The sequence below is a fragment of the Tyto alba genome, unplaced genomic scaffold (assembly GCF_018691265.1).
Source record: "Tyto alba isolate M040663 unplaced genomic scaffold, T.alba_DEE_v4.0 Super-Scaffold_5, whole genome shotgun sequence".
Lineage (NCBI taxonomy): Eukaryota > Metazoa > Chordata > Aves > Strigiformes > Tytonidae > Tyto > Tyto alba.
This window is the reverse complement of record NW_024881326.1, coordinates 4,057,834-4,108,582: the sequence shown is the minus strand read 5'-3', so window position 1 is coordinate 4,108,582 and position 50,749 is coordinate 4,057,834. Positions and strand designations below refer to the sequence as shown.

At 40.5% G+C, this 50,749-nt stretch overlaps 1 protein-coding gene across 3 annotated transcripts; it reads right to left on the bottom strand.

Moving 5' to 3' along the window:
- Positions 1-5,518: 5,518 nt before the first annotated feature.
- On the bottom strand, positions 5,519-50,359 carry CHRDL1 (chordin like 1). 3 transcript variants are annotated; one of them, XM_042807448.1, is made up of 12 exons: positions 50,190-50,359; positions 46,260-46,407; positions 44,198-44,310; positions 40,145-40,238; positions 21,953-22,098; positions 20,964-21,057; positions 18,107-18,174; positions 16,615-16,789; positions 13,139-13,333; positions 11,243-11,407; positions 9,952-10,041; positions 5,519-8,687 (listed from the first exon to the last, which is right to left on the bottom strand). In XM_042807448.1, exons 2-12 carry the CDS (start codon positions 46,354-46,356, stop codon positions 8,557-8,559), a joined length of 1,368 nt encoding a protein of 455 aa, XP_042663382.1. In that variant the 5' UTR covers positions 46,357-46,407; positions 50,190-50,359; the 3' UTR covers positions 5,519-8,556. The 3 variants fall into 3 exon arrangements, with proteins under 3 accessions (XP_042663382.1, XP_042663381.1, XP_042663383.1); XM_042807447.1 differs by lacking the exon at positions 50,190-50,359 and adding an exon at positions 49,507-50,056; XM_042807449.1 differs by lacking the exon at positions 50,190-50,359 and adding an exon at positions 49,507-50,056 and having other exon boundaries at positions 21,953-22,095.
- Between the last annotated feature and the right edge of the window lie 390 nt (positions 50,360-50,749).

Here is a 50,749-nt window from a genome sequence, read left to right as displayed (position 1 = left end):
GTGATATGAAGGGAACAGGTTTAAAATAGCTCTCAGGGGCAGTAAATGCTTAATGATCAGATCTTTCATTGCTCTTGGAACATTTGAGGAAACTCAGCCAGCTAAAATTTTTGTTGATTACTTTAACAGAGGCCCTTTGTTCATATTATCATGCAGAATAATTAAGCCAATGCAAGCAAGTCTGCTTAGCTATATGCATAATTAAAATGTTAGGCTGCGATTAAACAGACTATGTCGACACAGAGAGCACCTATTCACTTCATGAAAGAATTCCATCGCTGCCTTAAGCTTGTTTTCAACCTATCTTATTTGTTATTATTTTGGAAAAAAATTAGTTTTATACAAGGTAGGTAATGGCAGAGGATGTGTGTCCAGTGAGGAGTTAATGAGGTTTTGTAATGGAGGAAAAAGATATAAGCATATCCAAAGTAGTTAGCTCATAGGGCAAAACTTAAGATGTAAAAAAGAGCCCATCAGTCTATTTTACCTTACTAAAAGCTCATTTTGAAGGGGTTATGCCAGATTTTCTCATTTCATATGCAGTAGTCAAACCTTCAAATTGAAAAGTTTATAATTATGTGGCATGTGAAGCTTTGTCAGAAAGGAGAGCCCTTTGATCTATAAAATATTTTAGTTAAATGTACTTTCAACTTGTTGGACTACCTGTTCTAAGTCAAAAGCTTGTTGTCAAACACTACATCATACTGACAAAAGAAAATGTGAAGATGAGAAAAATCTTTCCCCTTACACTTATAATGGACAGTGTCATATTTTCCCTAGTTTTTTTCTCGTACCTTCTGTCCAGATTGAAGTGCTCATTCCTGTATTGGGTCAGATGTTCCTCTAATGTGCAAATGGACTAATTTACACAGACTTTGATCTGATAATTTCCTTTTAAATTCTACTTGATGTATCTTCTTCTACTGAGTTTTTCAAATACCTTCAGAGTTTATTGTGACTATTAGGTAGTTTTACAGGGAAATGTATTTTAAGGGAACAGTGGCAAGCAGTGAATTTCTGGTATGTTTGGGCTGTGTAATCCAAGATCTGGAGAAGCTCATTTGCCTGTTACTGAATTCTTGGCTTCAAGACTCTTCGTGCAGATTGATTTTGCTGGAGTTTCCTTCTAGAGATACTGTTCTAGCAAATGTACTTTTCAATATTTTAATCATAGACAAAAGGATAAAATGTCTCTTATGAAATATATCACTTGGTGGAGAGGCCAGGAAAAAGATCTCTAGTTTTCATCATCTAGTATTCAAATGCAGTTATGTATTTGTCAAGAGTTTCTCTGCTCCTTAGTTTCTGTAGGGTTTGCTTAACTTCTTGCTTGAAAAGTAAATTAGTGACTACATAGGCACTCTATGTATTAATATGAGCCATGATCATTGTAAGCATGGTAGTTATGTAGTTATGATAGCTTTGTCTTAATAAAAGTGATCTCATAATGAACATAATTTAGATGGGGTAAATAATTCCCAACACATGCTGACTATAAAGAAGTTGGGCGCTTGTTACTAGCTGATGTCATGGGAAGAGCCCAGTCTCTTCAGCAGGGACTCATCAGTGCAAAGGTCTCTAAAAAATGTCTGACTTTGAACTCAGAAATAAAATCAGGGTGGGAAAAGCTGTTGTAAGTTCGTAAGTCTCTGTGGGCTTTGACCATTATTATCAATTGAATTTTTCAGTTATTTATCATTGCAAAATAAAAGAGACTCTAGGCTGAATGTTCTCTGAATTCATAAAAATATCTGCAATTTTTAAATCTCATTTGTGAAAGCAATCCATAATTTATATACTCAGTCTTTCAAACAAAATAGCAGTGGGGGGTTTATTTCCAGAAATTTAGCACATTTGCTGAAGCTCAAAATAACTATTTTTTTTTTTTAATTTAGACTTGGTTATAGTAATATACATAGTGTGAAGTGAGAGAAGGGCTACTGGTAGGATTTGGTTGCATGATTTTACAATTTGCTTGCATTAATATAAATGGCAAAGTTAAATTTAGTGGATAATCAGTTTTGATTGTAAACATCTTCCAATGTTTTTTTAACGCTGTCATTAGACCATTTTTGAAAGGATGCCACTGTCTGGCTAGATCTAAATACAAAGATTTTGTGAGACTTATGTGAATATATAATATGGCATTCAAAGCAAGGAAATATTTTCTAATATCACAGAATTCATAACATGATCTCAGATACCAAAACAGCTTTCTGGAACTTATCATCGCTTGGAACTGCACATGTGTCTCTAAGAATAATTTTTTGTTAACTAAATAACTGTATTTACAATCAAATTTTCCTTTTTCTAGGAAGAACTTTGTGAAGATTGATTAGTTGGTGACTGTTGTCTATTAGTTTATGAGATAGTTATGCAACCGTAACTATAAATACTTCTACATAATGTCCTTTCATTTCACTAATGAAAAAATTGGCCCAAGAGCTCACTTTTCTTGTTTAATGCTTCTACAGCATTTCCCATTCCACCCTGAGTACTCTATGAAAAGTTTATATAGGAACTATTTTAGTCTCCATTGAACTAACTGCAGCTACCTCAAACTGCATATTTAACAGCCTGGCCATGCTGCACAACACTTTAGTGCAGGAAATGAAAATAAATACTGTATTAATTTCAGGCTAGATGTTTTAACAGGAAAGTCTGAATCTTCCTACTTAGGAAAATGGAACAAAAATACCCCAGTACATAAACCTGAAGCATCACTTGACTCTTTTTTATGCCTCTAAACTGGAGACTCAGATTTGTTTTCCCATCCTAGATGTTGGTAGAGGGGAGAACTGATCTGGGGAAGAACAGGCTGGAGTAACGATGCTGGCTAAGGAACGTTAAGTGGCTGGGAATCTGCCTATGAGAAGTATAAAATGTACCTTTGGTACACACTAAATACTAGAGCACAGTAAAATGTGTTTAATGCCAATGCAGTATGTATCAGTATGAGTTCTTCAGGGATCCCTTCTTAAAGGGATTGGGAGTTTTGCTATTTACATCAGTAGAAATAGAATGCAGTTTTAATTTATCGTGGCCATAACACACCTGATTTTGTGGTGGTGTGATCCTGAAACAAATAAAGGAGAGAGAAACAGGAGAACTAAATCTATAGGAGGTAGAACTGATCTTGCTAGAGAGATCAACTCACTATGGGTGTTGTTTGAGAAGCAGTGAGCTACACTTAAACTTAGTGTGATGTACTGTCTCTGTCTCTTGAGCTGAGGTCATTTGAGGACAGATTGGGAGGTTTTACTTTGAGTGGTAGTGAAATCAGGCTTGCTGCCTTTTCTGAACATGCTGAACTGTCATCTGGTGTGTCTACATTAAAAACTGTTTTGCCGGGTTAAAATCAATTATTTGTTTTTGCTTTGGATGCTTTGCATTCTTGCTCACAGTTGGGTTGGTGTTATGTGAGAAGGGCAGGGTTGTGGGTTCATACTCATATACTCATGTAGTTACAGACATACTTTACCCAAGAAGTAAAACAGTCCAAAACCTCAGATCAGAAGATGAAGACATTTTTCAAACCCCAAACAAAAGTAATAAATGGAAATAAGGATTAGCGTTGTCAATTCTCAACCCTCCCACAATAAATCTCCAAAATCCTGGCTTTTATCATAGATGGATAACACAATAGGCACACCAATATTACGCAAATACTTCATGTGCTATCAATTATTTTGGAAGTATTAATCATCTGAATTGTGAAATGGTGTGACCTTTTTTCTTAATGGAGAGTGTATAAAGATGAGAGTGTTAGGCTGACACATCCTTTCTCTCGTACTTGTGTAGGTATTTTGAAAAGTAATTTCAGAAGAACATAGCAGTGAATAGGGCTCTCCTCTCAGTACCCAGCCCGTGGAGTTAGAGATGATCTGCATTACATGAGAGGGCAATAGGAATGAAGTGAGAAATAAGATTTAGTGTGCTGCTAAAAAGCATTTGGATGTTATGAAATGAAGAGAATACATTCAATGGGGATGCAGCTGTGGAACCCTGACTGTTAGCAACTTTTAGTCCGTGACTATGAGAAAGGCTAACGCTCCTCAGAGTTAGGCTTGGGGAAGGGGCTGGTACAGGAGATCAGAGCAGAGCAGGTATGCATGCCTGCGGTGTGTCCTCACTGAAAGGATTCTTTTAACAGTTGCCTTGCTAAAATAAAAAGGTGGCTAAGAATATGCAGGTTGTGATGAAATAACAGAAATTAATTTCATTAACTATTTCCAGATATATCTTGAATTTCAGATTTGAAGCAGAGTGATTTACTGTGGAATCACTTTGAACAATCATCTTTCCCAAGGCTGATACTCTCCATTTTAGTTACACTGCTAGTCATGTGTGAGTTAGTTTTATACTTTTTTCTTATGTTTCCTAAGACTATCTCTTTGTAGTCATTAGCAGAGACTGATTCCATCAACACTTTCCCAATTACTTTGAGCTTCAGAATAAGTATTGCCCAGAAAGCAGTATGTCCTGTACTGTTTTCATAGTGCTTGATTTCTTCTTTAGTTCATTTCCATGTATGGATGTCAATGCTTTGATTTTCAAAATTAATCATGCCAGGTAGGTGAAAGCTGAATTAAATTGCATATTTCCCAAAGGTCAAACATATCGCTGAGCAGAAAATCTATATATGCTGTCTCCCTGGCATACTATTGTTGCCCTACCAACTCCTGAAAGCAGTCGTGGCTCTTGAGGTTAAACAATTTAAATAAGCTGATAGTTTGAGCATCCTGCTGATCCTTTTGTCTATGTTACCCAGGTTGTGATAATTTCTATATATTTTCAATTTAGCTCGAGTGCTAGTGTAAGTTGGTTTGCAAAATTCTGCAAAAGACATTCCTGAGAGAAGACCCAAAAGAATGAACTACTGCAGTGCTGGGGACATAGCTGTTCTGCTGCAAATGTTACGTGTCTGATTTTCAGACATGGTGAGCAGTCAGGGCTCAGTGCCGACCCTGTGGATGCCAAGTTGCTGCACACATTTACTGCCTTGGTCTGAAAGTGTCTGAAATGGGAGCAACATTACCATCCCTATGGATTAAACACTGCAGCATACTGCAACAGTTAATTAATTGAAGTGAAATTGTCTTTGGAGGGCCACACAATCCTGTTGAGCTCACTGGGACTCCCATGAGTGCTCTCCACAGAGCTTCTCGGTTGTAAGTGGCGGTAAGTCAGAACTGCTCGTAACCTACAAATACCTCTTAGGTTTTTGCTAAACTAGCACCTTAGGTGTACTGCTGACATCCATGTGATTCAAACTCACACTTGGAAGTGTTAAGGATGCGGGTGAGTGCTGCAGCCTTACTTTGCACCCTGTCCATCAGTCTAAGTCTTGAATCTGACTCTTCATAGCTCAGAACTGGATTCCACAGCAGAGAGCCATGCACTACACCCAGCCAGGCGTGCGGGTTCAGGCTTTCTCTGAGGTGGCAGCAGCAGGATTGCAATCAGGGAACCAAAACCAAACACCTTGACTGAACAGCATCATACACAAAATGTCTTGTTTTATTATCAACTTCAGAGTTTATTAATTTATCAAACCAGGTCAAAGTGATACAACAAGTACATAAATAAGTACTGTAACAGACATACATCCCATGAAGAGAATGAAAAACATGACACTGTATTTTGTTGTCTTAAGTGACCAGAAACGGGAGAAACGCAACACTGCATTTTACTAAATGATGCTTATGGGGTTTTTTTGCTTTTCTTAAAAAGTGTTTATTATAAAATAAATACACAATCTGGATTCCACCTGTCCTGTCACAAATACAAAAAGCAGGTTGCCTTCTTCTTCTTAAAAAAAAAAAAAAATTACAAACACTGTACACTTTCCACTTAGTCTTTTTCCACCAGCTACTGCTACAAACTGACGATGCCTGTGAGGTGAGAAATCAACTGCTGGTCTTCCCACCAGCTCACTACAGTTCTCAGAACCTCTTCCTTACAATGTCCTCACCAAAGGAATTGTAAGGTTAATTCATGACTTATTAGATGATTTATAATAAAATTTCACACTTCTGCAGTACATTTCAATCCAGTAGATGCCACGTGTGGTGGGTGCTGCTGATGCCAAACTGCTGCTTCTGCAGTTACAGTGCAGTAACCTCTGGTGCAGCGAGGTCTTAGGACCTGTTAGGAAACACTACACCCCTTTCAAACACCAGGGCAGGATTTTTGGCGGCAGAGGCCACAGTCCTGTGGAAAGGTGGTGGAACGTTTCACCTAGGTCTTCTTTTAATAAACAGAGACACAGGACTTCTCACAGCCAGGTGCTAGTTAACACCTTGCACTATAACACAGTGCCAGTGCTGCCAGGTGCCGGTGTGCTGCCGGGCCCCTCCTCTGAGGGGAGCTGAGGGGCTGCCCCGGGCCGGCCATGGCCGGTTCCGGCCGGTTCCAGCCGGTTCTGGCCGCCCCACCGCAGGGCGCGGCTGAGCCCCTCAGCGAGGCTGGCGGCGCCTCAGGGAGGGCGGATTTAGGAAAGGGCCGAACGCTGCCGGGCAGCAAGGGGTGAGGGACAAAGTGTGAGAAACAGCCCCGCGGCACCGAGGGCCGGGCAGGAGGAGGGAGGAGGCGCTCCCGGCCCTGAGCAGAGATTCCCCTGTGGCCACAAAGGGACCACAGAGGATTTCCCTGCAGCTCGGGGAGGCTTGGGAAGAGACCCCCATAGTTCTAATACCAGGTGAGAGTATTTCATTCTTGCAAATCCACGCGGTTGCTGGAGAAGCTCCCTTTTTAGCATGTTTTCTTGTTATGCAGTGGACTGTGTTGAGTGCTTGGTACAGAGGTAAGTATTCCTAAATATTATCTGCTCTCTGTCCAGGCCTAGGGACAATGGGTTGGTTATATACAGGCAAGATCGCCAGGGACCTGAGGTTACCCTATATGTATTCTCCAAATTCCCTTCACTCGCTCCTCTTTGCCGAGAAGCCCTGCGTGATTCTCCTCCTGACACTACAGGCAGCACAGGCAGGACCTGGGCGGCACGAAGAAGCCTGGCCCCAAGGCCTGCACTGCAGAGGGGGGCTGCCAGGGTTTGCTGCTCGAGACAAAGATCCCCTCAGGATGGGGAAGTTCTGCCTTGAACAGGCTTTTGGCATTTAGCACTGAGGTCTCCCACACCTTCATCCCTGTAGGAATGGGTACACCTTGGAGCGCTGTCACTAGCAGAATGACAAACCTCAAAATCCTTGCTCTCACTGTTGATTTCACTCCCCGTGAAGACCCAGCCCCTGGCTCAGGCCATTTCCGTAAAGCTTTGTTTCCTAGTGTGTTTGGACAGCACTATTCCTGTCTGCTTGTGGTGTTGAAAATGGGAGCAAAAGCAGGCAGTCACTTGCTTCTTGGGATTTAATCCGACATCGCAGCCACAAGGCAGTGCAGTATTTTGGTGACTCTTCAGAGAAAATATTTTTTAAATTATACTTTTCTGCAGATGAGAGCCACCTTTCTTAAACACACTGTAGACATGCTATACTAAATTTAACAGAATCTCTCAGATTGCTTTTTCACAAAGATAACAGTTCTCATGGAACTGCTGTGTTCTAAAGGCCTGCTGTAGCTGTTCAGTGTTTGTCATGGGAGAGAACTGTCCTTGAAGCATAAGAATTGAGAGGTCACCCTCAGAAAAATGCAGATGAGGTTGTAGCAAATCCAAACAAATAAATTAAGCACCATCACAACTCTTAAGGAGTTATTAAGCAGGAGGCTTAACCCTGTAGGTGTTTTGAAAGTACTGCAAGTACTTCACCACCTTCTACCATGTCACTTTAGAAGGCAGTTTATCAGCCAAGTCCATGTGTTAATAGGGCCCAGAAGAATAAAGTTATTAGAGCTGTGATAGGGAGCTAACACTTCACATTTTTTAGAGAAGTGGGTGGAGGAAACAGTGAAAACCACTTAAAAGCGAACATTTGCTCAAATTGCTACAAAAATACAGTGATTGCCACTAACACCTGCTGTTCAGTTTATGGACTCAGTTTGCTCAACTACAAGACATCATCCCAAAGGCAGGCTGCTTAGGAGTTTGTTAGTTTAAATCTGTTTTTTATGTCTCCAACACAAGTATTGTATCACTTGTATTTTTCCTCCACTACTAAAAAAAATCCATGAGTCATTTCAACACCAGAAATGGTATAAATTCAGCACAGGAAATAATGCTCTCCATAGTTCCTGCACATTTATTAGGTGTCCTTCTTTTCATTAGTTTGAATAACTTGCCAAATAATAATAATAAAAATGTTCTGTTTTCTCTTTTAACTTGTAAAGAAATGCAACTCTGGGAAAATACAATCTCTCTTTCTCCTTCCCCCACCAGTAATACAGAGCCTCCTAGTCTTTTGGAGGAGATATTTGAACGGTTGACACAGACCACTACACATAAAGCAGCAAATTTGCTGTGCATGATGTGAATAATTACTGCATTATAGTTTTGGTTTTTAGGGCAACTGTTGACTTAAGCAAAATAAGCCTGCAGTCCAGCTGCAGATCCAAGTTTTCATAAGTTTTCTTGTGTTTCTCCCTCCAGTGCTGTCTCCCTTAACAGTGACCCTTTTCAGACTTTTCAAGGTACAAAACCTTTACCAAATCCTCGAGCTCAGTCCTGCACACTCTGCTTTCACACATTTGGCTGATCTGAGCTTCTCCCTCGCTAAATATTTTCCACTGGCCTGAAAACAAAAATACAAAGGAGACAGATACTGACTTAGAAAAGGGCATAGGAAACTTCAAAGACATTTACAAGCACTCTTCAGACCAACCAATTCACAATGGTCAAGGAGAGAATGTCCAATCCTCCCATGGAAAATATGCAAAGTATCTTACAATCATGTAACATATTCCATGCAAAATAACTGTTAAAAATAATAAACAAGGACCAGAATATTATTCCTTTCTGTAATTAAGTAGTATTGTAAGTTGACCCTATTTATGCAACCATTTATGATGTTGGATACTCTGCTTTGTGACAGAGTGATGTGAAAATTTAACTCTGATGGTAAACCAAAGTATTTAAAAGTTGGGAAACAACAAGTTTAAGTGTTTCATGCACTGTGAACTCTGCCTACCTGTGTGTAATACAAACTGTGTTTGATGGATATTAATATTTCTATACATTTTTTATAATGTTAATAGAAATGCCTGCTGTCCTGGTAAATACAATACTATATTATAGATAACAATGACAAGCTTACAGAAGGCTGACAGCAAAATAATAGGATACTTTTTTATTAAAAGGTATCTGCTTCTCACTAAACCTGTATTATCAAGAATATAGTATTCCTGGGAAAAATACTTCGTTGCCTAATTAAAGACCTCAGAAAAAAGGACAACTTGTAATGCAAAAGAACTGGGAACTAAAAATGTCTACACCTTCATTCAGCTATCAAATTGAGTGTCATATCCCAAGCTGGATGAAATAAAAAAAAAAAAATCAAGAGTGATAAAAGAATTTCGTGTCCCTTCAAGAGACAGATTATAATAATGAAGATATTGTTAAGAACACAGGAAAGGCTTCTTTCAAATATGGCATATATTTATGTAGGAGAACTCCTTTAATCACCTCTGAATTTTTTCCCTTCTAAATCACTTTCTAAAAAATTGGGGAAACTTGACATACTACTTAAATAAATCCAAATTGTGCTGCTGTGCTGACATCAGTCATATTTCAGGCTTACGGCAGTATGGGCAGGAAACAGCCCATCTTGTATTTTATCAAAATACAGGAGACTAAGACAGTATGGACATGAATTATATGTATCTATATTTTAAATTGCTGTATTTTGATTATTTAAATAAAAACTTATAAAATATTGGAGCCATGTACTGGAGGAAAAAATAGTACATCTGTTTGACTGTGTTGAGTAAAAGAGAATGTTTTTCGAAGTTATGATTATATGGAGAAAAGAAACCTGAAGCGGTCAGAATTTTACTTACTAGGAGTTGTCCTTGTTATCTGCTTGAAGTAAGGAAGTTCTTCAAATTCTCTCTTGGACAGTTTTTCAACATAGAAGTGGCGCAGGATCCCTTCAAGCAAAGAAACAAGAACTGCATGTTACTGGAAATGTGCCTGTTGTTGTAAAACTTGTGTTGCTGTCCTGTCTTTATGTAGAATTACTGCCATGTCAGGTCACCTTGTGAAATAATCTTTACCAATTATGTGGATTTTCAGCCTATTCTTTTTTATTCTGCCTGCCACCCCCCTGATTTTTTTTTTGCTACTGTCCTGTAAATCCTTCTGTGGATTTACAATTATGGAGAGTTTGTGAGGAGGGTGAGAATTAGCCAATTCTTTTCCAACATAGCCGAACCCTTCCTTAGTATGAGTAAATGAAAGATTACAACAGAAGCCAAAATCCCAGTGTCTTGGAGAAAATCAGTATCATTTTTTAGTCTGATACCACTGTGCCTGTCATGAGCTAGTAGGCAACATCACTGTCAAATCATCACAAGGCTCTGTGGCTTCTTGAACACACACGGTAGTTATTAACCATCCAATCCTCTGTGACTTCTTTTCTGCTCACACTTTGGGCTTGGCTTTGTGCTTTAAAGTGCATCCTAGAGATGTATTGTTTCTGTGTAAAGGGCTGCCATACAGTAGGGTGTCGTATGAGGATCACGTGTTTTTTGCCTAAAGTAGATAGGACTTTAGGAGGCTGGAGATAATTTTTATTATACTAGAAGTTCAGGATTTGCAGAAGTGCTTGGGCTTCTGAATGCTTTTCTATTTCTTTTCCAAATTTTACCCGTTAGTCTAGTAAAAGATATTGTCTCCATCCTTAGCACATTTTTGCCCATACTCTAAACCATCATGGGTGTAGCATCACTAAGGCAGATAGGGCAGACTGATTTAAATGGAAAGCTTTTTAGTCCATCCTAAATAAGAACCTCCAGGCACTTGGTTCAAACCCTGCTGCCCATTTCTCTGCAATAAATTACACAGGGTATTACTGACAGCCTGTTTGTCATTGTGCTTTTGCTCACAATGAAGGGTAGGAGTTTGTAGAACCAGAGCTTTTTGTGGTACTAATATTTTTTGCACAGCAAAACTTGAGTATGTTGGAAGTGGTTGTATTAGCGATATCCTAAATAGCCAGAAGAACAGCAGTCTCAAGATGCTTGGATTTGTAAATTGTCCTGGGATTTCAATGGAAGATGTGTCCTGACTGCCGACCAGGCTCAAACCACGACAAGATGATACACTGTTTAAAGAATTAGCTCAACTCACCTTTTCTAATTGTCCACACATGTATTTCTATTTGAGATGGCTTTTCAGTCTCTACTGCAATTTTTCTGATGGTTTCTCCTTCCTCAGTGAAAACGGATTCATAGACGGGAAATGTCTCCTTCCCACAGAAGTAATCTTTGTTGTCAAAGGTTTGACTCGGCACTTCTGTTTAAAAAAAGCCCAAAACACATACTACAACTGTAATCAAGTCCTCCAGAACTTACTTGGCACCAATAGCCGGGCAAGTTTAGTTTTAAAGTAGAATTTTCACTTGTATGGGCACTCAAATCCATCTCCAGCTAAGCCCCAAACATTTAATAGTGTTCTATTCTGCTAGGTTCTGATGGCCTGTCTATGGTGGCAGGACAGTATTCATATTTATAATCCAGTTTCATAAGGAAATGAGCTGTGGAATATGATGTGGTCTGTGAGACTCCTCACAGTTTTTGAACCTGTTATCCGCTTTTCAAGCATATTTGAAATAATGGTAGAAGTCTCAGAGGTAATAACTAAATGAAAATGGTGATTGAACAGAGTGAAGAGACCCAAATTAATGTTTTGCTGAGGAAAAGGGCAGGTAGAACCTACAAGGTTTGAAATTTGCTGGGCAGCAGCTGGCTGGCCAGTGCAAGCTTGAGCTAGCCACAGTGCACTTACCTCTTGCCCACCAGCTAAAGTCATAGAGCATATAAGTAGAAATCGCAATTATTCTGTTGGTAATTGGAAGTTGGACAAGAATGCAAGAGAGATGATGCAACTCAGAAACTTGGACTGCTGTTTGTGGAAAAAACTAATAATTAATACATCTCCACACATATAAGACAGACTGCAGGAAGAGATTCAGCTTTCTTAAAAATTAGCACATAGAATCTCGAAGAAAAAGACAGTAACTTTCTTTTCGCTATTAATTTTTCTATTGAAGCCTATTAGCCAGGTTTTTCTGACTGTTCTCATCTCAAATAAGACAAATAAAAGCTGTGGATCTCTGATTCACAAATATCCAAAAGGATCTAGATACACATCTCCTGCCTGCCTACTGCCACTGCGTTGTGCTTTTCCACAGTAACCAAGGCTAGCAAGAGAAAATGAGAAGTGTGCATTCTATGAAGGATTTCTACATAAAACTGAACAACTCATTTCCTCAGAGCATTTCTGCCCCGTGCATCACCAAACATAGAAATGAGCCATACAGATCAGAAAAGTTTAAAGGCACAGAGGGAACTGGACACTCCTTTACCTTTTATATTATATGCAACATGGCTGGTCATTTGGCAAATCATCAGCAGAGTCATACTGGCAGATTTTTCAGTAGTTGTAGGCATTTATTTTAGTAAGTAATGTCTACATAAGTTTAATCATTAGTGCAGCATAGAAACAATGCTAAATTTGTGGTAAGTTAGTATTTATTTTAAGGATTAAGTTACATAACTGACACCAATCAGTTTATAATCAGGGGTTTTGAATCCTTCTGCTACATTTTAAAAAGCAGAAATTATATTATCTCCAGGCAACTTTCACAAGCTAGAAAATGATTTGAAGGTTCTGTGGGCACTGCAGTGAGGGAAGGATGGGAGAGTCTTTTAACAGTAATGAACCTTCTGTATGTGTTTCTGTTATACTCTCTTTGGAAATGAGCGTCAGGAAGTCATGCTAGCAGAGAGAAAGGCAGTGACCGATCAGGACATACGTGCCCCAGGCAGTGAGCCCCCCTATTTGAGGAACAGCAGGGCTGGCTGGGCAGCTCTGCCTGTCACACACTGAGATCTCTGCACACACATTAGAACAATGAGCACAGCTACTGCTATTTTCATAAAATCTTACTGTGACCAGAAGGTTTGAGCCAAGCCCCCTCAACATGCACAACGAAAAGGTGGTTTGTGATCAACTTTGTTTTACCTGGGCAGACTTTACAGCATTTTCCTTCTACTTTCTGAGGGTATTTGCAGGGATATTGTTCTGGACAATGAATTTTCTTACATTCTTGTTTGGTGATGTTGCAGGTGCACAACACACACTCTACGATTCCAAAGGCCCGGAGATTAGGATGCCAAGATTCACCATGTGAGTATGTTTTGCCATTTGAAACACAAACTACAAAAGAAAAGGAAGAAAAAGTACAACTGGAAAAGGTATGTTCATTGGCTACCTCTCTATGAATATTCATTTGATTCATGTACACTTTTATAAAGCAGTGTCTGTATACATAATCTGTTAGTGTCTTTGGCCCATTTCCCTGCTTGTTAACTTTAACCTGGAGTTTTGCTCCTTAAAATGAGTCTGAGCCTGTGATCACCCTTTTCTGAGCAGTTCTGCTTTGATTCCAGTTTTGCTGACGCTGGTGTCCATCACTATTTTGAGAAGAATGAAGGTGGCTGAGTCAAGTATTTGACTAGCTCCTCTCCAGTGCACACATTTCAGTTGTGCATCATTAACCAGCTTATAAAACTCACTCCTTCCCCTCCTAATTTCAGTCCACACACAGGACGCAGCCTGCTACATTGGCTCTGGCTTCTGGAATTGAATCTGCAGATGACAGGATCATGACATTTGCTACTGAGTCATCTGCACAACTTTTCTTACTTTTAGCTGAACACGGCTTTTGCAGTGAGAGCCATGCTATCAGCAGGGTGGATTAGTGCCACCTGGGCCTTTTATTGCTCTTGCATGAGAGTTCCTGCTATACAACATACAGAACAAAGCAAGGGAATGTTGCAAAATGAAATTTAATGTCCTTTGTGGAAATATATATGTTTGTAGGTATATATAGACACTCGCCTTTTGGAATCATAAGAAAATATTAACATGAAAGGATGCATATGGGACTGAAACTTCATTCCAATACCATTTAAGCACCTCAGAATATTTATTCATCAGTGCCCTTGGGAGACAGAGAAATATAGCTGACACAAGCAGAGTGGAAAAATCCATGCCTGGTGGAAGTCAGTTTGGGTCACCCGGCAGTTAATGGGAATTATATCACTTTACACCATGTTTGCATTTGTCCTATAAACCCTACTTCTTTCTTTTTAAATATTTTATAAACACAAAGAAAAATGCAAACTAATCCTAACAAGGTGAAAGAAAGGGCACTGCCTGATTTCTAAAAGCAACTAAAGTGAAGCTGGGATATGTTGTAAATATTTCCAATTCTTCTAATATGCCATCATTTTTATTAATGCTTTTATTTGTAAAATATGTTCCTATTTTGCCTGTAACTTTCAAAAGCAATTTAATTTTTATCTGTAATCTGAAATTTACATCTAACTGGTAACAGATGTGACCAACTGGCTTATATTTTACCGAGTTACTGAGATTTATGGAGAGTGTTTTTTGCAATGTATTGTCTTTCATGGGGTTATGCTATCATTTGGTTTATAATTTGCTACTTTTTAACTCTTTCTTAAGGCACATTTTTATTTTAGAGGTAGGAAACAGTTTTGTTTCTCAAATAAAAGCGAAGTGTTACCTGTATACCAAGAACATGGGAGAAAAAACTATAAACGAGAAAACTGGTAGGTATTCAGCTGCTCAGCAGGCTTCTTACATGCTTAAATACTATATTATTAGTTATATTTATGCTTATATGGATTTTTTTTTTCCCAGCTAGAGTTCTCCAGATCCTCTACGTATAGAAATATCTCATGATTTCTCCCTGACAGGGGAAGGGATAATACATGACATTGTGTAGATACATATTCTGTCTGGTTTAAGGGTTTGTTTAGCACAGAACAGTTAAGTAATTACTTTGAGGTAGGACTTGAAGCCTCCAGTAGAAGCCAAAATATGGCAAGTAATAACTTCTAGTTCCCTGATGCCCTGTTTTAAGTGCTTTTCATGTTTAGAATGATTAATCTATATCCATGCAACGACACAGTATTTGCATGTCAGGAGAGTTGTGTGCATATTTTTTAGCTTGTTGAAATGCGTCTCAAGGGGCATCATCATTAATTAATAAAACACTTGTTAATTGCACAAGAACAAAACAAAATACACGGTCAGCATTCCAGTTCCCATCATGGGGATCTCTCAGACACTCTCCAGGCAGTGAGTGTCTGAAGTTCCGGCAATTACTATGCACTCCATCCAGAAATATGCTGTTCGTCTGTATGCTCTGTATTTGCTGAAACAAATCAGTTAGAAATTGCTTTGATGATGTCTTCATGTGTGAATTACATGTCAAAGATATTGCACTGCATGGAGATTCCTGCTCCTAGATTCAGCATAAAACACTGGCATGATCTGAATGTTTTTTCATGCTTGTTCAGGTGGATAATAAAGATCCTATGGCCAACATTCCTTCTGTTAGTTAATACCTTAAAAGATTAGTTGGCCCTAATACAAGGGACTTTAACTCTTTGTGGGTAGCTTCTAAGTGCATACTGACTGGTATTTGTGGATAGATGCTCTTCTGAACATGCATTTTTACAGCTATTTCTTTCATGGCTTCTTAGGCCTGTTCCTGCAGACCTCAGCTGACTGAGGTACACCCACTGTAGGAACTAAGCATTCCACCCTTTTTATTGTACAAAACCTGCTGTCCCACTAACTGAAGAATCGGTATTTTCCCTCTATTTTTGTCCTTCCTGTAATGCAGCAGGAATATGGCTTAGTCATGTTTGGATAAGGTTTGCCATATGCGCTCAAAGTTTTGCTGTCCCCATAATGTAATATGTCCTACAATATATTATCAGAAGGCACTATGGGATTCTTAGAGTGAGATTCATTACCTTGGTTAACTTTGCCTCTACAGCTCAGGCTTCCATTGCCTGAATTGCCTACTCTGTCTCTTCTATTAGCCATGGAGGAGGAAAACAACTAGCTTAATGTGTGGGAAGTCGTGATATCGTCTTTCTTGAGAATAATTTGCTAGGCCTTGGAGGCAGAAAACCTCTTGATCCTACAGCAAAGCTATATGGTCTGAGATTTGTGGCGCAGTTTAAACATATGCTGTGTCAACTAGTAAATATACAAAATAGGAGACAGTGTAAATAAATTAACCATGAACAACTTCCTACTGGACAAGTTATTATGTGAATCTAAAGGCATCGTGTTGTCCTTTATGGCACAAAGTGCTCACTTCCCTGGTAACCGCTGCATGTGTTCTCAGAATTAGGTACCACAATCCCACAAAGTAGTTCAAAGAGCAACATGAGTGGTGCCTTTGCAGAGTGCAGTGCACTGTTGTATGTGTAGGCACAACTGATCTCAGCTAAGACCTTATTTTGTACCTTTAATAGCTTATTGCTTTCTGCCCCCCTGATTTGCATTGTGTCTCTTGATACCAGCGTGAATTTCTAAGATTCTGCTGTGTATTCTGAGAAGGTGATTGATTCCTGACCCAGAGTGATACTATAAGAAGCACTTGTCTTTACCTCGTCCATGCTTATGCTTGTTGTTGATGACGATTTGTACTATCGTTCCTGAAGCCTGCTGGGGATCTGGCAGGACTCCACGGTTACTCCTGGAATTGGGAAATCGTGGAACGTTGACTACCTGCCTTGCAGAGCTGGGTGACAGGTCATAGTGCGAGCGATGGTATGAGTGTCTCTGGAGACAGAAAGAGAGAAGGAGAGTAAATGTCTCATTTCTATGAACATGGGGAAAGGGGCTGTTCTAGAAGCTTAACACTGGCAATGAAGGTGTTGCAACTGTCTTAAAACATCATTAGATGTAATGAATGGCACCATACTAAATAAAGGCCATTCAGGTTTTGCAGGTAGTTAACACAGTAATGAAGTCATCTACACATACGCAGTTGTAACTCATCTCACCAGACTATATGTCAGTGTAGGTGTCTTTATCTGAGTTGGTCATCTGAAGTCCCTAATCAAGTCAATGCGCAGAGGCAATTTTTGAACCTGACCTGTTGTGGATCTCAATATCATGAGGAGATGAATCACAACCCAGAAGGGCCTATTTCGTTACATGTATTAAAAATGGTGTTCAGAGCTAGGTATCTGCTTTACTGATGTCTACTCTTCTCTAAGAGTAGATGAGAATTGTAAGCCTGTCTAGTTTTCCTCATCAAAATTGCTTTCTGCTGGGGCTCCAGTGGCAGAGTGCATCCAAGAATGACTGTGCAGCTTCTTTGCTTGCATCTTTAAACTCTCATGCAAGGCCACGGTTAGCCTTGCACAGACTGAGCAGAACCTTACTAGAATCTGTCTTACAGATGAGGAAGTCTCATTTTATTTGCAAAGGAAAGTAGTAGTAGTAGCCATGTGCAGTGTGTTTTCTAGAGCAAAAACAGTGGTTGTTTTCAGATAATTATTTTCCAAAATACCCACGGGCATAAAGGAATAGTGTATATTACAGCAGGTATTTTATGTGGCATGATTCTTCTCACTAATCCAAAGAACTGTTAGTTCTTATATTTAGGCAGTGCACTTAATGCTTAAAAGCTCTTCATATTCTCTCCAAATGCTGTTATAAAAATTACCTCTTGAGGAGTAAGTTGCTAATGGATACTCTTAGCCCCAGAGGTAGCGAAGCCCCTAAAGTAAATATATACATGTGTATATGTCAACTGAGAAGAAAGTGTTTGCAATTATGATTTAAAAGTGATGCTTCCATAGCAAACATAACACTAGAGTTTTATTCTTATAGAGCATATACAACGAAGACCAAATCTAGAGCCTGCAGGAGCTCATGGGAGCTTATAATTCAACATTATTAATTAATTCAGGTTGAGTTTATTAAGAGGCTTGCAGAGGTGGAAGAAACATATTTTGGCCTAGATTCACAGGACGTGGGATGTAGTAGATACTCAGACCTGCTATCATCCTTTTCTCTTTTTTCCCCCAATGTACTGGCATGCACAGCACAGCAGGAAAATATGTCTTTAAAATTGTGGGTCACACTTACAGCTTCCCTGTTGGCTGGCTGCCGGAAGATATCTCCATCAGAATGTTCCCATGATAGTTCTCCATCTCCTGTACATGAAGCAGAGCAGCATCAGTTAGGGGAGCAATTGTGCAATACCTTGGGAGATACTTAGGGGAAAAGTCTCAGCCAGGTTTACAGCTAAATTTAGGGTGAAGGTTGCATCAGCCTGTAGAAGTGGCAGTCTGTAGCCTGACTTTATTGTACTAGATTCTGTAAAGACCAAAAGGAAGATCCCTTCACAAACATTATGCAAACTCAAGATGAAGACTTACTATCATCAGATTTATGTTGGCTTAACAATATGCTTTGGGCAAGGTAATTTCCAGCAACCATTTGCTATGTGATCTTAGGCAAAGGTGAGGAGACATGACTTAGCTTAGCTCACAGAGAAAGGCTAAACTGTGTGACCTTCCACCTGCTGTGGGCTGAGGGAACACACAAGCACAGTTACTGTTGCTCATCTGACATGTACCTTGAGTGAGAATGTAATCCTGAATTACATTTTTGTAGTCAGTTCTGAAGTGTAGCCATTAATAAAGAACATTGTATTATATATATCAAGAAAAAGTAAGCCATATTTCGTCCTGCAAATTTCCCGTCCCCACATCTATATGGTTGTTTTTTCCCTCTTATTTTTGCTTAATTTAATAAAAATTGCTAAATCCCAATTCATCCTCAGGCATGATTATGAACCAAGGAGGTGCTTTCATCTGTTTGTCCAACACAGACTGTTTCATAAATAGAAGTGACAGCCATGCTCAGTGCATGACTCATCAGACACAAATCAGCAACTTTTCCAGGAAACCAGGCACATGCAATGAGTTATGGCAGGATGTACGAGAAGTTGGCCCACTAAGACCAGATCCCATCTAAGCACACAGTATCCTATATTTGCATGTAGAAAATACGAAACATTCAGCATTGCTTTTTTGAATCAGGCCAAGTAGAAGTACTACAGAATAAGGCTCGTAGCACTAAGGACACTCATAACAAAGTAAGGACATTCTGACTTGTCTTTTCAAAGAGAAAAGGTTTTGCTAGAGCATTTGCGATTTGTGCACGTGACACAGAAATAATTAATGATTTAAGAATCAATGTGAGGGACTTGCAGAGCCAGGCTCTGGTTCTTCACAGCCAAACATTTGATTCATGGAAAGGAAAGTTGGAAAGAAGAAACCCTCAGTTTCTATTCAGGAGTAGTGTCCAGCTGTTTTCTTTGTAAAGTCAAGGTCATAAATACAAACACAACTAAGCATAAGATATGGTGGAAATTATATTAGGGAAAAATCAGGTCAGGCTAAAGAGAGAATGTGGCTTTAAGAAGTTTTTAGAGACATACTTAGATATATTTGGCCATGCAGGGAGCAGAAACTGACTCTCAGTTTCCTCCCCATGAGCTGTGTTAAATCTTGATGCAAACATCTTGTTTAGGTTTGCATTTCATAAGGATCACAGAGGGGAGATAAAAGTTTATGCCCTATTGAAAAGGACAAAGTTAATTGTAAGATAAATGATCATTTTAACATTTTTAAGTATAGTTATAGACAGTGGAATACATTAAAAAACCCCTCTATCAGTGGAGACACTGTCTTGTCGCTACTGCATAATCTAATTTAATCTCACCTCATATGGCAATTCTAATGAACTTGTTTCTCATTAGTGACTCTCTCTCTGGCTGAAGTGACTGATTCCTCCAGTGTAAGGCTAGTTTACAGCACAGCTATGTCTGATACTTCGTACTTTGAAAGTCAGGTTGGTTTTTGTAACTGAAAGAGGTTTGCTTCAAATACAGCTCAAATAACTATCGGGGAATAGAAAACAGGAATCAGATGATCAGCAAGGATTTACTCTGAAGTACCCTCTTTTCAGCTCAGTCCCTTCGCTGCTCAGAGCTTTTGGTCCAGCATGTGTACTCAGTAAACTCCTTAGCATAGGGACTGTGGGACTATGCTAGTTCATGTTTCATAACTCTAGCACCATAGGCAAAATTATACAACCGACAATATAATAGTCTTTGTTTTTACAATGCAATAGTACTGAGTTCAGATAAGCAGAATCTCAAAAGGATATAGCTGCACAAAGGTGCAAGCAGGAGAGTTTTCAAAGCAGCCTGCATCACTGATATCAATAGAGTGGCACTTCTGAAAACCACAGGTACCTTTAGGTGTTTATGTGCATCTTTGAGAACTGGCTGTAGGTGCTTGGAGACCCTAGAAGTGGTGATTCAAATGCCACAATACCATTAGTGAGATAAAATACATTTAGAAGTTCTCAGATATTTAGACAGGCTTTTAGACTGACATTTAGTTTTAGACATTCAGAAAGGCTGGGAAGGCCCCTAGAATCAGGTTACCTGTGTGTACAAGATCTAAAATTCAATTTCTAGTAAAGTACTGAAGTCACCTGAGTATAGATTGACACCTAATATAAACTGGAGTAATTTGCCTTACCCTCTGAATTGGAATTCTTGTGTCTTGCATGCAACTTGAGCAGGTCTGGTAACCTGTCAGATAGAAGCTTGTCTTTTCTTGCAAAGCTTTTCTACCCAGAGCAATGGCAGCTATTTCAATGCATCATCTGAAGCCTTGATTTACCTTGTTATGGGGATGCAACTTTATCATCAATGCATTTTCTCCTTATTTCAATTTAGGAAGACAAGGGTAGCAATGTTACCCTGGTGGAATTCCAGGTTTAATTTCCCAACGTGCATTGGAATGTAAGTACATGGGAAACTTGCAGATAGTGGCCTAAGTGACAGTGCTGTGCACGGACAGGGCTCTGACAGGGAAAGGAGTAAATTCAGAGCCTGTCCTTCTGTGGTTGTACTTGAGCTTACCTCTGCAAACTGGACAGCAGGACTCTGGAACAGAAACTGGGAAGGAGCAAGTTAATTTGGGACAAGTCTTCAACCCACAGTACACGTTTCCTTCCTGCCAGTAAAACACAAGAATTTAGAAGGAGTCATCAATTCGTCTGGTACTGTATATGCATTTTTTATGGACAGGCTTAAATCTAGTATGTGTATTTACATAAATGATACTCTAGTATGCAAAAGCAGAGTATTAGTCCAATGAAAAGTCTGGATGTTTTTTTAAAAATTTGTTGTCACAGAGGAAGGTCCCTTTCTTTAAAAAAGCAGAGAGAAAGGGGGAGAGGTAAAACTGGAGGAATAGCTTATCAGTAACTAAAAGTCATAAAGTCTGTTCAGTACTTAGCCTGTTGAATTTGTAGTTAATGTAGAATATGATGATGATTTGATCAGAGGAGGTCCAGAGTTGCCAATACTTGATACCAAAGAACTGGTTGGATTGAGAGGGATGTTTTGGTTCAGACACTGGCTCTGAAGAATCACTGAGTGACTGGTCAAATATCCTGGATTTGAATTGGTGACATCTCAGGAATGGCTCTGTGGCCCAGTGCCAGTTTACAGAGCTGTCCACTCCCAGCCTGTTGGGCTCTTTCCTTATCAGCTCAGTCCAAATTAATTCAGTTTCAAGTCTGTGGCTTAGTGCTGTATTTTCCAGGCAGGCTGAAGTGAAATATTCTATGTATGCCAAATAGCAATATTTTACCTGCTGCCTCTGCACTGTAAGTTCACTTACAGCAGATGGTTGACAGGGTAAGCTTTGTCCACTGTGTTTGAGTAAGAGGTAGCCTGGCATTTACCAGGTGCTGCAGACTGGCTCTGAGCACTCTCATGAGCTTCAGCATGAATTATCAGTCCCCAGCCTTTGCTATGTGTTGCTTGTATTTCAGTGTCATGTCTTCTAGAAAGGAGAAGTGAAGCATAGATAGAGCAGGGCTCTGTCAAATCATGTTACTTACTGAGCAGCTGCACTGGGCACACTGGTTTGCTTGCCTGTTTTGGAAAAGCCCCTCTGCCACAAACATTTCGCCATGATGGTAGGTGGTGCCGTTGTATTCACAGGATTTCCCGGTGATTTTGCTGTTCACTGAGAAAAGGGAGTCTTCTGGAAGCAATGGGAAAGGAACATTTCATGCAGATGTTCTTGACAACTTGCAGTATCACAAATACAGGGGTGGAAAAGCTTCCCTTCACCCTCATTTCTCTTTATTATAACAGGACAAGTTTTGTCATGCTAGAAAGTATAAGCGATATTCTCATGCTGCTATTTTGCTGAATTTAAATAACTCACATTTTGAGTTGACTGACCCAGTTAATCTTAGAATGTTACTGATCAACTGCAGTGCCAGCACTGATGGCCATGTCTCATGCTGCTGTCTTTTCTCTTCCTCTGTCTGCTGTAGCATTTGGTATTAGGACAGATAGGTGAAGTTATGTGCCCACTTGTTATATTACATGTTTTTTTCACGCTTGAATGTAGAAGGCATCAAGTCCTGTATATGCATAGAATCCCACTATCAGTAGCACTGTTCTAGCATGGTTTTCCCATTCTTAGTACTGGTATCATTTTGTTAATGATTTGTTGTAGCCCTCAGAAGACTTAGTTGCAGGTTAGCAGGTTGTGCCATAGGGCATGCGTCAGTCCATGCCATCCACTGGCACAAACCTTCTGGTTAAGGAGCAGCAATACTGATGATGGAGTGGTGTCAAGAGAAAACCATGTACTATGCACGTGTTTGTTCTTGGTGGCCTTCACAATTTGTTGCTGCTGTTGTTTTCAAAATGGGCAAAACCTGTCAAAGCCAGATCTCAAAAGCCACCCAAAAGCTGATTTTTCTCTGACATGCATTTTAATGTCAGATTGGTGCAAATGGATACATTTGTTCACAGAATTCAGTGCATATGACAAAGCGCACAAGCTGGCAGTGTAAGTTCAACCCTGAAGACTCCTGTTTCAACTCAAGATTGTACTGAGTTCTGCACCACATGGGTTAAATTTTCTTCTAAGATATAAAGCTATCCATACCTTATGTTAAAACATCCCCTACATTGTTTAACTATTAGCAGTTGACAAACTGTGCAAAGGGATTATACTTTACCTATGAAATGTAAGTCACTTGATACCTATTGGGTAGTGAATCTGGCATTATATATTTACATTCACATAAATTTAGTATCTTAGCACGGGGAAAGACATTTTGAACAAGAGCTCTGTGGAAGTAACAGTGGAGTGTTTGTTCTCTGGAGTCCAAATCACTGCAAATTTCTAGGAATGCAGCTGAAATGTCAGTCAGTGGGTTTGGGCTTTCATTTAAAAGAAACCTGACCTGAAAATTCAGGTTTTGCTGTAGCTCCTTTCATTATCTATCAGATAAACCTGGGGAGATTTTTTTGTGAAACTGTGCCACCACTGAATCACATTTTTCAGCTGTGAGATCAAGTGAAAGAGCAGTTTTCTTCTGGCATGCACTGGCATTAAACACTGACATTCAAAGTTTTCCATAAAAGCCTATATTTAGTTACTTTGGTCCATCAAATATTAATAATATTTTTAATGGTAAATGTCAAAACTGGCTGTGGAACATATGTGTACTACAGTATTTGAGAGTCTAGTGGGTCAGTGAAGAACATTCTGCAGGAGAACAGCAGAAGTTAGTCATTTAGGGTTCCTTGCCTGACATTTTATTTCTCTTCAAGAGACAGACATGGTATTTGCACTTCCTCCTTTGAAGCACCAAATACATCATTATTTCAGAGCAATCAAGGGTGTCTAATGATACCTTTCCAAAATCTTATAAATAGTACAGAGCTTTGACAACACCTGTGCTTGGCATAGAAATGCAGCACATTTTTGGCACTTTCTGTACGGTCTGCTAGTAATACACATTCTGGAATGGAAAGATGTATGTTCTAATTAAGACACATCTTTTGAAAGTGATCAGCAAAAGATTCAAGTGGCAAATTCAGCTACTGTCCCATTATCCACAAATACTGGAAAACATGAATAAGGAGGCACTTCTTGGGACTGTGCTACCTCCCAAAACTTATGTCACCATAATTTCTTGGGCCTTCCAAGAGTCTTCTCGTGGAAAGAAGAAAGAGAGATTGCCAAACCATTACTTATCCCCTTGCCCCTTGGGGGGGCAACTGGAAGAGCAGAAGAACTGAAGAGAATGAAAACAAAAGGAGAAGTGAAAGGAGAATACAGATGGTTCTGGTCTGGATATGAGGCCCCGTTCATGCAGCCTCTGCAGGACATTGCTGTGCCCCTGTGGGATGCCTGTCCAAAAGCAGCATTTGGCTTGTGGTCTGACATTTGCAAAGACCAATACTTGAATGACTCATTGTGACTCTTCAGAGTATTGGATGAAGAAAGTCAATTTTAATGCCGATTTACCTTGATATATACCACATTGCTCAAATCATTATGAAATCACCAAATGCCTTTAAATTGTGGCTTCTAAATACAGAAAGTAAGATGGTGAAATTCTTATTGCTTGGAAAATCACAGTGGAGATTTGCAGTAGGTGATTGTTTTCATCTATATTTCTTTTAAGTTGATAACAGCTAAATCATAACATGCAGCCCAAAACACATGTACATCTGCCTATCTTTGGAATGTGGGATGAAATTCTATTGCTATTTTGAAATCTTATTTGATGAGAAAAGTCAGTTTCACTTACAGGGAATAAGACTATGGTTTAGGTCCTATACTGCACATACCTTTGTTTAGGATTATCTTTTAGCACATTAAGTCAATGAGGCTATTTGGGTGCATAAAGTAAGGCTTAGAAGTAGTTTTCAGAACAAGATCACGTTACTGTTATTGCAAAAAAATATATACAGTCATATATCGGAGACAGAATATTGGAGAGGACAACTGATCCTTTCCAAACACAGCATCTGTCTAAAACTGCAAGGAAGCTTTGTTTATATTGCATGTCCAAATACAACTTCTGTCTGGTGCAGTTTCTCTGCCTCTGTCTTTGCTAGAGTATCGTGGCTAATTAGAGGAGTTCAGACTCCCTCATGATATCATATTCTCCTGTAGAATGTGAAATTACAGTCATTGTGGATTATTTTAATAAGTGCCAGGTTTGAACTTCGAAAAATCTTGGCATTAATATTGATATCATCATGCATTATTCTGTGCCTTAGTTAAGAAATGTTAAAATTAGATTAATTAACTGCCAATATAAGCATTGCTCAAAGCTCTATTTGTAAACCTTGCTTCCTAATCAGGATTGTTCCCAAAGCCTTATCTGGCATTTTAGTGGTGCTGACTAACATTGCTTTAATTAGCTGCCTCTCTAAAGTACCAGGCAAACCATCTGTGTGAATCCTTTTAATTAACTGGGTTCAATCTGAGCTTTTCTTTCTGGCATTCATAGCATGTCAGTGGAAGCAATATAAAACATACAGAGTAAAGATATTATAGCATCAATTGAAAAGGATATATCTTTGTTTCTGTGGTTGGCATTTATTCTCTAAGGGCTCAGACTTCAGTATAGAAGTTGACAGGCCATGCTTACGTTTGCCTGTGATGTTAGTGGGATCAAGATAGGACCATGAGTTAGCAATATGCATAGCACTGATTTATCACCAACGTTATCACTAAGTAATGGCAGGGGGCTAAGATGTGCAACCTAGACTTCATGTGACTTGCTGTGGATTTGAACTTACCCTGTAAGTAGCTTTAAATGTTGAACCTGACTGAAGAAATCTTTCAGGTTTTACAAACGGGCAACAGAATACAACTGTATCAAAAATGGATTAGCTTCAAAACAATTATTTTTGTAAAAGGAATTGGAGACTATGGTGGGCATGCTTGAATTCTTATATCCAAGCATTCCTCTCCTCCAAACATGGGATTCTGTCCAGCTTCTATTGTCTACCTAGGCTGGTTTTCACCGGTGTACCATACACACAAGGTAAATCCTGGCCTCAGTGAAGCCAACAGAAAAGTTTCCTTCAGGAGTCAGCCTAAGTGCTTGCTTGAATGCTGCTTTTTAAGATTATGTTTGAGATGGATGCTGGTACTAGAAGGAACTGTTGATCTATACAAACAAGATTTGTAGCAATTCAGATCTGTAATACACCCTGATATAAAAGTTCACTATGAACTAAAACTGTGTGTAGGTGTAGTTCACATATTCCATCAACTATAGTCCATTTAACAGAGCATGTGAAGAAACAGTATGGCAAAAAGGTTGCCATGAAGGGATGCTAATTTAGGGTGAAGTGCAGCACTAATACTTTCTTGATAGTCTGACAAAACAGTTAGATATTTATTTGGTAAACCACAGACATTTTATGGACATTTTATGGTTCAGTGGAATCTACTCCAATCACAGATTTTTCATGGTAACCTGCCTGGGTTTCTGATGGTCTGCCCATGACTTGAGGTTTCTGAGGGCCAAGGTTTGAAGGCAGCAATATTATGGACACAGACCAGGGTTTCCTGGCTTCTGGAGCTTTCCAGTCTCCGGGGAGAGAGATGCTGTGTCACATGGATCACAGACAGTTTTGGAAACACCATCTTTTAGCTTTTTCTGTTTACAGCTATTCCTTCCTGTATTGTTATAGAAGCTTGGTCCTGAGATGCTTTACCCTTACTTGGATATGGAGCAGAAGAGCATCAGTTATCTGCAACTAATCCCTTGAACAGCTTAGACAAATTCCATGGGCAGTTGCTGGTGTCTGAAACAGTGGTAACTTCTGTAAAAATATTTATGTGTAGAGGGTGAAAAGCATTGACTGGCTATGAGCGAACTAGCCTTTTGGGAAATGTTACTGTAGGGTGACTTACTTTAGGAAGGGCTTTACGATCCAGGCCTTACTACAGTCAATTCAGTTTTCAACTTGGATCCTTCTGGAAAAAGTAAGGAGGTACAGGTACAATTGCTAACAAACAATTTTAGGACACTAACTGACAAACTGACAAAACTACCTCAGAATCAATGCAGTCATGGCATGATAATCACTGAAGTATTTATGATGTCACATCTGACCTTCAAGACAAGAAAATCAGTTGCTTTTGGATTGTCTTCCCCATTTTGGACAATGAGACCAAGCATCTTGGCTTTCTGAAAGTCACTGTGCCAAGCTTTACTGATCTGCAACCAGTATTAGGCTGTGGCTACTGAGTGTACTCCTGAAATGGAGACTGTACGGATCAGACAAGGAAGGTGTGTAGGTGAAGTTCACACTGCTGCATACATCTCAGCAGGGTCTGTGAGGACTGTGCACAGCACCTCAGCAAGGGTCTGTGGGTTTTTATTGCATCTCTACAAGATACTTTCTTGTACACTATTCTGGCCATTCTTGTTAGTACTTAACACTCTCACTATTGCTTATTTTAGTATCAGAACATCTGGCAAAGATCATTTTTTAAAAATCCTACAGACTCTTGGCTTGCTGACTTAGAAACTATTTTTAAACTGCAACATTCAGAATCACCTAGTGTCATTTACTGAAAAAGATGGGCTTTTAACATCAAGCAGAAACACTAGGCGCTCAGCCTGGCTTGGGTTTTGCAGTTGGTCTGTTTTATTAACCACCCTTATAAAAACAATTAAGTGCTAAACAATATGAAATTAATCACAAGGTCTAATGCGTTAAGAAACTTACCATACTGGGAACTGTTCTGCAGATAGTCTCTCTGGTCTTTTTAAGTAGACAGATGATAGATTATGAATTTTAATCCAGAGAGGATTTTATGAAACATGTTTTCTGAATCAACCTGGAGCATAAGCATGTACAGACCAAGAGACTGAGGATTTATTTTGGAACCCTATTCACTAGAGAAGCAACTGAACTGCTGTAACTCTGTGACAACTGTTTACATTGACATCTCTTCTGCATATTCACTTGTATTCCCAGTGAGTTTTCCTACTTACTGAAAACAACTGGGATAGTCAGTGTAGTTGCAACAGGTACTTCAAAGCTCTCTAGGCTATATCCTGGTGCAGGAAATTGTCCTTGGACACCTGCTAACAGGTCATCTCACACGCTGCTTCTGTACAGAAATCAGGTCACCCCAAATTGCAACATAACATCATGTGAGGCCAGATTACTTGCCGTGACATTTAAAATTGGCATAATAATTGCAGATTAACTATTCAGAAGCAGCACGTAAAGAGCAATTATGAAGGTCAAAATAAAACACAATTCTTGGAAATGTGCAGACCTCGAGCATTTCTAATGCCAAAGGGGAACATGACTAGAGTATGACAGTACTTCTCCCTGTTTTGCTTATTGAAAATTTTATGAAACCTGAATCTTCTTAGGTATACACACTGCCCAACACAAGTGGGCAGCACTTTGATGACCTGACATCTGTTTTTGAAAAACTGCTTGCTTGGGTAGGAGTTGCACATACCCCTAGGTCTCCTTGTTAGAAAAATATTGTTAATTCTCCTCCTTCATGGAGTCTGGGTGTTTTCCTTACAAGCAAAATCATTCTCTAAGGTAACACACACCTAAGTCAGTAGAGAGATACAGGGATGATTCTTGCTTATTGAGTCTTTTTACTGATGTTTTTCATAGCAATGTTAAAGGCTAACACAGTGGGCTTCAGGTTCCACCATGAAGGATTAATTCTAGGAGGCCCCAAAATACTAACTGAAGCAGTCTGGGATAACAGTAATGGGATAACTTATTCATGTGCAGAAAATTACATTTCTGGATAAAAACCTGCAGGTGGAGTTGCAATTTAACAAAGTGGGTTGAAAAAAATCGAGGCAGTCACGTAGAATAAAATGATAAGTTGAACTGACTGCAACTCATGTGGAGAGTTGGAAACAAGAAATTCAGGGAGGAGAGAGTTGCAGATAAGATGTTGGAAGCTTTATGTTATGCACCTTGTTAGTTCTCTAGCTTACTTCAGCTGCTCCCAGAATGCAGGTTGCAGTCGTCAAAGGCCAGCCACAATGCGAAAAAAATGCTGTGTTTTCCTCCACCACCGAAATGTGTTTTTAACATGAAACAGGCTGTCACCCACAGGAGTTGTGCATCTGTCTTAGAATGGAATTCAGTTTGTGTTTGCGTACGGGACAAGACTTCCCCAAATTAGCTAGCCTGAGTACCGTCATTCATAGCAATAGCTCTATCCTGAGCCAGACACATGCAGAGTAGGAACTGCGCCTCCCACTCCAACTTTCAGCTTTTATCTGAAGGCAGAGCTGGGACTGACAGAAGCAAAAGTAGTTCTTGTCGTGTTTTGCCAAACACCCATGACAATGGACTGACTTATGGATCTTTTTTTTTTAATCCCTGATGCAGAATCTTTAAAACTTTAAGGGTAACAATATGCCCTAGGGTCCCATCTTGCATGTGGTGAAAAGAATCTTTTATGCCACAGTATAGATTAGTCCGATCCTTTCAAGTGGGTCCCAGTGAAGCCAGGGAATGACTTCTGGAGGGAAGTACTCCTCAGTAAGTGACTCTGGAGACTAGGACTCTTAAGTAAACAAGGTGTAATGTTTTAATTTCAATTTTGGGGCAGCAATATTGAGAATTAATTTAAAGCACATGAGCTGTGCTTTGGTTCGAAACATGTCCCTTCAGCAGGTAATGCTTTTGCACCTCATGCAGGAAAAACTAAACTAAAAGGAAGGTGCTGACAAATGGTGTGCTTCATCCATCCTCGATGGTGTATGCTAGGAACGCTCTGTGTCGCTGCTATATGGGGAAAGCAACAGCAAGTGATATATTCGTATCACACTGGATGGCAGCAGGTTTGGACTCTCCTTTGTGGTTTTGCAAGTTTGATGCCTACTGACTCACATTACTTATCTTTCTGTGTCACCAAAGACATGCGTACAATACTCGAGAATCTGAAGCTCCTTTGCAGCTCCTACTGTCTGCAAGATACAGACTTCTGTCTGGCATCTTACTGAAGCAGGCCCAGAGTAAGTGACTGCAATTTACTCTTATAGTTAACTTCTGACTGCACAGCCAGTTGGAACATGTTTGAATCCTCTGTCATCCTCATGTACATGAAAGAAACACAAAGTGAGTAAATCTAATCAGTTTGAAATTTGCTTTGTGAGGGGGCCTGGGCTAAACTCCTCTCTCCAGCTTTAAAATGATATGTGCCTCTTCCTGTTGCTGGAACAGCCTTTTTGACAGCTAGATAAGCATATATAGATGTAAGCAGTCATGGAGCTGCTCTGACGAACAATATCTGAACGAGCCTCCTTTCACCTAAGGAATCAGGGCTCTGAAAAAGTAGTCCTTTGACCCCTGCTGCCTTTATGTCTATGTTCCAAGGGGTTCAGCCAAAGCTCTTCCCAGTCCTGGAAAAATCTAAGTGCTAGTAACATTCCAAGTAAAAGATAAAGAAGTCTGCCTCCAGGCAGAAATCCTCTATGTTACGCTCTTCCCTCTACTACACATAAGCCAATGGAATATGATTATTATATGTAAGAAACAGCTATTCAATATGAGACACGTATTTGAAATGGAGGAATAAATATGTGTTGATAATCTGATCCTTGCAAATTCAAAACAGAGCAGCCACTTAAAGAGGTGAGGGAAGCGTCCTGCAGAAAGAGATTATGCAGCTTGCTAGGAAAGTGACAGTCATCAAGACTTCGATCATCGTTATGTTGAATAAATCTGGAACGACTCTGCTGTTTGAACTATCCCTGATGCGATGTGTTTAAACCAAATTGTATTTTTTTTTAATATTCTTTAAAAAAAGATCCTCATGTTTATATGGGGAAGAGATCACATAAATAATATTCTTCTGTGTTTATGCAGTGCATTTCGTGCACAAATAGCAGTGCTTTTATATAACACAGAGCACTTGCCTATTTTCCTGCAGTTCCCGTGAAACTAAGGTAGTGACAGCGGGAGGCTTGCTTTGTACCCAGAGATCCAATTAATGCTTATCTTCTGATTCATTTGTACCAGAAGGGCCAGTGCAAAGAATTGTGTAGCTGGGAATCTGGATTTCCTCATTCTGCCACTGTGGTTCACTTCCCCAAAAAGGCCTTCAGTGCAGGAGATGTTCTGTGATCATATTTTGTCCACCTTAGCATGAGTGTGCTATGCTGGGGCTATTTGATGAGAGAGGTCAAATGCAGAGGGGATTAAAAAAACCAGAGAAGACAGTGAATCTCTGTATTATAGGCAGCAAGGGACATTTTGGAATGCAAGTGTCATGGTGACCCAGGATAACACATGCTCTGTTTTTTCCAGAAATTTGCCAAACTTTCCTCAGTATCTGTGGAGGCCTCTTGCATACATTTGCCTCAGAAAGCCAGGACACCTGTCAGCACCATCAACTCAGTTACTACATATTCCTGACCTGCTTCTAGTGCAGCTTCTGGGCTGGACAACTAAACTGAGCCCTGCGTGCCATCAGCATGTGGTGGGACAAACTGCTGTTGCAAGCTGGCTGCTACAAGGTCAAAACCACCAGCTGCTGAAAGGGTGAATGTTTTTACCACTATCATGTCAAGAAGGGTGAAACACAAATATTCTAGAGCTACGGCATCGCCAGAACTAAATCCTGATTCATCATCTCATGAGAATACAGCAACCTCAGATAGAGAAAACCTATCACACTGTTTCAGTGTGAGGTTATCTTCTAGGGATCACCTAGCATTATTTTAAATAACCTTTGTGGCTGGAGGTCCTTGCGGGATTATGGCACAACGTAAGAGAGCAAGTGGATTTCTTTCCTATTAAAAATTCCTTTGCTTAATTTCTTCCCTCTACTTTTGTTTCCACTCTACATGAATGTGTCACCTCAAGGTCTGATCTGAACTCCATTCAACTAAATAGATTTGGAACCTGGCCCAAACACCTACTCTGTGTGGTACAGTGTCAAGGCAGTTTCCTCTTTCATCTTCTGTCTCATATTTCTACCATACTCCTTAGTATTTCTAGAGAGGGGACTATATCACAGTCAATAACTGCATCTGTTTTCATAGAAGACCAAGTCCAAAAAGTATCAAAGCTAATAAAAATCTGTTGATTGACTACAGTAGACTGTGGATCAACCCTCAGTCCAGCTGCACTTAGTCTTTTCCTCAGTCACGCATTACAATCCAACTTATTATAAATCTGTGATTTAATGAAACATAGATGATGTGCGAAGGTCCCTTTAAAAAACAACAGAAACAGCGCAACAGTGTTTTTAAAGCAGTGGCTGAGGCTGACAATAGATTTGGATTGAAAATTTGTGCACTATCCAAAAACTGCAAACACAAGCTCTAAACAAAATCCATATGTGGCTCTCAGAGGTGCAGGTGTCAAAGATATTAAGCCACAAAATGCTTTACAGTAAAATAACTTCAAGAACCAGGTTAAGCTCTAAAAACTCCAAGGTAATTCAGAGTTAATCGTAGCAGCTAGTCTTTAATATGGTCAGATGGTAGAAAGTGTATGAAATTCATTGCTTGAAGGAACTAGTAGCACCTTATCTAGACAGTATGAACTTTAATACAGATTCAAGGCAAAGATGTAGTTTCAGTTTAAACATTCAAAAGGCTGTTGGTTGTTTTTCAGCTTTCTGGGGCTAAAGTCAAACTCTTCACATTATTTTAATATATTTTTTGCAGCTTAATTTCCTGTGTTTTCTTTTATAGTGGCATAAAAAATTGCCCAGCAAAACTCTGAAGGAGTCATAAAACACTTTGTGAGTTGCTCCATTTTAATTTCTGCTCTAACGTTGAACTATTATATGAATCTACCAATTGCTCTCCCAGCCAAGGAAACAAACTGAGTGGAGCTTTGGTGCATTTTGAATCCCCTCTGAAGCATCTTTGAAGCTCTTGGAAGTTATCTTGGAAAAATTCTGAGCATCCTGTCCTATCATGTCAGTCCAAAGAATGGAAGTTCTAACTTGTGATCCATGTGGGAAGATATGTACTATTTCAGTGCATTTGGATGCTGATCTATAGATATATTGTTTGAATTTTTATGGTCAAAAAAGCAGAATGGAAACAAGTGATAACCTCAATCTGGCTGTGACAGCAAATACTCCTTATGAAGCTAGTAACAAAGGCAGATCACAAAACAAACTGGACTAGCTGAGTACATGTCAATAGGAAAAAATTGGACATCTCCCAAGAATGCCTATATCATTATATTTCCAAATCAAATTTACTTCCAAAGAAACTATTTATTTGAACTATCTGACAGTACCCATTGTTGGGACTATACAAAAAACAGAGCATCTCACTAATCTCCGGTGCTGTGTAACATTCTGTGAGTCTTTCGTATTCCAGGGATGAATATCCACCTTGTTTGTTTATGTTGGGTAACTATAAACAAGCACAGCTCTGTAATTCTATGGTACTGCCACAGGAACCAAATGCAGACTGGAAAAAAATTAAGTTTACTCTTACCAATAAATAATAGTAAGTAATTCTCCAGTTACTACTGTCAGCTGCTGTGGCATACCTACTCCACAGTCTCCTGTACTGTGACTGCCAAGAGCTTGGGTCACAGGTTATTTTTAATTTTTTTGTCATTATCTGGAAAGTGCAGAGGTGGGCAGTGAAGGCATAGCTACTGGGTCTTCAGGCAATGCAACAGCATGGATTAAAGGTCTCAGGAGATTCAGATTCTGCGGTACAGTAACAAGGGAAGGTGGAAGTGAACAATGAAGGGGAGCTGAATATGCCGAATTTCTTCCATGAGCTGATGTTCATGTCAGACATGTGACAAAGTGGGCAGGATGCTGAGAACGTGGCCAGTTTTTCTAAAGTCTAAGATGTGCCTATAGTTCCAAACTCGTATTTCCATCAATAGACTGTTATTTAAGTGCCAACTGTCTATTCCTTTGTGTCAGAGAGACAATCCTTGTCGGTCACATTACTAAGGTGGTTATGAACTTGTTATATACCATGCATCAGATACAGGACATATAGATTTTATTCCTTGGATTAACAGTTCAGACAAGCATGGATAATGTTTCAAATGGTCAAGATTTTAATGAGTCTAACTTTTTGTATTATTTCTCAGACAATTCAAGTGCTTCCAGAAGTGTAGATAATACTGTATGAGCAAAGAATAAAACCAGTAGGACTTTCAAGCTTTGCAGTTCCTTTGTTAATGTTGATTATTCCTGAGGTTTCCAAAAGTAATTGTAGAAATCTCTTTCTGCATACTGATTTTTATTTTTCTTCACTTTTTTAGCACTGTGTTTTGTATGGAGACACTTCTAGGGACTTTCAGTTGTACACGTGGTACACTACGCTGTCACTGATAGATTAGACTTTGTAGGTGACATGTAGATCAGATGTTTGAACTGCAATGGCAACTGTTGATGACTTCAAAACAAGTGTGTGAAGGGAACCCCAGTTATTACAATGTTGTACTTTCAGTACCTAACTTTACTGATGCTTGCGCTGCCTGAAGATTTTTTTTGCATCATTTTCTGCCAAGATTTAACCATTCTCAGTCAATGACTTCCACAGAGATTGTCCTCTACTGTTTCTTAATCCCTGCTAGCCAGCGTGCCCTGCATGTATCAAGCACAGTGCTCCCATCAGCTGTGTGTAGGGGACTAAGAATCCAGTAGTAAAATCACTTGCAGGCTGTTGTTTTACACAAGTGATGGACTTTGTAAGATATCTCCATAATTTATCAAGTCTGTCATAAAATTACAGCTGTTATTGCTCTGTTGTTTTCATCTCACAGACTACATCTAGGCCTTTAGGAGGCACCTTTGTAAGATGACTTTTTTTACTATTGTCTCAAAATATTGCATGTATCAGCTTTCAATAGCTATAACATTTGCTGCTGTCAAATTCAAATTTCAGAAGAATCATGAAAGAAAGAAATGCTATCTGCGTATCATTTTTCTCATGAGAACCTCCCCGTGGCCTTCTTCCTTAATCCTTTCACTACTATATACAAGGAAGGAAATCAGAAGCTTAGAGATTGTTTATGCTGCTGCATCTCCAATGGTCTCAAATATTTTTATAGGGTAAGATGGAAAGTGGGTGTTTTGGCAGCACAGTTCATGAAGAAATTCTGCTGCCTAGGGATTTAGGCAATAGAGGGACAGATTAACAAACACAAAGGAAAAGGGTTTCTGCATCTGCAACTTGTCAGGGTTGAGAACCTTGAAGCTCTTTCATGGTAGGGCATGATCTTTTGGACAGTGGAGGGTTTAAAGATTTCACAAATCATATGTGAAGTCTGGATCCATCTCCAAATTCTTGTTAAATACTTAGGTGTTTGAACCATGCGTATTGGTTCAGACACAACTTTTGGAAGGACGATATGCCCTTTGCCAGGTTATGCATAAAAATTCTTGGTCTTGAGTATTGCTATAATAGTCTGTTTTCAGTCTGGAATTCAGGATGTGAGGTGTTTCTGACTTGAATTTCAGAGGTGTAGCATCAGTCAACAGAGATATGTTTTATATGAGACGTAACAACTGTTCTTTTACTAACAGCATGGAAACCAATATCTGCTTATTAAGAGACCACCTGGAAATGTCTTAATATTACTGTATTCTTAAGGTTTTTTCTCTTTCCTACTCAGGCCTCACACCCATCTGTTTGAGGCAATTTGAACCCCTTGTAACTTCAGTGAGATCTGGGCCATGGGTTTCTCACTTAGTGATATGAGAAGTGAAGGTGCTAGCAACAAGAACTGTATAGAGAATGGAAGAATTGGGCACAATATGTCTTCCTCCATCCCACAAATATTTCTGAAATAGATTTTTTTTTCTGATCGAGAGGGTGAGAAGACTAGAACTGAGAGCCTGGGAGCTCTAGTGCATGAGCTGGGTAGCACCCAACACCTCTTCACCAAATGGTTTATTGTATGTGCGTTCTGCAGGGGAAAATCATTCCACTAGAGCATTCCAACTGCCCAGGTTGAAGATTTTGGTTGTAATTCAGTGCAAGATGCAGTGTTTTATACACATGCTTCTGTGTTTACATAACTGATGTGTATCAGGTCAAGAGGTTGTGTACATACTCAGAATCTTGAGAGGTAAAGTCTTTAAGGATATCTACACTATAGAGTGCAGAGTGTTACCTGGACTGGCTTGGTTACTGGGAGGAATTGAAAAAAGGTAGCACAGAGCTCACTGCAGGCACAGTTTTCCTGCTTCATAAGCAAGTTTTGCAGTGCAGTGAGTTCTGTGCTGTCCTAACTAGGCTGCTTCCATTGAATAGCTAATTTAAAGATCCAGCTATTACTAAGTCATGCTGCAGTCTACTGTGCAAACATGGCCTCATTCATTTCTAGGTGATGTTCTCAGACCACTGATGTAAGATACCTGATCTGGTCCATCTTTGTATTTAGTCCAGCTATGTATATAGGTACCACCCAGCATTTTCTTGTTACTTCAATATCTAAAGAACAGCAAAAAGTACATCAGAAAAGTGGTTTGAATTTGATACAGAAAAATCATAGTACCAAAGGAACTTAAACTTAAATGTGTTACTAATCATGAACGTTCTTGGAAGCCAGTGTGTTTAGTCAGGGCAGCAAGCTTAAAAAATACTGGAGCCAGATGGGCTGATTCATACATCAGTGTGCAGCCTTATCTGCTGAGAAATCAAACCAGCAAGTGGAATATGGAAACCTTTTTTAAATCCTGCAGTTGTGCATTTTTGCTTCTGATGTAAGCTTCCCCCATCTTAAATTTACATATTTCAGAGCATACTCAAATATTTTAGATCTTTAACTAGACTCTAAACACTTTGATTCACAGTCGTTCCATGTAGAAATGATACAATCTACAATAAATGTTCTATTTATAAAGGCACTGTCCGTAGTAGTGCTATAAAAGACAGCTGCAGCTAAATGCTTGAAGAACTTGTACATGAAATTTATTTTCATGAGAGGAGGCAGGAGGTCTGAAGTCACTCTAGCTCAAGAGCTGATCCAGCTTGAAGAATGATGGTGAATTTTCTCCCTGACTCTATAAATTACCTCTCCTCCGACAATGCCTGGAGCATCCTGAGGTAGAAGGAAGGAGTTCAAGTTTGGAAGCATGCGATGTCCTTTTGGGTCTCACTAATGTGTAAAAAGAGTCCCAATGAATGTGAACCTAGTATTTTTGGTTACATATGTGTGATGATAAGAATCTAATTCATATAGTAAAATACTTTTCAGAACTGCAAAGGAGAGGAATATCTAGTTCTCTGTAAGACACAAGGTCTGGATTTTGCCAATGGTAGAAAGAATAGGTTTTAAAAAAAAATAAAAAGTTAGCAATTAATCTGTGGTAGAAGCTGGTAGAATTGAACCACTGGTGAAAAGTAGAGGATGCTTCATAACATATGTCTGACAACTACTTAAGATTCATGGTGGCTGGTGCCAGGGAGACAGGATACAAACACTGCATCTCTTTGTGTCAGCAAGTCCAGTGTCACTATGGATGCAGGAGACATTAATTCCAAGGGGAGCATAGTGCCAACTTTTCTCAAAGGAATCCCTTCAACAGCTCCTCCACTTAGGTAGTTATGAAGTTCAGTTTCCAATGAAAGTTGCTGCCTCCTGGCATTACCTTTGCTTCATTAAATAAGGAGATAGTTATTTGGGCAGTTACACAGTACAAGGCCTGCAGAAAGGCAGGAGGAAGAGCCCAAAGTCACTGTGACTAGCACTACTCATTTCTGAAATGCAGCTTGAGAAACTGAGGGGGAACATATGCGACAGAATATAATGAGCATTTATGAGAATAATTCGAATGGATGGCTAATGGCCAGAGCTCTGGCACGTTGCATTAAAAAACCACCAGAGAAACCAGAGAAGTGAATTTCCTGCATATCATGGGATGCTGCACAAAAGACATTGTATGCCAGACATATAGGAATGGAAAGCTGGCATAAGATGTGCAGGAATGCTTGAGATTCCTATTCAGATCAGGCATGAACATTACCACTGAAGATGAAGCACCAAATATGATATGCATAATCGCTGCAAAAAGCAGAATGCAAATAACCCCTGAAATCACAGGAGATTCCTGGTCCTCCTCTTTTGCCTGACATTGGTGCAGACCAATCTGAATTACAGATTTGATTAGGGAAAAAACAGACCTCAGTGAGACACTCATTTTTAATGAGATGCTGCCCAGCTAGCAATGTAATGGCCCATCATATGTAGCAGATAGACTAGATAGATTCTAGGAGCAGTTAAGGGAAGATAATGGATCACAATTCAGGAAAGGTTCGTTCTGATAACTTTCTGGATTTATCAGTTTAAACACACAGTACAAAATTCTAGCTGAAGACTGTGACTAGCAAGAACTTAATATGGTAGGAAGGATTTTAGAGTTTGCAGGAGCCATTACTCTTCCTTACTAGGTCACTGTAGAATATTTTAAAATCTTGATAGATATCACAACATTTACAGCCTTGTGAATAGAAAAAAGCGAACAGTTCACCGCCAAAGAGAACTTGCAGCAAAACCAATTAATCTAGAAGCGTTTATATTTCTATACTAAATACTGTACAGAGATACTAAAAAAAAAAAGAAGAAGAAAATATCCTGACCCCAAATGCCAATTGCATATTGAGAATGGGATTTCTGTGATTTAACTTAGCTGTCAAAAAAGTAAGCATCTAGCATAAGCTATTTGCCTGTGCTCCCTCAATAATCAGTGAGGAGAGACAGGCATCTCCAGGGAAAAATTCTTCTCATTCTAGGTAACAGGATGAATGACCCTCTGGGGACAGCATGTTTCCAACAGCTATAAAGGGGATCTAGATGATTCCCTTGCCAGCTGAAGTTTAGACTAGCTAGAAAAAACAGACCAGATTTTGGGCACACCGGCACACCAGTCCTTCTTTTGATCTGACAACAGAAAAGAGGTTCATGTTCCCAACATCTTACTTCTTAATCTAACAGTACTAGTTGGAGAAATAAAGCATACTACCTTACAAACTTTCTTTCCTATGTATTAGACCATCATAGATAAAACTCTACCATCAATGAGATGCCAAAGTGTTAGATCTAAAGTGGAATGGGATAAATCTCATCCCAGGACACAAGATGAGCGGCATCATGGCATCAGATGAGTTATGTACTTGAAATGCTTCTTCTTCATCAATGATAAAAAAGGATTCTAGATACTGAGATTAGATACTGATATACACATCTGATAGACAGGTGTATGTAATTGTCAGGACAGATGAATCCTACCAAAAATTGGCAGGTGGGTGCCATTTATTCTCCAGTAAGTGCACTGAATGCACTCCAATCCCAGCGGAACAGCAAACTGACTTGTGCACTCATGTCCCTCCACCACTGCGTACTGCCTCCTGCTCACAGGTTTTGGTCAGGGAACAGCTGTTTTCCTCAGACAATGAAACTCTCTGGAGAAAGTCAAATAAAACCCCTTTCTATGATGCTGCATGAATACTCTTTTATAAGTGGAAATGAGGGGTGCCACTAAGACAGACATTTAGGGAAAAGCTCCAGTCAAATCTACCAGCCATTAGGCCATGTCGGGAATGTTGTAACAGCCTCGTGAAAGATCCTGCTTAGTCTCTTTCATACAGTGGCTCTTAATAATGAGCATATAATAAATGTACAGTCTGGAGGAATTTACTATACAGTATCCAATTGGATTTATATAGTCATAAACTTCTACAGCACTGCTTCTATGATTTACAACAGTCTCTACTAATTATGAAGCTATGCCTGGATTTGAGATGTAAAAGGCAAATGTTACCAGACTGGTTGTACAGTGATACTATACAAATGCACATTTGCCACAGCAATTCTGAATTACTTGTTAACAGAGAACCACTGCAAATAACCAGGTATTTCAGCCTGCTCTTATGAAAAGAACCAAAAGCTGAAACTTAGGAAGTTTGTGGGATGGGGTTTTATTGTGATGGAGTTGAGAGATAAAGGAAGGAGTGGGGAGCAAATAGTCCATGGACCCCATCAATGAAACTTCTGCTGCCTTGTGCCTGGATTGTAGGGGACTAGACTTGGTAGCTTACCTTAGCCCTTCCCACATCTATACTTCTGATTTCCTAAAAAACAACCACCACAAGAAATACTGTAGCTTACTGTGGGACAAGCCTTTCACCTCAATGGATATCGAAGGATGTTTACTTCACAGAAGTTTTCCAGCACAGACATTTAATTTTGCTGTTACTCAGCATATTAAGTAACTACTTCAGAAAGGACTGTATGTCACAAATAGGAATTACCTGGGCATCGTGGGCAGCACAGCTGTGGTACGTGCACAGGGGAAGGACAGTGTAGACTTGGGCATCTTATTCTGCTGCACAGTACATTTCCATTCTGCAGGGAGAATATAATACAATACTTTAATGAAATTGGCTGTCTTACCAACTTCCGTATTCTCTATTCTGCATCTAGGTATTTTAAAAACAAATGCCTTTTTACAACATTCTGATTTCACTCATACAAGGGTAAGCCCAGACTTCTTTCACTGCCTCTGAATTTATGCTGGAGGTCAGAATGTAGCAGAAATCCATACAAACCTTAAAATCAGAGGAAGTGCCTATAAATGGATTGCAATAACCTTTATTTGTGCTTTTCTTTTCAGCAGATTATGAGTAGGAATTGCATTTCTAAAACTAAGACACAGATAATGAATGGTAGGTCTCTGAGATATCCCCTACGGAGGATTAGTTCAAGACTGCAGGAGACAATAGTGTCTGTAATTGTTCCTGAAAACTGCAGAGTCTTTTGTTTTCATTTTATGGGTTCCCCAGTAGGCAAAAAACACAAGTTGGTAAGTAGCCATTTTTCTAAGAAATACGAGCAAGTCTTGGGAATAGTGTTCATTATTCATGTCATTAACATAATATTCTATTTGACCACATCTAAGTTTGATTTATAATTAAAACACAGGGAATTTTCATTCTGCAGTGTCTGTAACCAGAAAAGACTATCCATTTCAAATTCCCATTTCCCATCTATAATTCATCCTTCTAATTTAGCTCTGAGTTGCTCATGTTTATAGCAAGAAAGATCTTTCAGCATGAACACTGATACTATGCTATGACTGTAGTTTTAGGTGGTGTTAGGAATAAACTCACTTCATTTTCATATGCCTTCTGGAGCACTGAAATGTTTCTAGTGGAGGTGCAGACTTCCTTAGATAGAGTATGTATAGGCTTTTCTAGCCATCTCTTTCAAAATAATCCATTGACTCCTAAATACCTGCAGACCACAGGCTGGAATCATACTGTTAGATCATTACTACCCGCAAACTACATTTGTGCATCTGCTTTGGAAAGAGACACTAAAAGCAACATCACCATTTGTTTCCAATTATGATTGAAATTAAATATACTGATTTTATAGAGGAGCAGCAAATTTTAGGCTGTAGACTCTTTGCAGGATAGGGACCATTACTGGTCTGCACAGCTCCTTGCCCAGTACATCATCAGCTGAGAGCCCATAAAGCACCGCTGTAGAAGAAAGTCTGCACTTCCTGCTGGCCTGGCTCCGTGTTGCTTACTTGACCTGTTCCATGGCCTCATTCTCTTTTTAATTATTAGTCCTGTGAAATCTCCTGAGGTGCATGTTTACTTTCTGTGCATGACCAGCTGTGATAGAAATTCTGCAGGCTTTCGCTCCTCAGTGCCGCCTGCAGTACTCCACTATTTGCAGCAGGACAGAATTATTTTAATTGATCTTGTGCTTGGTAAGACTGATGTTATGCTTAGAGTCACAGTGATATTTGAGAGACCAAGCCCTATTGACTAGGGAAGGACTCAAGCTCCTGTAGGCCACTGAGTGAGGGCCACGGTTAGCATTTCTGCATCAGATACCCAAAGAGTAACAATGCATCTCCCTTCCTGTGTTACCTGTGCAAAGTGTGGAGAGCATTCATTTTAGTCCCTGAAGTCTGCAGATCTGACTATGAACACAAGTAAAACGCTGCTGTATTTTAGAGAGTAAAATAATGATCTGACAAATTGTGAGCGCACCAGTTTACCTGACAGTACCAGTCAACAGTCTCCACTGTGTGTTGGGGGGGGAGGAGGGGTTGTAAAAGAAATGGGGAACAGGGTGAGAACACTGAATTATGTTTAGTTTTATTCTGGTTTAAGTATGTAAATTATAACTTGTAAAAATACAATACTAAATACACACAAAAACAGGAAGGCTTTCTTTTTTTTTTTCAATCCCAGGCTGAATAATTTGGCCTCTGTTTAGTTAGTTACTTTGTCTCGCCCTTTTCTTAAACATCAGAAGAGTGTGTGTTGAGGGGGGACGGACAGACAGACTGTGCTTTAGAGACAGAGCAGAGATTTCGGTCTGTTGCCTGGTTAACAGGACTTGTTTTGTGCAGAGATCATACGGCTCATGATGTTTGAGGCCAGCAAAGAAATTCTCGTCACACTGGTGATGAAGACTCCCGGGGATTTTTTTGCTTTTCTCTGCAGTGTGAGGGAGTAGGATGCTGCTTCAGACTCTGTACGTATCCTCTGCCTAACTGATTTACTGACAGGGAATTATAGAGGGATTACACTTAGGTCTCTATTATTTGCTGTCTGTGGCACACTTTAGTTTTATTTTTCATGCTGTAATATTTGGTTTAAGGTCTGTGCTTGTGCTATGTCATGGCGTGTTTTCTAATGCTTTATCTAGCCCTAATTTTGTTAAAATCATAAATTAATTGAGTTTTCTGATGATTTGGAGCATTTACTGTAGGTCAGTGTTGTGAGGGCATTTCTTTTGGCCAGGACAAAGCTCAAATGAATGGCTGGATGCTGCAGTTGTTATTTGGAGTCTTCCTTCCAGGAAACAAGAGTCGCATCCCAGAGATCCCTTAGCATTCACACTGCTGAAATAACCCCATGCTACACCTCATGGTACAACAAAGGTAAAACAGACCGAACAAGAAAGTAGAGTCCAGAACCACTTCTGAGCTGCACATACTGATAATTAGCACAAGCAGTTTCCTTCTTTACTAACGTTATTCCCCTGAATTGTCACTCTGGTCTTCCATGCCCATGTGCGAAGGAAAGAAATAAAATATACTCCATTTGTTGGAGCCTCACAGTGCGTGCGTATGCCTGGATCACAGCAGTGCTACTTCTCTAGAGGAGTTTTCCATGCACTTTCCCATTCCTCCAGACTAACATCTTCCTAAAAGTCACTGAGCAATGATTTGTATCCATATCTCTAGGGTTTCCAGTGAATTTAATCCCCACCCAAGACAGCCTTCCAGCAATCTAATGAGTGTTTTACCACACACGGACTCTGAGGGGGGTTTCAACTATGCATATAGATCAGCAAAAATTAGTGGAAACTCCTTTTTGCTATGACCAGGGACTTTTCCTTTTCTTACTACTACATTGCTTTTCCTCTCACAGATGCATTCTGCTGCACAGATCTGAGATAAAGCCAAGCTTGTGGGGCTACTGTTTGTGCATCTCTACACTAAATTGTAGTAGCAGATCCCTCAGAGCAAATGCTGCACAGGGGCCCAATATTTTACACTTGCAGGGGGGAAAATAGCCAAGAAAACTTTATTCTGCGTTAAATACAGCAGACAAAACTCAGCATCTGGAGTTCCTCATGTGTTAGTGATTAAGATCCCTTATTGTTTAGTCATTTCCAAGTACTCCAAGGGACATATTCAGCCCTTATTTTCCTGCCCCCCCCTCCCCTGCTCTATGTGACATACTTAGGGGATCTATGACTGCTATGTCTTCATATCAGACATCAACTGATGGTAGTCAAGGACCTGTCTTTTCATGTCCTTCCCACTTCTCTCTGCTCCCCACACCCTTTTCTCATTTTTCATCATCTCATTCTTCTTTCATAGATTTTTACAAGCAGTGATATCCAAGCCTGTTCTTCAGCACTTTCGGGCAGCAGATGCTTTGACTATGGAAATGCCTTGGAAGATGTGGGCATTGTACATAGATCAAAACACTGCCAAATTCAGCCTAATCCTCCATATTGATGGAACTGCAAGGATTGTATTTAGGTAGTGGGGTCCAATTAGTCAAGATGTAATGCTCAGCACTGAGAAAGCTTCTCACTAGTTAAGGAGCTGTTTAGTCTACCCTGTGCAAGTATTTTTTGCTAGTATAGGCCTTCTCTGTTAATGTTTCCCCTTCACTGGGATCACCTGCCTCTATTTCCTGCAGCATGATCAGGATTTGCTAGTGAAAACAGGTTTGGGCTCTGCCAAATGGTAGATACAACAGAAAGGATTCTAGTCAATTAAGCAAGTGGAAGAAGTTGTAGGATCAATAACTCAGCAGTCCTACCTCTGAGCAAAGACAATTAACGCAGTAAACAAGGCCATAGGGTTCTAGATAAGGATGCCATCTTTCTCCTACACGATACTTCTTATCTTGAAACACACAGTACGTATCTGAATCTGTAAAACAGTAAAGAATTGAAAGAGCTATGATTCAATGTGTCCATTCCGTACTTACAGTGTGGTTTTAAGTGTGCAGTGTTTTCTGTAAACTGTGGTGCATAAAATTTTGTAAGGAATTACTATTTTTTCTTTCCCTGGAAAATCACATACCATAAATGCCCTTAATTTCATGTGCTGTTGTTTCTAACCTCCCAAACCAAAATAAATGACATGGCCTCCCATCTTTTCAAAACTGCAGCTCCTGAAATAGCTGACAAAATGGCTTTCATACAGGATGAGTTTATCCCTTCACCTGCAAAAACACAGGCTATGATGGTGTTTAGGTAACAAAATTAAAGTGCTTGATTGCTCAGACAAGTTTATAGGAAACAAAACTGTTTCACTGAAAAACCAAAGCAATTGGCTCAACTCAGGAAAATCCCACGTTTTACAGCAGAGAGATTTTGAAGAAGGGAACTGCAGAAGGAAGATAAATACACTGTTTGCACTGCATGTTCAGTATCTCCATATTTTAACAGCCTAACAAAAAAGAAGATTGTCCTAGTATTTCAGAACAATTTGTGCTTACATAGGCATCAGCATTCAAAATATTTTAAGATCTTTCTGTTCATTAAGCACTTCTAATCTTGTAGGTGCAGTTTTGCAGATATCCATCTCCCTATCCCATGTTAGTGCCCTGTCTCTCCCTGTCACATTAGGGTTTCACATTGAAAACTCCAATCTCTTCAGTAAAAGGATGTTTCTCATATGCTTCCATGAGCTAATTCCTTCCTGTTATCTTAATGATATCCAAATTCAGCTTAGTTCATTACCCTCAGTGTAGATGATACTTCAGAGTATCAAACAGAATACCTGTCCTCCAAATGATAATCCAAGCAAGGGATATTCTTCACATTTATTGGGCTGAAAGAAGGTAGCAAGAGGTAGGGATTATTAGCAGCAACTGTGAAGTGATCTGCTTTCACTTCACACCAAAGCATGACAAATTAAATGCAGGATCTGAAAAAGCAGATGGCTGAAATGGAGTTTGTAATTTCTGTGCTTTCTATGAACAGGGATACCTGCACATTGTTTTCTTGTGAGCAACCTCAGCACAGAAGGTGACATTTTTGGAACTTGCTTTTTTTTTTTCTTTATTCTTTTTTTTTTTTTTTTTTTAATCTACTTCCTTAGAAGCAGAAGCTGCCGATACTGAGGCTGGAAATTTTAACTACGTCTCAAGGACAAATAACGTCTTTTCTAAGAAGAAGATGAAAACCCAGCCTGTGCAGGTGGGGAGAGCATTCCAGAGAGCTAGGAACAAGGCTGTAGCAGTCAATAACTCCTAGACTTATTTGGGAAGTTATTCCTCCTTGCCATGCTTTCTGAAATGTGTTAACATCTCCCACGCGTGACAGGCTCTGTAGAAATACTCTCTTTGTTTTGTTTGTATTTTTTTTGGTTCTTCTCATCAAGTTTTTGACAGTGCTTAGACTCTTAATTTTCTCAAAGGATGTATCTAATCCAGTTCATATGAGGTTGTTTTTGGAACGCAATAGAACAGCCTTGGATGAGCTTTACGCTAGCTGAAAACTTCAGCACAATAGTTTTACACATGGGACAAAATCCAGATAACCCATCAGATGTTTACAGAGGTCACTAAAATGGAATTAATCGCTCTCTTGATTCAGGATATTTGAAATAAAACAGATTCTCCAATTGATGTGTTACGTTCTTTACAATGCAATGAAACCTGCACAGCTTTAGGAAGATGTGCCCTAAACATGGGTGTGACCTGATTCAAGTAGATATAGGATTAGAAGGAGGGAGAATGTTAGAAGGTTTTGAATGCAGTTCCACAATTTAGGACATTCTTGTTTGAAGATCTTTTCTGAACCACATCTGTCAAATAGAAGAAAAATGTCAAATTTGGGTGAATGTGACAGCTTTGTTTTAAGTCTACTTACGTTTTACTTGTTCTAGTTTACCTCCATCTATGAAAAGGAGACAGAGCACAGCAAAAATGATGAAATGAAAATCTTCCAATATCCACTTCTTTTTCATCTTTATCAACAAAAGGAAAAGAAAAAAGCCTCCAAAGTAGAGAATGTTGAGCTGTTAGGAATAAAAGATTACATAAATTAAACTAAAATCCTGTAAGATACTTACATTCTCTGACATGATTTTATCCAACACACAGAAATCCTAAAATGCCAGAACCGAAAAATCTGTCTATATCATGGATACTGGTTTGGCTTCAGGTCATTTCATTTTTGGAGAAGGGGACACATTCCCATTCATGAAAGCTGAAAACTTTATTACTTCTAATAAAGTCTTTATTTTATTCCAAAGCAGAGAAACCTGGCAAGGAAGCAATCTAAATTCTTAGAGTTCTCTTTCACAAGAAACTAGTTTGCGAGATTTTCTTGTAGAGCACCTCTTTTGGATGTAACTTAGGAAATACAGGTGTCAGTTGTAACATCTTTGTTTCATGGGATGATTAACCTTGGGTCTCCCTGGGGTGTTGGCCCTGCACGAGGGGAACCCACACTGCGGGTGAAATATTGGCCACGCCGAAGCCAGTGGGAGTTTTCCTCACTGCATCTAGCAGGCTTCCACCACTATTCAATCCACCACTCCTCCCCTCTGCCAACTACTATTGTTCTGGGATTGTGTATAGTTAATTTTTCTAGAGTTAACTCTTCCGTTGCCTTGCTATCTGAAAGTAGAATGGGGGAATGACATGTAACCTTCATTCTTGTAGATCTTTGATGTCAAAAGGTTGCATATGGAGCAAAGTTTAATGTATTCTCTGTGTGGTGCAGAGATGGTATCGTACTTACTGCATGCGCCGTTCTGTTTATCTTTTTCTGGCTTTTAAAAGGTGAATTATTTTATAATAAAAAAAAAAAAAAACAAGGGAGAAAATAATTAACTGAAGTAGAATTTATTTATTTTTGATAGCCAACCTAAGATTCTAAATTGATAAATACGTTGATGCTTTACTGTTTATCAGAATTCACTTCAAAAGTATTATCTTCCCAGTGTACACTTGTCTGTAATTTACAATGTTGGAAAGACTTGGGTTTGATTTTAAGAGCCTTGATGTGGATTCACAATTAGTTTTACAAAACTTAAAAAAAAAAAAAAAAAAGATTCACCATTGGAAAAATAAACAATCTGCTTTGTAAACTAATTTGACCTCTCCAGATTTCATGTAAATAATAGAACTGTACATGAATATGTTTCAGCTCACAGAAAACCAAAGCCAAAATAATAATTTGTATATGTATATTCAAAATTGAGTGGTGGATAACTGAGAGAAATTAACTCAACAGTATGTTAACAAGCACTTAAAAATAAAATCTTCCTATTAGGACTGTTGAGATCTAGGATACCGTAACAAAGGGTGGGTGATCTGGTTTTATCAGTGTTTTTATTGCCTTTACTGTTCAAGGGTTCTCTACTCTACATTCCCAAACCACAAACAAAATGGACATCTTCATTAACTAATCAAATCTCTGCAACTACTTTGTCTATACTCAGTAAGCTCATTCAAAATAATGCAAATTGCATCTGAAAACATTAAAAAAGCCCACACTATTTTAAAAGCACACTCCCTATGCAGTAACAAAATATAACTTTCCATTTATTTTGGAAGCTGAGAATAATATTCCAATTTCAGAAGAAAAGTTTAAGTCATTTTTTCCTTTCAATGTGTTCAAATCACATAGGACATTTTTAAGACAAACAACCTTTTGAAAACTTGTTTAAAATTAAAACCTCGTAATTTAGTCCCAGGACATCGTGCCTGCATTGAGAACAACAGTAGCACATCACTGGGACTAGCAGAAGTGTGAATGTTTAAATATCTTGGCTTTCTTGAGGATTGCTTAAGCAAACAATATTTATAAATGGAGCACAATTATCCTTTGTGCAGCACTTTACCTGTTAGCTAGATTGGCTAGTTTGAATAGAAAGGCTCAGGAATCCATCCATTTTAAATGTCAGGTCTTCAAAGGAAGAACATTTTAAAACTTGGACTCCTTATGCTCAGAAGTGCTGCACGGTAATGTGAAATGGAGGAGTTAATAACAGAAATGGGATGGAGACTTTTGATGTGTTTCTTAATTCTCTTTAATTTCTGTATTGTTGTTACTCCAAATATAAACACATACTTTTCACTATTAGCACACTCCCTTTATTTCCCCAAAGGGCAATGTCCTAAAAATATTTCTGGATTTAAATAATCTCAGTTAGGATTAACCTGTTAATTATTGGTGTGTTTTCTGTTTAGTAGAAACAATGAAAGGGATCCCCTTCTTATGTGAATTACTTGCTGAAATAAGGCATGGGGCTCTATTTTTAACACCTCATCCCCCAAAGACCCCGGTTTAGTAACTACAAGCGGCAGCGTCCGGCCTCGCCACGTTTTACGATTAATGCAAAAAAAAAAAAAAAAAAAAAAAAAAAAAAAAAAAAAAAAAAAAAAAGGAGAAAAAATTAGCAGGACTGAGTCTAGCTGGCAGAGGCTGTGAAATAATGAGCGGGCTACCAGAGCAGCTGGTCAAAGCCCGGGGCAGGACCGGCGTTTTGCCGCCGGGGCCAGCGGAGCCGGACGCGGAGCCGGGCGCGGAGCCGGGCGCGGAGCCGGGCGCGGAGCCGGGCGCGGAGCCGGGCGCGGAGCCGGGGCCGCATCTCCCTCCGCCCCATCCCCGAGGCTTTGGCTCCCGGCAGCCTTGCTGCAAGCCTGCCCTTCCACCGTCGGGGGGGTTGTTAGCAGGCGGGTCCCCGGGGGAGCCGCGGCCAGAGGTTCGGGGCTCGCAGGGCTTTAACGGGACTTTGCCGTCCCGGGGGCGCCGAGCCCGGGGAGCGCCCCGCGGTCCCGCCCGGGGAGGGGTGGGGAGGGGTGGAAGCGGGGGGTCGAGGGTTGCCGTCGGCGGGGTCCCGCTCCGAGCCCCGGCGCTTTGCCTGGACGCCGGGGCCCGGCCAGGTGCCCCCCGAGGGGGCGGCAGGACACCGGCCGGCCCCCGCCATCGGCGGGGGGGGTGAGAAACCGGGCTGAAGGGAGGGGAGGCAGCGGGTGTCCCCGCAGGGTGGCCGGTACCGCGCCGCCGGCCCCCCGGGGCAGTGCCCGCACCCCCGGGCGCAGCTCCCACAGAGGGACTTGCGCCTTCCCCGGGGTTTCGTCTAGAAAAAGCAAAGCTCACAAACCTGGGGCAGAGCTGGAGGCCGCTCCGCTCGGCCGCGGGCCCCGGAGGCTGCCGGCGATCGGCGGCTTCGGGCGGGGGAGCCCCGAGGCTCCGCGCTCTCCGCTCCGCCGGGGGACGGGAGGGCTCCGGCCAGGCGGCTCCGCTTCCCAGTCACGTTGCCATAATCTTCTCCCGCGGCTCGCCCGGGGCTTTTAGGTCTCCCGCAGTGGCAGTGGTGAGGGGGCAAGAAGGGGACCGACGGGTCTTGCGGCCGCCGCCACCGGCACCCCCCCGACTGATGGAGCGGGGCGGGAGGAATCCGCTAAACCCGAGCTCCGGGGACGCTGCGGGGCGGGCGCTCCGGAAGGTCCCGGGCTGCCCGGCCTGGGACACCTGCCACCGGGCTCCTGCCCCAGCGGGGAGCGCAGCCAGAGCCCGCGGCCGGAGGATGCTCGGCGGCGGGTCCTGCCCCGCAGCCCCGCCGGCACTGGAGCGGCGGCGGGAGGAGGAGCGGAGGAGCCCGCGGCCCGGCGATCCGCCTCCCGCCCCGGCCCCCTCCTCTCCCGCGCCCCGCTCCCGCCGCCCGGCACAGCAGCGTGACTGACACGGCCCGGGGTGGAGTTTGCTCCGCTATGGGGGGTTGGAGGGGAGCCGGGGGACTCGGCGCCCGCCCCCCTGGTTCCCCTCCCGCCGTGCGGGACCCACCTGCGGAGCCGCCGGGACCCGCACCCGGGCGGGCGGGACCTTGCGCCGGTGCCTTCGGACAGAGCCGCTCCGGCCATCGCTCCCTTCTCGGTAACCGGGCCCCGTGGGCGGTTCGCTTAGAGAGGGGGCTCTCCACGGAGCTGGCTCTATAAGGGGCTTTTCACACGCAGGGTGCCCTCCGCAGCACACCCGCTGGAGTTTGTGTCCACTGGGATTTGTCAGACACCCTCTGCTGATACGCTCTGGTCTGATTTATTGTGTTAGAAGGTTTCAAGGTCACATTGAGATTCTGGTGGAACTAAATTAAACCCATGACTCATGACATTATATGCTTGGTCAAACATTCTTTTTCTGTCTTGTTGTGGCCCCTGTAACTAATAAGAAGAGATCAGTGAACCCTTGACAAATGATCTGAGAAAAAGGGTGAGGTATGAAAAGACATCATGTGGAGAAACAAATTACAACCTATTTCCCTTGGTTTGGGATCAGGGTGTTTGGGGAGCACTGCTGGGAGGTCATACACCTCCTAGACTTGGTAGATATTTTCAGAAGGCTGAAAA

Excerpts from the sequence above, each read along its gene's own strand:
- CHRDL1 (XM_042807448.1), bottom strand. The coding sequence starts at position 46,356 with ATGAAAAAGAAGTGGATATTGGAAGATTTTCATTTCATCATTTTTGCT. Across the intron at positions 18,175-20,963 it reads CTGCTGTCCAGTTTGCAGAG|GAGATGGAGAACTATCATGG; the intron begins GTAAGCTCAAGT and ends CTTCATGTACAG. Across the intron at positions 8,688-9,951 it reads GATAACAAGGACAACTCCTA|GCCAGTGGAAAATATTTAGC; the intron begins GTAAGTAAAATT and ends TTTTGTTTTCAG.